The sequence below is a fragment of the Oncorhynchus gorbuscha genome, unplaced genomic scaffold (genome assembly GCF_021184085.1).
Source record: "Oncorhynchus gorbuscha isolate QuinsamMale2020 ecotype Even-year unplaced genomic scaffold, OgorEven_v1.0 Un_scaffold_1496, whole genome shotgun sequence".
Taxonomy (NCBI): Eukaryota; Metazoa; Chordata; class Actinopteri; order Salmoniformes; family Salmonidae; genus Oncorhynchus; species Oncorhynchus gorbuscha.
Window position 1 is genome coordinate 8,719 of NW_025746259.1, and position 72,089 is coordinate 80,807.

Sequence of the window (72,089 nt, forward strand, 5' to 3'; positions counted from 1 at the left end):
AATCACCGCATTCTTATCGGCAGACTCAACAGCCTTGGTTTCTTAAATGAAAGCCTGGTTCACCAACTACTTTTCTGATAGAGTTCAGTGTGTCAAATCGGAGGGCCTGTTGTCCAGACCTCTGGCAGTCTCTATGGGGGTGTCACAGGGTTCAATTCTCGGGCCAACTATTTTCTCTGTTTATTTCAATGATATAGCTCTTGCTGCTGGTGATTCTCTGATCCACCTCTACGCAGATGACACCATTCTGTATATTTCTGGCCCTTCTTTGGACACTGTGTTAACTAACCTCCAGGCGAGCTTCAATGCAATACAACTCTCCTTCCGTGGCCTCCAACTGCTCTTAAATGTAAGTAAAACTAAATGCATGCTCTTCAACCGATCGCTGCCCACACCTTCCCACCCGTCCATCACTACTCTGGACGGTTCTGACTTAGAATAAGTGGACAACTACAAATACCTAGGTGCCTGGTTAGACTGTAAACTCTCCTCCCAAACTCATATTAAGCATCTCCAAACCAAAATTAAATCTAGAATCGGCTTCCTATTCCGCAACAAAGCCTCCTTCACTCATGCTGCCGAACATACCCTCGTAAAACTGACTATCCTACCGATCCTTGACTTTGGCGATGTCATTTACAAAATAACCTCCAACACTCTACTCAACAAATTGGATGCAGTCTATCACAGTGCCATCCGTTTTGTCACCAAAGCCTCATATACTACCCACCACTGCGACCTGTACACTCTCGTTGGCTGGCCATCGCTTCGTACTCGCCGCCAAACCCACTCCAGGTCACCTATAAGTATTTTCTAGGTAAAGCCCCGCCTTATCTCAGCTCACTGTTCACCATAACAATACCCACCCGTAGCACGCGGTCCAGCAGGCATATTTCGCTGGTCATCCCCAAAGCCAACTCCTCATTTGGCCACCTGTCCTTCCAGTTCTCTGCTGCCAATGACTGTAACTAATTGCAAAAATCACTGAAGTTGGAGACACTCACTAACTTTAAGCATCAGCTGTCAGAGCAGCTTACTGCACCTGTACACAGCCCATCTGTAAATAGCCCACCCAACTACCTCATCCCCATATTGTTATTTAGTTTTGCTCTTTTGTACCCCAGTATCTCTACCTGCACATCTATCACTCCAGTGTTAATGCTAAATTGTAAACATTTCACCACTATTTATTGCCTTACCTCCCTAATCTCACTATATTTGCACATACTGCATATATATTTTTTCTATTGTGTTATTGACTGTACGTTTGTTTATCCCATGTGTAACTCTGTGTTGTTTTTTGGTGAACTGCTTTGCTTTATCTTGACCAGGTCACAGTTGTAAATGAGAACTCGTTCTCTACTGGCCCACCTGGTTAAATAAAGGTGAAATAAAATAAATAAAATAGTTCTACAGCAACTCTTCATGCACAGTGGGACCTGACATGAGGACTCCTTGCTGTCCCCAGTCCACCTGGCCATGCTCCTGCTCCAGTTTCAACTGTTCTGCCTTACTATTATTCAACCATGCTGGTCATTTATGAACATTTGAACATCTTGGCCACGTTCTGTTATAATCTCCACCCGGCACAGCCAGAAGAGGACTGGCCACCCCACATATGCTCTCTCTAATTCTCTCTTTCTTTCTCTCTCTCGGAGGACCTGAGCCCTAGGACCGTGCCCCAGGACTACCTGACATGATGGCTCCTTGCTGTCCCCAGTCCACCTGACTGTGCTGCTGCTCCAGTTTCAACTGTTCTGCCTTATTATTATTTGACCATGCTGGTCATTTATGAACATTTGAACATCTTGGTCATGTTCTGTTATAATCTCTACCCGGCACAGCCAGAAGAGGACTGGCCACCCCACATAGCCCGGTTCCTCTCTAGGTTTCTTCCTAGGTTTTGGCCTTTCTAGGGAGTTTTTCCTAGCCACCGTGCTTTTACACCTGCATTGTTTGCTGTTTGGGGTTTTAGGCTGGGTTTCTGTACAGCACTTTGAGATATCAGCTGATGTACGAAGGGCTATATAAATAAATTTGATTTGATTTGAGTGGGAAGTTGGAATGAAAAACACCAACTTAAGTTAGATAGAACCTGCTCTTACCATGATTAACAGATGTCCCAATCTTCTCCTCCTCTTCTTCATCTTTAATGTTGGCATTCAGTTCCAGTGTTTGACTGCAGTCTTCCAGCTTCACTGATGCCATCTCTGGATCCTGCAGTGCAAACTGGGCCCCACTGTCACAATCAGGACCCAGTGACTGTAGGTTTGGACTCAGTGTGGAAGGAGAGAGGCAGGCTGGGTTTGTCCTCACCGTTGATGTTACCGGCCTCAGACTTAATCTGAGTCAGCCTGTAGTAACAATGAGAACCGGACACAAAAGTTAGTGCCAGAACTGCCAAGACTTACTTTATTATCTAAAAATACGGTTTATATTTAGGTGTAGGAGCTCCACAATACTGTTGAGATAATATTCTATAAGATGAACATGAGCTCAAACAGTTGACATTTGAGGTGACGGTACTCAGCTCAGCTCCAAGTCAAGCACTGATCTCATTTCAATAGATCTGGTAACTAAGCATTGACAACAAAACATTAATTAATTCACATAAGACAAAGTATACACTTTAAATTAGGCTACACAACTGTAAATGCAGTTAATCTATAGTAGACTTCCTGAATTTACATAAATGCCCCCCAAAACATTTAGTACAAGGTTGTAGTATGTTTCAGGCAGCACTATGTACTATTTTCCTGAATAACCTTGTCTCCACTGTATTATTCCAATCAAAAACCAATAGCATTTTCCTTCACACCATAGTAACATTTATAGATAGACAGAATCAACTGAATGTCTCTGAATATTAGTTCACATGTAGAAAACTGATAATCATTACATTTAGCTCCAAAACAGTAGCACAATTGTGAAATAGTCTCTGCTGCACCCTCACTGCCTGCACTGAAGTGTGTTGATGCAGACCGAGGGGGATCCGCCATTTTCCCAGCTCGTGAATTTTACACAAAACCAAAAACGACATGTAAAACGAACCCAGAAATCTCAAATAGATTGATCCTTAATGAAAATACCTTGACGAAATTATATAACGTTACATCCACTCAGACTAACCCAAAGTCTATGACTATGTGCTTCGTAGAAAAGTGATCACGTTAACCCACGCGGTTTGACACAAAAATAGCACATAAAACCTTCATCAAACGCGATAATAACTTGACGCATTTACTACCTGACATGTTATTTCGATATTATAACGTGCTATTACATACCAGTAGTAATACACGGACAAAGAAGTTGTCGTCTCGGCTGCACAATTCTGGCGTATCCTATATTCTGAAGAATGATGCGCGCCTGCGCGGAACTTCTGTTCTCCCACAACCAGTTTCTAAACCAAGAGACGTAACAACGCGAGACTTCAGAGAATGCTTGGGGTTGAGAAGTCAGTGAGAAGTGAACAATTCTGATACTTTTGCAGCGTTTAATGGGGATCCTAATAAACACCAAAACTATTCCGTCGGCACACACTTGATGCATGGCCATTATTTTATCAATGTCATAACTGCAGTGGTTTATTCACAATAGCTCTCACTGCGAATCATACATATCCCAGCATCACATCAGTAGGTATTGGAAATCTTCCAGTACATATGTGTCCATTACACATTGTGTAGTCGTCAGCTGGATGAGTGCACTATATATATATATGTGTGTGTCTGGGTCATTATACCCCATTAGACATGCACCTGTCTGGGGACTGACCATGACTGTTTATTTATTAACCATTGTATGGCTCTAATGTTTCCATGTCCTAATATGAAACCAAACTAAAAAATAATAAAATAATAATAATATATGCCATTTAGCAGACGCTTTTATCCAAAGCGACTTAAAGTCATGTGTGCATACATTCTACGTATGGGTGGTCCCGGGATCGAACCCACTACCCTGCGTTACAAGCGCCATGCTCTACCAACTGAGCTACAGAAGGACTGAAATTAGTGCCTTGCACTAAAATTAGTGCAAGGCAAAAAGATAATGGTGGCTCAATGCCAGAGGGGATAATCATGAACATCAAGAGGAGTTTCTATGTGTGTGACGTAAAGATGAAACCTGTATAAAGAGTGTGTGCCAAGGCTGGAAAGTTAGTTGTTTTCATGAACAAGCAAGGCTGATATTACTCTGTAATAAAAGTATATTGGAACTCACAGGCGAGAAATGTGAATGTGAGAAATATTATTGACTGAATATTTTCACAACATAGGCAGACACTCTTCACTCTTCCAGCGAAACTCCAGATATAACATCCTTTAATCGGTACCCTGCTCCGAAAAACAATGCTCTCTCCTTCTGCTCTTCTGAGACACATGAAATCAAACCAAAACCACTACTGGTCAGTCTTTAGAAATTGGTTGAGGTTTTTCCTTTGTGTAATGAAGAAGTAGCCCTGTTCAGAACGAGGGTCACTTGTAGTGTACTATTAGATAGAGGCGCGTGACCAGAAAGCTAGCTACAGTTTGTTTTCCTCCTGTATTGAACACAGATCATCCCGTCTTCAATTTGATTGATTATTTACGTTAAAAAATACCTAAAGTTGTATTACAAAAGTAGTTTGAAGTGTTTTGGAAAAGTTTACAGGTAACTTTTGAGATATTTTGTAGTCACGTTGCGCAAGTTGGAACTGGTATTTTTCTGGATCAAACGCACCAAATAAATTGACATTTTGGATATATATCGACAGAACTAATCAAACAAAATGACAATTTGTGATGTTTATGGGACATATTGGAGTGCCAACGAAAGAAGCTCGTCAAAGGTAAGGCATTAATTATATTTTTATTTCTGCATTTTGTGTGGCGCCTGCAGGGTTGAAATATGCTTCTCTCTCTTTCTTTACTGGGATGCTATCTTCAGATAATAGCTTCTTTTGCTTTAGCCGAAAAGCCTTTTTGAAATCTGACATGTTGACTGGATTCACAACAAGTGTAGCTTTAATTTGCTATCTTGCATGTGTGATTTAATGAAAGTTTGATTTTTATAGTAATTTATTTGAATTTGGCGCTCTGCATTTTCCCTGGCTTTTGGCCACATATCTCAGAGAGGTTTTATAGGGGAATTTCACCCTGGCTCTACCGTGGCATATAGTCATTAGTATATTACCATCATTACGTTTTTTGTGAGAAAAAAAAACATAAAAATTATCCTAACCACAAGCTAGAACTAGCACATAGAACTAGCACATAGAACTAGCACATAGAACTAGCACATAGAACTAGCACATAGAACTAGCACATAGAACTAGCACATTTTCATTTCACTGGTAGAATCGGGAAGTGTCTACTTCCTGTGTGTTCATCTGCTCTTAGTGAACCACCAAGTCCCGCATTCATAGCAGGCAAGTCGGTAGTTGAACAGCTGTTGTCGAGAGAGGGAGGGGGAGGGGGTTTGAGGCACCAATCTTGAATGTCATTGAGTGACGAGAAAAACAGTCTGAGGGTGCGTTATTGGCAGATGTAATCACCAAAGTCTGAAAAATCACTAATGAAATCAATCAATATTACTGTCTGTTGAGCTGAATCTGAACAGCCAATCACATGTTTTGCTTTGCCTCAGGTGAGGTGACATCATCTCACTTACTCATTAAAATATGTCCACCGTGGATGACAGACCAAAAGGATAGCTGTAGATTAATCAACTCTCCACTAGGAGGTGCTGGCCAGTCTATTGTCTTTTCTGATAGTGGATATAAAGTTGAAGATCTAACGTTGTTTCAAAGGTACAAATTCAACATATATTCAACCTATTTATGCAAGGTCAGTCATTTCATAGCCTGTTTATAACTATGTTGAAAATTGGTTAACATGATGCCATAATCCTGTGGTTGAACCTCAAAACAACAGCTTTTGCAAATTCAATGTACAGTATTCTGCACATACATTCCACGTCACAATACGTTGATAAATTATGTTGAAACACCGTTGATTCAATCATTTTGTGCCCAGTTGGCACCTTGTCAGTTGTGCTGTGTATTGTTAGCCTCTATTGAACAATGAAACAATTTGTGGTGAGAACCAATATAGATTTTTTTTAACCTTTATTTTACTAGGCAAGTCAGTTAAGAACAAATTCTTATTTTCAATGACAGCCTAGGAACAGTGGGTTAACTGTATGTTCAGGGGCAGAATGACAGATGTTGTACCTTGTCAGCTCAGGGATTTGAACTTGCAACATTTTGGTTACTAGTCCAATGCTCTAACCACTAGGCTACCCTGCCACCACAGATATTTAGATATGATATTGATTTAGTTTGAAATAGATATGAGCAAGGCATATTGTGATATAATAATATAATAATAGATATCAGTTTATCCTTGCTGTTAACCTACACTTTTATGTATAGTACATTTACATTTACATTTAAGTCATTTAGCAGACGCTCTTATCCAGAGCGACTTACAAATTGGTGCATTCACCTTATGACATCCAGTGGGACAGTCACTTAACAATAGTGCATCTAATGGAAAACATGGAAAACACAGTCAATAACAATGGAAAACACAGTCAATAACAACTATGCTACATTGAGAAGGTTTTGAGCGAAGAACAGCCTTCGCTCAAAACCTTCTCAATGTAGCATAGTTAACTGCTTGACCACAGGCATTCAATTGATTCCTATTTTATTCAAACTGTTGAGGTATGTTAGACACCCCGAACAATCACACTTGGCCCAACCAGCATCCAGCATCAGTTTTCTGGACTTCACAAAGCCATGGAAGTGAAGTGTAGACAGTTGCATTGTTATTCATTGAAATAGATATGATCTCGGTGGAAGCTGCTGAGAGGAGGACGGTTCATAATAATGGCTGGAACGGAGGGAATGGAAAGCCATCAAACACCTGGAAACCATGGAAACCATGTGTTTGATGTATTTGATACCATTCCAACCATTACCACCAGCGTGGCCTCCCCAATTAAGGTGCCACCAACCTCCTGAGTTTGGTATCGATATCAGTTTGAAAAAATCCTACTGTTATTGATATATACTTGGTGCCCATCACTTAAAACAATGTAGTCTGATGGTTGACTGAATGGTACTGCTGCCCTCTGCAGTTTTCTGTGGGAATGATGTCGAAGACAACATGTATCAGATAGAGATGGTGTGATGATCAGTTTTCACCACTAGTTTGGGATCATTTTTTACCACTAAATTACCATTTCTTTAATTATAAACAGGCTATGAAATGACTGACTACATGTGTTTATTAAATTGTATTTTCAAAACTAGAAATGTTATTTTAGTCATTGATAATAAATGTGTTTGGAAAACCACATTCAAGCCGACTAAATTGATCTGCCAATGAAACATAAAGTTTGTATATGAATGTTTACTGGTCAAACTCTTCTCTTTTGTCTAATGAATTACAAAAAACTATGTTTCAAGTGACATATTTACTATTTTTCTGAAGCTGAACAAGACAGCAAGTTGAAATTAAAGTTACGTTCCTGGGCCGACACATCACAGACAAACTGAAATAGTCCACCCACACAGACAGTGTGGTGAAGAAGGCGCAACAGCGCCTCTTCAACCTCAGGAGGCTGAAGAAATAGGCTTGTCACCCAAAACCCTGACAAACTTTTACAGATGCACAATCGAGCATCCTGTCGGGCTGTATCACAGCCTGGTATGCCAACTGCGCCGCCATCAACCGCAAGGCTCTCCAGAGAATGGTGAGGTTTGCACAACGCAACACCAGGGGCAAACTACCTGCTGTCATGACGTTGCCCTCTTTGGGAACAGTGAGCACCACCCCCTCCATATGCACCATCCCCCTCTCTCCGTCGCTCCTACTCCCAGGCTGCTGCGACCTCAGGTCGTAAATTCCTGGAGGAGAATCCTGCCTCATGATCAGAAAGTATAGAGAGAGAGTGAGTTTCATAGAGAGAACAAAGGAATTTCTTCCACCTCACAGAACTGGAGAACCGAACGACATTCATGTTCTGGAGAAGGTATAAAAGATCGGTGAAGTAATGAGCTACGAACTGGTCCGTTTGGTACAATTTTGGTAAACTCATGAGCGACAATACAGCCACATTACCATTATACTGTTTATACAAAAGTCTCAGTTATGAGGCTTACATCTAGTTGTTGTATAGAATGAATGAGTAAAGATGGAACTATTTGTGAAATTATGTAATGTGATTTTAGACTGTTCTTCCGGCTGAAATCCTGTTAACCGGATCGATTTGACAACAGCCGGCCTAGGAACAGTGGGTTAGCTGCCTTGTTCAGGGGCAGAATGACAAATTGTTACCTTGTCAGCTCGGGGATTCTATCTTGCAACCATCCGGTTGCTCTAACCACTAGGCTACCTGTCACCCGGTATGGCCAGAAGAGGACTGGTCACCGCTCTGAGCCTGGTTAATCTCTAGGTTTCTTCCTAGGTTCCTGCTTTCTACTGAGTTTTTTTGTGGCCACTGTGCTTCTACATCTGCATTGCTTGCTCTTTGTGGATTTTAGGCTGGGTTTCTGTTCAGCACTTTGTGACAACTACTGATGTAAAAAGGGCTTCATAAAATACATTTGATTGACATGTATATCACACCAACTGACTGGTTCTTCTGATGTTCACACAGGATACCATGTTGAGACATTATCTACATCCAGAGAGCAACAGCAGGAAGATCACAGAGCTAAGAGGTCTCATCACTGCCCACATTGTGAGGAGATTCTCATTTCTATCAAAGCTAAAATTTACCTAAAAATACACACAGGAGAGAAGCCCTACTCCTGCTTTGAATGTGGAAAATGCTTCAAAACATCAAATGAGCTAAAAGTTCATCAGAGAACACACACAGGAGAGAAGCCTTTCTTATAAAATAAAATAATAAATTCTTCTGCCCTGACTGTGGAACTAGTTTCTCTCAACTTTCCCACTTGAAATCCCATGAACGTATACACACAGGAGAGAAGCCTTACATCTGCCCTGACTGTGGGAAGAGTTTCTCCCAATTGTGTACCTTAAAAACACACCAACATATACATACAGGAGAGAAGCCATACTCCTGCTCTGATTGTGTAAAATGTTTTAAAACATCAACTGAGCTAAATGTTCAACAGAGACCACACACAGGAGAGAAGCATTACGTCTGTTCTGACTGTGGGGTGAGTTTCTCTCACCAGAGCAACTTAAAAACACACCAATGTTTTCACACAGGAGAGAAGTCTTACTCCTGCTCTGTGGAAGGGTGGGAGTGTAACTCAAACGTCTAGCCAAAGGTTGCGTGTTTGAATCTCACCAGGAGGACGTTAGCATCAGATGGAAGCTGGTGCCACCATTGCCTTTTATTGTCCCCCAGCACAAGGTGCACCTGTGTAATGATAATGCTGTTTTATCGGCATCTTGATATGCCACACCTCAGGTGGATGGATTATCTTGACAAAGGCTGAAATGCTCACTAACAGTATATATAAACAAAGTTGTGCACAACATTTGAGAGACATTAGCTTTTTGTGCTTGATCTTTTTATTTCAGCTCATGAAACCAACACTTCACATGTTTCGTTTATATTTTAGTTCAGTTTATATTGGTAGGCCTATATAATGTAACTCAACATACTAAATGGAGTGACACGGATGTTTTTGTAACATATACGTTTTGCTCTGAGACTAGGTTGTCCCTCTTCAGTATTCTGTGGGAAGGAGCTAGTATACACTTTTTTAAAATTTATTTTTTATTGAACCTCTATTGAACGAGGCAAGTCAATTAAGAACAAATTCTTATTTACAATGATGGCCTAGGAATAGTGGATTAACTGCCTTGGTCAGAGGCAGCAGAACAACAGGGAGATGTTTACAATTATTCACCTCAGGGATTCTGATCTAACACAGCAACCTATGCCACTTTGGTTATCTCATATGGGCCCAACGCTCTAACCACTAGGATACACTGTGTATAAGACTGATGTTTTGGAATTTTATCTATTATTGTATTGTCGGAACTTTATACACTCGCATTAACATCTGCTAACCATGTGTATGTGACAAATAAAATTTGATTTGATTTGATTTGATTTGATACCTTCTATTGCGATGTTTTCTATTTTATCTATTATTGTATTTTGTTTTGATGTCGTTGTTTCCGCAATGGACATGTATTTCTTTTTACAGTTTAATAACCGTACAGTAGATAGCGGCAGACACGTTATATTTGTGTAAATGTCAGTATACCAGAGAAGAAGATTACGCTGTACACTGTCGTAGTTGGGAACAGGAAGTTCCGGGTAAAAACGACAGAACTGTGCTGTTATGTCTATAGTGGTTGTGTCCGTTTCAAATGTATTATTACAGGTATGTAATAGCACGTTTAAACTTTATCATGTCGAAATAATATATTAGGTAACAAATCCGTCAAGGTATTATCACGTTTTGTAAAGGTTTTAATTGTATGTGTTGTTTTGGGGTCAAAACGAGTGAGTGAAGAACGTGATTAAAAACGATTTTACAAGTCACATAGCTAGACATTGGGTTTATCTGAGTGTATGTACACAATTTCCTCAAAGTCATTTCATAAAGATTCCACTTATTCGAGTTCGTTTTTACATGTTCTTGGTTTTGTGTAAAATGTTGTTTATGAGCTGGTAAATAGCCACTTCCGAACCGTCCTCATCTCACGAGTTTACATACACTGTTTCTTTCATGTAAACTCGCGAGATCAGGATGTTTCAGACGAGGCAAGTCAAATGGCGGCTTCAACGGTTTCGGTTGTCTTTCTAGGAGTTTGCTCGTGGTGAAATGGCGACATGAGGCTGCGTGATGAAGTGTCAAAATAGAGGGAAGCTAATTGAAGTTATCCTTCACCATTTGGAGAGAGAGGCCAACTGCATGGAATGGCGTCGATTAATGCGGATGAATCAGAGCACGTATCAAACCCATTCCATGGAGGACCAAGTGTCTGCGGGTTTTCGCTCCACCCTTCTACTTGACTAATGAATTAAGGTCACTAATTAGTGAGGAACTCCCCTCATCTGATTGACTAGGTTTTAATTTAAATGAAAAAACGAAAACCTGGAAGGCTCGGCCATCAATGGAATGAGTTTGATACTCCTGAAACAATGGAAATGGAGAGTTTGAGAAGCAACAGCTGTGCTGGAATGTGATCAATGTGGGGGACAGTTCTGATGATATGGAGCGAAGGATGAGGGCCTAGTATGTGAATGGTCTGTAGTGCAAAGACATAAGAAGAACAGAGATAATGATACTGGAAGCAGTGGTGCATGTAGTATAGAAACTCTAAAGAGGCCCACAGTAGGGAGCTAGAGTAATAATGTGTCACAGTGGAAAGTTGGGATGGTGTTTGAGGAGACCACAGGGCCTCGTTTACACCCTGATTAACCAAGGCCTTAAAGAGAGGGGAAGTTAAACTGGGCCTCATCTGTGTAAATTAGAACTTGTTCTCAACGAGCCAACCTGGTTAAATAAAGGTGAAGTAAAAAATGGACAATGGTAGATTGTTAATATCTTGTGCTGGTCATGTTCAGCAAGGGAAGATTCATCAACTGGAAAATCATAATGGGATGAAGCTCAGAAGCCATGACCCTGGAGCTGATGCTACATTGAAGGGAGTAATAATCTCTGAGGTCCCAATATCTATGTCCATGGATGATATTGTTAAAGAACATGTGAAGGGAGACAGAGTGGTTGAAGCCTAAAGGTTGATCAGTAGGAAAGAGGGTTAAAGAAGTGAAAGCTTATCAGTGCTGTTGAGGTGTTAGAAGGTTTTGTCTGGAAAAGTACAGAATAGGATTCCTTAGCTTCAATGTCAGAGAATTTGACCCAGCCTCATCAATCAACCAATCAAATGTATTTATAAAGCACTTCTTACATCAGCTGATGTCACAAAGTGCTGCACAGAAGCCCTGCATAAAACCCCATACAGCAAGCAATGCAGGTGTAGAAGCACAGTGGCTAGGAAAAACTCCCTTGAAAGGCCAGAACCAAGGAAGAAACCTTGAGGAACCAGGCTATGAGCGGTGGCCAGTCCTCTTCTGGCTGTGCTGGGTGGAGATTATAACAGAACATGGCCATAAGGTTGCAACAGGTCAGCACCTCAGGAGTTAATGTCGGTTGGCTTTTCATAGCCGATCATTGAGAGTATCTCTACTGCTCCTGCTTTCTCTAGAGAGTTGAAAACAGCAGGTCTGGGACAGGTACCACGTCTGGTGAACAGGTCAGGGTTCCATAGCAGAACAGTTGAAACTGGAGCAGCAACCGTGAATCATCAGTGTTTTTAAATGCCAAAGAATGGGACATGTAGCTGTTGAGTGAAAAGATGTGCCAAGTGTGGTGGGGAACATGATTACAGTGAATGTTGGAGCAATGTGACGGTTAAGTGTTGCAATTGTGCAGAGGACACACAGAGCAGCATTTGGTGGATGCCAGGTGCAGAGAGATGCTCAGAGATATATAATATGTTATGATGTATCATATGCAGAGGCTGTAAGACAGACTGGTGGAACTACAGTGCAGACTGATGGAGCATCCATGGCTGGTCCCTTAGTAAGAGGGCCTACTATCAGACTGATGGAGCTTCCATGGTTGGTCCTGTAGTAAGAGGGCCTACTATCAGACTGATGGAGCTTCCATGGTTGGTCCTGTAGTAAGAGGGCCTACTATCAGACTGATGGATAGTAAGAGGGCCTACTATCAGACTGATGGTCCATGGTTGGTCCTGTAGTAAGAGGGCCTACTATCAGACTGATGGAGCTTCCATGGCTGGTCCTGTAGTAAGAAGACCTACTGTCAGAACTGGTCTTTCCACTAGCCCTGACATGGTTTCGAGGCCTGTTCAGAAATCTTGTGCCCATAAATGTGCTGTGACAAAGGATACTTTAATAGTGAATAAAATGTACTTCATAGCTTTCATTGGTAAGGTTATCAACAACTTGGATTGTGTAAAGCAGAAATACCAGGTTGAAAGTTATCTTGTAAACTGCAGCAGAGTTGTTGGGGGTAACAGATGTTACTGTTGGCATGGTTTTTGATAATCTGGATAACCTGGGGGTGGGCTCTCTCAGCATGATATAGACCCCAATGTTTGCAAACATAGAAAGGGATCTATTGATATAGTTTATTGGGGGGGTGTGGGAGGGTTTTGGGGAAAGTGAGGGTGTGGGAGAAGTTAATAGGTATTTCTTGTTTTATTTTCTTAGTACAGAATTAGACAGACATGCACCTTAAAGGTTTGTTTGTGGGCCTCCATGATACCATAGGAGGTCTGCATCAACGGACTTCAGTGCAGGTAGTGCCTCATCAGAGAGAGACCATTTCAGTTGCACTACAGATTTGAAGCTTAATGTAAATATTAACAGTTTTTTTGACATGTGTACTAATATTCAGACACATACAGTTTCTATATTTATCTATATTTCAGGGTTTTCACATGGGGCTTAAAGTAAATAAATATTAGTGCTTGAAAAGTCCTTGAATTTGACTTGCCACTGTACGACCCCTGATAATTCTTAATATGGTGTGAATGGGAAATACATTTGGTTTTTGTGAGAGAAATAATACAGTGAAGACAAGGTTATTCATAAAATAGTACACAGTGCTGCCTGAAACATACTGTGATCTTGTACTGCATTTATGTGAATTTAGAAATCTACTATAGATTAAGTGCATTTATGTTGTGCAATTTAAAATGTGTACGTTGTCTAATGTGAATGAATGTTTTGTCAAGAATTATCTATCTGATCTACTGAAAGGAGATAATTAAACAAGACAAAAGATAAATAATTTTACAGAATAAAGTGCCAGAACTGTCCAGAAAATAACTCTTGTGTCCGTTTGTCTTTATTTCTACAGACCTTAATCTGAGGCCGGTAACATCAACAGTGAGGACAAACCCAGCCTGCCTCTCTCCTTCTACACTGAGTCCAAACCTACAGTCACTGGGTCCTGATTGTGACAGTGGAGCCCAGTTTGTACAGCAGGATCCAGAGATGGCATCAGTGAAGCTGGAAGACTGCAGTCCAACACTGGAGCTGAATGTCAACATTAAAGATGAAGAAGAGGATGAGAAGATTAGGACAACTGTTTCTCATGGTAAGAGCTGGTTCTATCTATAAATTATCTTATTAAATTAGACCTCCATAAGTTATGACCCAGTCTATTTCTAGGTTGAATTCTGTAATTCTGACATCACACATCTCTGAACAACTCAAGTCTCCACAGCGAAGCAAATTTAAAGAAAACTTGTAACACCTGCCTTTGCCCACACATTGTCTCAAGAACATTGAAAATGTTTAATACCCCCAATCACCAAGTTAGGCATACCTCATTTCAAAATAGGCCATGGCATCATCACTGTCAATATTGAATGATAATTCTTCACGTTTAACCAGTGAAATGACCAAGCTGCGTCTGCATGCCAATCGTTTGATCTCAATCAATTTAATGGGAAAATGCATTTAAATCTTCTTGAATTATTGTTAGTTTATCAAATTAGAGCAGATGGTGTTAAATTATATAGACTTCCTGTATTTTGTTTTAATCAAAACACATTCTGCCTAATGACTCGATGCTGAGTTTGGGACAATTCTGCAAACCATCCTAAGTGTGTTGTATTTGTTGTATTTGTTGTAACAGTAATGTTATGCTATAATATTTGGTTATGTGGACTGCTAATTAATCATTAGGTGATCGTCCAAGACATTGATCTAACTTTACTAAACAAACACCATTGTTTGTATAAAGTTGTAGAAACATCTCAATGATGATCAATGGAAACGGGATGCACCTGAGCTCAATTCTAATGTTTGGGGTCACTTAACACCAGTCTCAACGTCAACAGTGAAGAGGCGACTCCGGGATGCTGGCCTTCTAGGCAGAGTTACAAAGGCCAGTTTTATTGCTTCTTTAATGAGCACCACAGTTTTCAGCGGTACTAACATAAATTCAGAAGGGTTTTCTAATGATAAACTTGGATTAGCTAACACAACATGCCATTGGATCACAGGAGTGATGGTTGCTGATAATGGGCCTCTGTAGTCCTATGTAGATATTCCATAAAATATCTGCCATTTCCAACAATAACAATGTCTTCACTGTATTTCTGATCAATTTGATGTTATTTTAATGGACACAAAATGTGCTGTTCTTTCAAGACAAGTAGTCTTGAACAGTAGTGTATATTTAATGTCTTATATATCAAGTTGTAGAAACATCTCAAGGATGATCAATGAAACAGGATGCATCTGAACTCAATTTTGAGTGTCTTGTTTTTCTTTTATTTTTAAATAATTTTTTATAAATTTGCAAACATTTCTAAACCCGTTTTAGCTTTGTCATTATGGGGGTGTGTCGATTGCTGAATAATTTTTAAATCAAATTTTAGAATAAGGCTGTAACATAACAAAATGTGGAAAAAGTCAGGGCACTGTCAGACCCGTTCCCATTTTGGTACGTTACAGCCTTATTCTAAAATTGATTACATGTTTTTCCTTGTCAATCTACACACAATACCCCATTATGACATCACAATACCCCATAATGACAAAGCCAAAACAGGATTTTTTGAAATTCTTGCAAATGTCAAAGAAAATTATAATTGCTTATCTACGTTTAAGTTTTCAGACCCCTTGCTATGAGATGATCCTTGAGATGTTTCTACAACTTGGAGTCCACCTGTGGTAAATTAAATTGATTGGACATGATTTGGACAGGCACACACCTGTCTATGTCAGGTCCCACAGTTGACACTGCATGTCAGAGTAAAACCAAGCCATGAGGTCGAAGGATTTGTCTGTAGAGCTCCGAGACAGGATTGTGTCGGGACACAGATCTGGGGACTGGTACCAAAATATTTCTGCTGCATTAAATGTCCCCAAGAACACAGAGGCCTCCGTCATTCTTCAATGGAAGAAGTTTGGAACCACCAAGACTCTTCCTAGAGCTGTACACCCTGCCAAACTGAGCAATCGGGGGAGAAGGGCCTTGTTCGGGCAGGTGGCCAACAACCCGATGGTCACTCTGACAGAGCTCCAGAGTCCCTCTGTGGAAATGAGAACCTTCCAGAAGGACAACCATCTCTGCAGCATGTCTGGAGCAAACCTGGCACCATCCCTACGGTGAAGCATGTTGGTGGCAGCAGCATGCTGTGGGCATGTTTTTCAGCGGTAGGGACTGGGTGACTAGTCAGGATCAAGGGAAAGATTAACGTAGCAAAGTATAGAGAGATCCTTGATGAAAACCTACTTGAAAGCGCTTGGGACGTCAGACTGGGGTGAAGATTCACCTTCCAACAGGACAATGACCCTAAGCACACAGCCAAGACAATGTGGGAGTGGCTTCGGTACAAGTTTCTGAATGTCATTGAGTGGCACAGCCAGAGCCCGGACTTGAACCCGATCAAACATCTCTGGAGAGACCTGAAAATAGCTTTGCAGAGATGCTCTCCATCCAACCTGGCAGAGCTTGAGAGGATCTGCAGAGAAGAATGGGAGAAACTCCCCATATACAAGTGTGCCAAGCTTGTAGCTTCATACCCAACCAGACTCAAGGCTGTAATCACTGCCAAAGGTGCTTCAACTCACTATTGTCTGAAGGGTCTGAATACTTATGTAAATGTATTATTTCAGTTATTTCTAAAAACCTGTTTTTGCTTTGTCATAATGGGGTATTGTGATGTCATAATGGGGTATTGTGATGTCATAATGGGGTATTGTGTGTAGATTGATGAGGGGGAAAAAAACAATTAAATCAATTTTAGAATAAGACTAATGTAACAAAATGTGGAAAAAGTAGAGGGGTCTAAATTATTTTTGACTGCATTGTCGACGTTATTTCATGCTACTAAGACTTGTATGGATGACTCCAGTATTGCCAGCATTTGTTTTATTCACTGGGCTGTCTGGAGTGATCAGAGAGGAGACTAAAGAAGTGGAGTAGACAAACTGCCAGTGTTTTGAAGTTCTATGAAATGAGTCTGTGTAGTTACTAATCCCCTTTGTCACGATAATTTCTAGCCCAATGTTCTAACTGAACTATTTTATAACTCCATCTGTATCCTAGAGGTTGTAAGGCTCTAAGTTTTAATAAACAGAGTCCCAGCATACAGATGATCAGTTCTTTATTCAGAGAGCTCTGCCCTCTCAAGTTCAGAGCCCATCTTTTATACACACATCAGTGGAGAACCCCACCCCGCTTTAGGATGGCTGTATTGTTCCACTGTACACTTACATTGTTTACCATATTCTGCAACATGTTTCATGATTTTCTGCAAGCCTAACAGTTTCTCCACTCTGGGTGGGGACAGAATGTCCTGTAAGGAACATAATGTTGTAATTCTATCCTGCCAATGCTGCACATATTACCAACTTATAGTCTTATGTGTCTAATGGATTTCACACACAGTGATACAGTTTCAGGGTGAAATATCTTAGTCATTACTTTAAACATACACATTCTTCTATCCCCTTGTAATGTTGTGTGGAGGATGGTATAGCTGGGGCGGCAGGGTAGCCTAGTGGTTAGAGCATTGGACTAGTAACCAGAAGGTTGCAAGTTCAAACCCCTGAGCTGACAAATCTGTCATTCTGCCCCTGAACTCACTGTTCCTAGGCCATCATTGAAAATAAGCATTTGTTCTTAACTGACTTGCCTGGTAAAATAATAGCTCATCATTTTCACGACTTTTGCCTCTTTTTAGTTTTCTCTTTTTAGTTTTGACTCCTACCCAGTTTTAGAATAGTGTTATTCCCATTCCCATACAGCCTACTGAAATGAAAAGTTTAGGGTCCCTTAGAAATGTCCTTGTTTTGAAAGAAAAGTATGTTTTTTTTGTCCATTAAAATAACATCAAATTGACCATTAATACAGTGTAGACGTTGTTAATGTTGTAAATTACTTGTAACTGGAAACTGTTTTTTTAAAATAGGTGTACAGAGGCCCATTATCAGCAACTATCACTCCTGTGATCCAATGGCATGTTGTGTTAGCTAATCCAAGTTTATCATTTTAAAAGGCTAATTGATCATTACAAAACCCTTTTGCAATTATGTTAGCACAGCTGAAGACTATGGTGCTGATTAAAGAAGCAATAAAACAGTCCTTCTTTAGACTAGTTTAGTATTTGGGTCATTTGTCGGTTAGATTACAGGCTCAAAATGGCCAGAAACAAAGACCTTCCTTCTGAAACTCATCAGTCTATTCTTGTTCTGAGAAATGAAGGCTATTCAATGTGAGAAATTGCCAAGAAACTGCAGATCTTGTACAACACTGTGTACTACTCCCTTCACAGAACAGCGCGAACTGTCTCTAACTAGAATAGAAAGGGGAGTGGGAGGCCCCGGTGCACAACTGGGCAAGAGGACAAGTATTTTTAGAGTGTTTCGTTTGAGAAACAGACGTCTCACAAGTCCTTAACTGGCAGCTTCATTAAATAGTACCCGCAAAACACCACTCTCAACGTCAACAGTGAAAGAGGCGACTCCGGGATGCTGGCCTTCTAGACACTATTCTGGTTAGGGCCAGTTTGTGCTGTTCTGTGAAGGGAGTATTACACTGCATTGTACGAGATCTTCAGCCGTTTCCAGCTACAATAGTCATTTACAACGTTAACAATATCTTTCTGATCAGTTTGACATTATTTGAATGGACAAAAAATGTGCTTTTCTTTCAAAACAAGGACATTTGTAAGTAACCCCAAACTTTAGAATTTATTCAGTTATTTTTTTTATTTTACCTTTATTTTATGTCCTTATCATACTAGTTATTGTCCGGAATTTCGGATGACTGACGTGCCCAAAGTAAACTGCCTGTAAACTGCCCAGAAGCCAGGATATGCACATAATTGATAGCATTGGATAGAAAACACTCTGAACTGTTAAAATAATGTCTGTGGGTATAACATAAACTGATATGGCAGGCGAAAACCTGTGGAAAATCCATCCGGATTTTACATTTTTTGAGGTCACCGGTTTTTTCAATGCTTGCCTATGGGATATACAAATAGATAGGACCCAGATTGCAGTTCATATGGCTTCCACTAGATGTCAACAGTCTTTAGAAAGGGTTTCAGGCTTGTGTTTTTTTAAATGAACAAGTATTTGTAGTTATTCCAGGGTGTGCCCCATTAGAGAAGTAGTCATGATGCGCGCATCATTGAGAGTGCGATCTTCGTTATTTATCTTCGCTATTGAACACACTATTCTCCGTCTTAAATATTATTGTTTATTTAGATATTAGAATACCTGAGGATTAATTAGAAACATCGTTTGACTTGTTTGGCTGAACTTTACCGGTAACTTTTTGGATTCGTTTGTGTGCATGTTGAACGAGTGAATTACTGAATCAAGTGCGCCAAATATACTGACACTTTTGGGATATAATGAAGGACTTTATCGAATAAAACAACCATTCATTGTGTAGCTGGGACCCTTGGGATTGCAGTCCGAGGAAGATCTTCAAAGGTAAGGGATTTATTTAATTGCTGTCTGTAATTTTGTGACGCCTGTGCTGGTTGAAAAAGTATTTTGACGTGGGGTGCTGTCCTCAGATAATAGCATGGTATGCTTTCTCCGTAAAGCCTTTTTGAAATCTGACAACGCAGTTGAATTAACAAGAAGCTTTTAAATGATGTAAGACACTTGTATTTTCATGAATGTTTAACTTCTTGATGCACCCATCCCATTAGCTGGATCATTATCATCAACATCCGCTGAATTGCACAGCACCAAATTCAAATTAAAGTACTAAAAATATTTAGTTTTCATGAAATCACAAGTGCAATATAGCAAAACACAGTTTAACTTGTTGTTAATCCACCAGGCGTGTCAGATTTCAATAAAGCTTTCGGCGAAAGCATAACAAGTGTTTATGTAAGAACATCTCTCTCAGTAGACAAAATATTACAAACAGCTAGCAGCCAAGTAGATTGATCACGAAAGTCAGAAAAGCAATAAATTAAATCGCTTACCTTTGATGATCCTCGGATGTTTGCACTGACGAGACTCCCAGTTACACAATAAATGTTCCTTTTGTTCTATAAAGATTATTTTTATATCCAAAATACCACCATTTGTTTGGCGCGTTATGTTCAGAAATCCACAGGCTCGAGCAGTCACGACATCGCAGATGAAAATTCCAAATAGTATCCGTAAAGTGCGTGGAAAGATGTCAAATGTTTTTTATAATCAATCCTCAGGTTGTTTTTACAGTATATAATCGATAATATGTCAACCGGAATGTTGCTTCTTCCATAGGCGAGAGAGAGAAAATGGCTGTTGCTGGCACCCAGCCATCCACAGACGCAATGGGTTCTTTCTCGCTCATCAAAATAAAAGCCTGAAACGATGTCTAAAGACTGTACACAGCTTGAGGAAGCCATAGGAAAAGGAATCTGGTTGATATTCCTTTAAATGGAGGCAAGGCATCCAGTGGAACAGACAGCTTTCAGGAAAAACAGCACTTCCTTGTTGGATTTTCCTCAGGTTTTCGCCTGCAATATTTTGACAGTTTTGGAAACTTTAGAGTGTTTTCTATCCTAATCTGATTATATGCATATTCTAGTTTCTGGGCCTGAGAAATAGGCAGTTTCAAATGGGTACGTTTTTTAGCCAAAAACGAAAATACTGCCCCCTACACTCAAGAAGTTAATATTACGATTTTTGTATTCTGAATTTCGCGCTCTGCAATTTCACCGGATGTTGTTGTAGATGTCCGGCTAGAGTTTGGACATGCGCTCAAACAGGTTAACAAGGCAAGTCAGTTAAGAACAAATTCTATTCTTCTGCCTTGTTCAGGGGCAGAACGACAGATTTTTACCTTCTCAGCTCGGGGATTCGATATTGCAATCTTTCGGTTGCTCTAACTACTAGGCTACCTGTCACCCGGTATGGCCAGAAGAGGACTGGTCACCACTCTGAGCCTGATTCCTCTCTAGGTTTCTTCCTAGGTTCCTGCTTTCTAGGGAGTTTTTTGTGGCCACTGTGCTTCTACATCTGCATTGCTTGCTCTTTGGGGATTTTAGATTGGGTTTCTGTTAAGCACTTTGTGACATCTTCTGATGTAAAAGGGGTTCATAAAATACATTTGATTGACATGTATATCACACCAACTGACTGGTTCTTCTGATATTCACACAGGATACCATGTTGAGACATGCTCTACATCCAGAGAGCAACAGCAGGAAGATGACAGAGCTAAGAGGTCTCATCTCTGCCCACATTGTGAAGAGATTTTCCCATTTCTATCAAAGCTAAAAATACACCTAAAAATACACACAGGAGAGAAGCCTTACTCCTGCTCTGGCTGTGGAAAATGCTTCAAAACATCAACGGTGCTAAAACTTCATCAGAGAACACACACAGGAGAGAAGCCTTATTACTGCCCTGACTGTGGAACTAGTTTCTCTCGAGTTTCCCACTTAAAAAGACACAAACGTATACATACAGGGGAGAAGCCATACTCCTGCTCTGACTGTGGAAAATGTTTTAAAACATTAAATGAGCTAAAAGTCCATCAGAGAACACACACAGGTGAGAAGCCTTTCTTCTGCCCTGACTGTGGAACTAGTTTCTCTCGAGTTTCACACTTAAAAAGACACAAACGTATACATACAGGGGAGAAGCCATACTCCTGCTCTGACTGTGGAAAATGTTTTAAAACATTAAATGAGCTAAAGGTTCATCAGAGAACACACACAGGAGAGAAGCCTTACGTCTGCTCTGACTGTGGAAAATGCTTCACAACATCAAGTGATCTAAAAGTTCATCAAAGAACGCACACAGGAGAGAAGCCTTTTTTCTGCTCTGACTGTGGAATTAGTTTCTCTCAACTTTCCAACTTAAAATCACATGAACGTATACATACAGGAGAGAAGCCTTACTCCTGCTCTGATTGTGTCAAATATTTCAAAACGTCAACTGAGCTAAAAGTTCATCAGAGAACACACACAGGAGAGAAGCCATACTCCTGCTCTGACTGTGGAAAATGTTTTAAAACATCAACTGAGCTAAAAGTTCACCAGAGAACACACACAGGAGTGAAGCCTTATTCCTGCCCTGACTGTGGAACTAGTTTCTCTAAACTTTACCACTTAAAATCACATGAACGTATACATACAGGGGAGAAGCCATACTCCTGCTCTGACTGTGGAAAATGTTTTAAAACATTAAAGGAGCTAAAAGTACATCAGAGAACACACACAGGAGAGAAGCCTTACATCTGCTCTGACTGTGGGACTAGTTTCTCTCAACTTTCCCACTTAAAATCCCACGAACGAATACATACAAGGGAGAAGCCATACTCCTGCTCTGACTGTGGAAAATGTTTTAAAACAATAAATGAGCTAAAAGTTCACCAGAGAACACACACAGGAGAGAAGCCTTACGTCTGCTCTGATTGTGTAAAATGCTTCAAAACATCAACTGAGCTTGAGGTTCATCAGAGAACACACACAGGAGAGACTCCTTACGTCTGCTCTGACTGTGGAAAATTCTTCACAAAATCAACTCATCTAAAAGTTCATCAGAGAACACACACAGGAGAGAAGCCGTACGCCTGTTCTGACTGTGGAAAGTGCTTCAAGACATCAAATGAGCTAAAAGTTCACCAGAGAACACACACAGGAGAGAAGCCTTACGTCTGTTCTGCCTGTGGAAAGTGCTTCAAGACATCAACTCATCTAAAAGTTCATCAGAGAACACATACAGGAGAAAAGCCTTACTCCTGTTCTGACTGTGGTTTAAGTTTCTCTCGACTGGATACCTTAAAAAACATCAACATATACATGGAGAGAAACCATACTCCTGCTCTGCCTTTGTAAAATGCTTCAAAACAGCAACTGAGCTAAAAGTTCATCAGAGAACACACTCATGAGAGAAGCATGCTTACATCTGCTCTGACTTTTGGTTGAGTTTCTCTCACCATAGCAACTTAACACACCAATGTATACACACAGGGGAGAAGCCTTACTCCTGCTCTGTTGAGGTTTGGGCGTGTAAGTTAAATGTCTAGCCAAAGGCTGTGTGTTTGAATCTCATCAAGGAGGACTTTAGCATTTTAGCTAACTAAGCAACTTTGCAACTACTTACTACTTTTTATCTATGTTAGCATGTTAGCTTAACATGCAACTACTTAGCATGTTAGCTACCCTTTCTCCTAAACCCATTTAACTCTATCTTAAACCCTCACCCCTAACCAAGCTAACGTCAGCAACAACAAATTGGAATTCGTAACATATCATACATATTACAAGTTCGTAACATATTGTATGAATAGCAATGCGTAAAATAACGTAAGAATTGTAATTCGTAACATACGATACATCCTATAAGTCGTATTATACTGAACAACAATCTAAATACAACTATTTCAAATATTTACAGTTCGTATAAGGAAATCAGGCAATTGAAATAAATCAGGCTCTAATCTATGTATTTCACATGACTGGGCAGGGGCTCAGCCATGGGTGGGACTTGGGAGGGCATAGACCCACTTGGGAGCCAGGCCCAGCCAATCAGCATGAGTTTTTCCCCACAAAAGGTTTTTATTACAGACTGAAATACTACTCAGCCCCCCGCCCCCCCTCCTCCTCAGACAATCTTGAAGGTGAAGAGGTCCTGGGCTGATGTGGTTACATGTGATCTGCAGTTGTGAGGCCGGTTGGATGTACTGCCAAATTCTCCAAAAGGACGTGAGAGGTTGCTTATGGTAGAGATATAAATATTGAGTTATTTGGCTATGGTGGACGTTCCTGCAGTCATCATGACAATTGCATATTCCCTAAACTTGAGACATCTGTGACATTGATGTTGTGTGGCCATTTATTGTCCCCCAGCACAAGGTGCACCTGTGTAATGACCATGCAGTTTTATCAGCATCTTGATATGCTACACCTGTCAGGTGGATGGATTATCTTGACAAAGGCTGAAATGCTCACTTACAGAGATATAAACAAAGTTGTGCACAACATTTGAGAGAAATTATGTTTTTGTGCATATGGAACATTGCTGGAATTTTTTATTTCACCTCATGAAACCAACTCTTTACATGTTTAGTTTATATTTTAGTTAAGTTTTTATTGGTAGGCCAATGTAATATAACCTAACATACTAAATGGAGTGGCACGGAAGTTTTTGTAATACATAATACGTTTTGCTCTGAGACCAAGTTGTCCCTCTGCAGTATTCTGTGGGAAGGAGCCACTTTTTTATTGAACCTTTATTTAACTAGCCAAGTCAGTTAAGAACAAAATCTTAATTACAATGATGGCCAAGGAACAGTGGGTAAACTGCCTTGTTCAGAGGCAGAACAACAGATTTACTTTGTCAGCTCAGGGTTTTGATCTTGCAACCTTTTGGTTACTGCCCCAACGCTCTAACCACTAGGCTACCTTCCGCCACCCCTAACATGTATCAGATAGAGATGGTGTGATGATCACTTTTCACCACTAGTTTGGGGGGATTATTTTACAACTTTATTTAATGATACACAGTTTATGAAATTAATACATGTGTTTATTAATTGTCTTTAAAACTAGATGAGTTATTTTAGTTACTAATCAAGAATGTGTTTGGATAACTGCATTGATGCAAACTTTATTGATCCGCCAATGAAAAATAAAGTTACATGAATATGTACTGGTCAACTTTAGTATTCAGTTCTTTCTAGATCCAGTATGAATGGTTTTATGGTTGTATTCAGTTCTTCATATTAGATCTGACAGTATGAATGGTTCTTATGGTTGTATTCAGTTCTTCATATTAGATCTGACAGTATGAATGGTTCTTATGGTTGTATTCAGTTCTTCATATTAGTTCTTATGGTTGTATTCAGTTCTTCATATTAGATCTGACAGTATGAATGGTTCTTATGGTTGTATTCAGTTCTTCATATTAGATCTGACAGTATGAATGGTTCTTATGGTTGTATTCAGTTCTTCATATTAGATCTGACAGTATGAATGGTTCTGTATTCAGTTCTTCATATTAGAGTGCCTGGAGTGTTTTTGTATGACTACAGTCAGGAGTTCTCTCTGACCCTGTGACGTCACCAGCACATTAATTACAGGTGAGACCATCACATATCACAGTAAATACATTTATCTTCCTCAATTAGTCAGTGAAACATTATTATTTGTATTATTATTATTGTATTTTTACTTTGCACATTTTATTTTGAGTCTCTGATCCACCTCTACGCAGACGACACCATTCTGTATACTTCTGGCCCTTCTTTGGACACTGTGTTAACAACCCTCCAGACGAGCTTCAATGCCATACAACTCTCCTTCCGTGGCCTCCAATTGCTCTTAAATACAAGTAAAACTAAATGCATGCTCTTCAACCGATCGCTGCCTACACCTGCACGCAAGTCCAAAATCACTACTCTGTACGGTTCTGACATAGAATATGTGGACAACTACAAATACCTAGGTGTCTGGTTAGACTGTAAACTCTCCTTCCAGACTCACATCAAACATCTCCAATCCAAAGTTAAATCTATAATTGGCTTTCTATTTCGCAACAAAGCATCCTTCACTCATGCTGCCAAACATACCGTTGTAAAACTGACCATCCTACCGATCCTCGACTTCGGCGATGTCATTTACAAAATAGCCTCCTACTCAATAAATTGGATGCAGTCTATCACAATGCAATCTGTTTTGTCAGCAAAGCCCCATATACTACCCACCACTGCGACCTGTATGCTCTCGTTGGCTGGCCCTCCCTTCATACTCATCACCAATCCCACTGGCTCCAAGTCATCTAAAAGACCCTGCTAGGTAAAGTCCCAACTTATCTCAGCTCGCTGGTCACTATAGCAGCACCCACCTGTAGCACGCACTCCAGCAGGTTTATCTCTCTGGTCACCCCCAAAACCAATTCTTCCTTTAGCCGCCTCTCCTTCCAGTTCTCTAGCGCCAATGACTGGAACGAACTACAAAAATCTCTGAAACTGGAAACACTTATCTCCCTCACTAACTTTAAGCACCAGATGTCAGAGCTGTTTTATTTTGCTCCTTTGCACCCCATTATTTCTATCTCTACTTTGCACATTCTTCCACTGCAAATATACCATCAGTGTTTATTTATTTATTTATACTTACTTGTTATATTGTATTTACTTTGCCACCATGGCCTTTTTTGCCTTTACCTCCCTTATCTCACCTCATTTGCACACATTGTAAATAGACTTATTTTTCTACTGTATTATTGACTGCATGTTTGTTTTACTCCATGCGTAACTCTGTGTTGTTGTATGTGTCGAACTGCTTTGCTTTATCTTGGCCAGGTCGCAATTGGAAATGAGAACTTGTTCTCAACTTGCCTACCTGGTTAAATAAAGGTGAAATAAAAATAAATATTTTAAATATTTATAATATAAATATTCTATCACGGCCTGATGTGATTCAGCCTGAATTCGAACCAGGGACTGTAGTGATGTCTCTTGCACCGAGATGCAGTTTCTTAGACAGCTGCGCCACTCAGGGGCCCTTAAAAGGTTTGCGCCCAACGTGGGGCAGGAGTTTGACAGCACAAGCGGGGAGCCCAGCCAACAGAGATTTGAGAAATGTTTTGGTATTCTTCCCCAGATCTGTGCCTCGCCACAAACCTGTCTCAGACCTCGACGGACAATTTCTTTGACCTCATTGCTTGGTTTTTGCTCTGACATGCACTGTCAACTGTGGGACTTTATATAGACAGGTGTGTTCCTTTTCCAATCATGTCCAATCATTTGAATTTACCACAGGTGGTAAATCCAGTCAAGTTGTAGAAACATATCAAGAATGATCAATGGAAACAGGATGATTTGGCATAAATTTTCTCAGGGCAAAGGGTCTGAATACTTATGCAAATAAGGTATTCATTTGAATACATTTGCTTAAAAATGTGCTTTGTCATTATGGGTTATTGGGGTAAAAAAATGCATTTAATCAATTTTCGAAAAAGGCTGTGACTTATAATGCCCTGTATATGCTTCAAACTACACATTTAAGGAACTGAAGTGATAAACACAATGTCATAATGGAAATGCATGTCCAATGGTTATCTCTGTATTAGTATTATCCACATTAAAACACCTAGGTAGAGCAGTGGTTATCTCGGTATTAGTATTATCTCTGTATTACCCACATTAAAACACAGAGGTAGAGCAGTGGTTCTCTCTGTATTAGTATTATCTCTGTATTACCCACATTATTAAAACAGTCAGTAAACGTCGGCAAAAAAAGCGGAATTAAATTGTTGCCTGTAGCACATTTAAAGGCACCAATGTTCTGGATAACATGAACACAGCCTAACCAGCTCTGCTAAGGCGAGTAAAATGGTCAGAGTTCTCTCATTTGTACTGAAAGTAGCTAGCAAGCCAGCCAATGTTAACCAGTTATCTTGGATGCTTGACTGCCGTTGTGAGGTCAGAACGCTTGAATCAACCCTCCTCCTCCGCCAGAGCGTCCAGTGTGGCTCTGAACGCTCCGAGAGCGATACGAACTGACAGTCTGACAACGCTCTGAATTTACGAACGACCAAGCGCACTCTGGCACTCCAGATTCAATTTAAGATCACATCCATAATTTACAAACAAAGCATTTGTGTTTAGTGAGTCCGCCAGATCAGATACAGTAGGGATGCGTGAATTGAACAATTTTCCTGTCCTGCTAATCATTCAAAATGTAACAAGTACTTTTGGGTGTCAGGGAACGTGTATGGAGTTGAAAGTACATTTATTTTCTTTAGGAATGTAGTGGAGTAAAAGTAGAAGTTGTCAAAAGTAAAGTACAGATACCCCCCAAAAAACTCCTATTGTAGCACTTAAAAGACTTGTACTTGAGTACTTTACACCACTGATTGCAGGGAATAGTGACCGAATATATTCTTCCCTTCGAGGCCCATGAGACTGTGTAGGGATGTGATTTGAATAGGACTTTGACTGAAGATATTCCTCCCTTCGAGGCCCATGAGACTATGTAGGGATGTGATTTGAATAGGACTTTGACTGAAGATATTCCTCCCTACGAGGCCCATGAGACTGTGTAGGGATGTGATTTGAATAGGACTTTGACTGAAGATATTCCTCCCTTCGAGGCCCATGAGACTGTGTAGGGATGTGATTTGAATAGAACTTTGACTGAAGATATTCCTCCCTACGAGGCCCATGAGACTGTGTAGGGATGTGATTTGAATAGGACTTTGACTGAAGATATTCCTCCCTACGAGGCCCATGAGACTATGTAGGGATGTGATTTGAATAGGACTTTGACTGAAGATATTCCTCCCTACGAGGCCCATGAGACTATGTAGGGATGTGATTTGAATAGGACTTTGACTGAAGGTGTTCCTCCCTACGAGGCCCATGAGACTATGTAGGGATGTGATTTGAATAGGACTTTGACTGAAGGTGTTCCTCCCTACGAGGCCCATGAGACTATGTAGGGATGTGATTTGAATAGGACTTTGACTGAAGATGTTCCTCCCTATGAGGCCCATGAGACTATGTAGGGATGTGATTTGAATAGGACTTTGACTGAAGATATTCCTCCCTACGAGGCCCATAAGACTATGTAGGGATGTGATTTGAATAGGACTTTGACTGAAGATATTCCTCCCTACGAGGCCCATAAGACTATGTAGGGATGTGATTTGAATAGGACTGTGACCTGAAGGATTTGGATGTTTTTGATCTATTTTTGTATTTTGTCTGATGTCGTTGCCCCCCCCCCCCTTTCCGAAATGGACATGTATTTTTTTCTACAGTTTACTAACCGTACAGGCGACCAGACACGTTATATTTGTGGAAATGTCAGTATATCAGAGAAGAAGATGACGCTGTTGTCATGTTGTAGTGGGGAACAGGAAGTTCCGGGTAGAAAACGACCGAACTGTGCTGTTATGGCGATAGGGGTTGTGTCCGTTTCAAATGTATTGTTGCAGGTAAGTAATAGCACGTTTAAACTTTCTAATGTCGAAGGAATATATCATATGCTAGGTAACAAATCAGTCAAGGTAGTATCTATCACGTTTGGTAAAGGTTCTAATGGTATGTGTTGTTTTGGGGTCAAACCGAGTGAGTGAAGAACGTGATTAAAATCGATTTTAAAAGTCACATAGCTAGACTTTGGGTTTGTCTGAGTGTATGTGCATAATTTAGTCAAAGTAATTTCATAAAGATTCCACTTATTTGAGTTCGTTTTTACATGCTCTTGGTTTTGTGTAAAATGTTGTTTATGAGCTGGTAAATAGCCTCGTCCGAACCGTCCTCTCGCGAGTTTACAAACACTGTTTCGTTAATGTAAGCTCGCGAGATCAGGATGGTTCAGACGAGGCAAGTCAAATGGCGGCTTCAACGGTTTCGGTCATCTTTCTTGGAGTTTGTTCGTGGTGAAATGGCGACGTGATTGAGTGTCAAAATAGAGGGAAGCTAACTGAAGTCATCCTTCACAATTTGGAGAGAGAGGCCAACTGCGTGGAATGGCGTCGATTAATGCGGATGAATGGGAGCACGTATCAAACCCATTCCACGGAGGACCAAGTGTCTGCGGGTTTTCGCTCCACCCTTGTACTTGATTAATGAATTAAGGTCAATAATTAGTGAGGAACTCTCCTCATCTGATTGTCTATGTTTTCATTGAAATTGTAAAATGAAACCCGCTGAGACTCGGCCCTCAATGGAATGAGTTTGACACTCCTGAAACAATGGAAATTGAGAGTTTGAGAAGCAACAGCTGTGCTGGAATGCGATCAATGTGGGGGACAGTTCTGATGATATGGAGCAGGAGGATGAGGGCCTAGTATGGGAATGGTCTGTAGTGCAAAGACATAAGAACAGAGATAATGATACTGGAAGCAGTGGTGCATGTAGTATAGAAACTCTAAAGAGGCCCACGGTAGAGTAATAATGTGTCACAGTAGAAAGTTGGGATAGTGTTTGAGGAGACCACAGGGCCTCATTTACACCCTATCTGATTAACCAAGGCCATAAAAAGAGAGGTGAAGTTAAACTGGGCCGCATCCATGTAAATGAGAATGTGTTCTCAACTAGCCTACCTGGTTAAATAAAGGTGAAATAAAAAAATTGAAAATGGTTGATTGTTAGTATCTTGTGCTAGTCATTTTCAGCAAGTGAAGATTCTTCATTTGGAAAATGATAATGGGACGAAGCTCAGAAGCCATGACCCTGGGGCTGATGCTAAATTGAAGGGAGTAATCTCTGAGGTCCTAATATCTATGTCCATGGATGATATTTTAAAGAACGTGTGAAGGGAGACAGTGGTTGAAGCCTAAAGGTTGATCAGTAGGAAAGAGGGTTAAAGAAAGGAACGTTTTTCAGTGCTGTTGAGGTGTTAGGTTTTGTCTGGAAAAGTACATAATAGGATTCCTTAGCTTCAATGTCAGAGAATTTGACCCAGCCTGATCAATCAACCAATCAAATGTATTTATAAAGCCCTTCTTACATCAGCTGATGTCACAAAGTGCTGTACAGAAACCCAGCCTAAAACCCCAAACAGCAAGCAATGCAGGTGTAGAAGTACAGTGGCTAGGAAAAACTCCCTAGAAAGGCCAGAACCTAGGAAGAAACCTTGAGGAACCAGGCTATGAGGGGTGGCCAGTCTTCTTCTGGCTGTGCTGGGTGGAGATTATAACAGAACATGGCCATAAGGTTGCAACAGGTCAGCACCTCAGGAGTTAATGTCAGTTGGCTTTTCATAGCCGATCATTGAGAGTATCTCTACTGCTCCTGCTTTCTCTAGAGAGTTGAAAACAGCAGGCCTGGGACAGGTAGCACGTCCGGTGAACAGGTCAGGGTTCCATAGCAGAACAGTTGAAACTGGAGCAGCAACCGTGAATCATCAGTGTTTTTAAATGCCAGAGAACGGGACATGTAGCTGTTGAGTGAAAAGATGTGCCAAGTGTGGTGGGGAACATGATTACAGTGAATGTTAGAGCAATGTGATGGTTAAGTGTTGCAATTGTGCGTAGGACAGACAGAGCAGCATTTGGTGGATGCCAGGTGCAGAGAGATGCTCAGATATATAGAATCCGTCATGATGTATCATATGCAGAGGCTGTAAGACAGACTGGTGGAACTACACTGCAGACTGATGGAGCTTCCATGGCTGGTCCCATAGTAAGAGGACCTACTGTCAGACTGATGGAGCTTCCATGGCTGGTCCTGTAGTAAGAGGACCTACTGTCAGACTGATGGAGCTTCCATGGCTGGTCCTGTAGTAAGAGGACCTACTGTCAGAACTCTAATCCTAACATGGTTTGAGGCCTGTTCAGAAATCTTGTGCCCATAAATGTGCTGTGACAAAGGATACTTTAATAGTGAATCAAATTTACTTCATAGCATTCATATGTAAGCTTATCAACAACTTGGATTGTGTAAAGCAGAAATACCAGGTTTAAAGTTATCTTGTAAACTGCAGCAGAGTTGTTGGGGGTAACAGATGTTACTGTCGGTATGGTTTTTGATAAGCTGGATAACTTGGGGGTGGATTGTCTCAACATGATATAAACCTCAATGTTTGCTAACATAGAAAGGGATATATTGATAGTTTATTGGAAGGTGTGGGAGGGTTTTTGGGGGAAGGGGGGTGTGGTAGAAGTTAATAGGGATTTCTTGGTTTATTTTCTTAGTACTGAATTAGACAGACATGCACCTTAAAGGTTTGTTTGTGGACCTCCATGATACCACAGGAGGTCTGCATCAATGGACTTCAGTGCAGGTAGTGCCTCATCAGAGAGAGAACATTTCAGTTGCTCTACAGTTTTGAAGCCGAGTGTAATGATTATCAGTTTTTTACATGTGTACTAATAGTCAGACACTGATCATTCTTACTATGGTGTCAACAGGAAATAGCATTGTTTTTTTGTGAGTGAAATAATACAGGGAAGACAGGGTTATTCATAAAAATTGTACATAGTACCTCCTAAATCATACTGCAATCTTGTACTAAAATGGTTTTTGCGTCATTTATGCATTTATGTTGTGCAATTTAAAATGTGTACTTTGTCTAATGTGAATGTTTTGTCAAGGATTATCTACCAGATCTACTGAAATGAGATAATTGAACAAGAAAAAAAGAGGGAGAAAAAACAAAATATATTATTACAGAATAAAGTTCCAGAACTGTCAAGAAAAATACTTTTGTGTCCGTTCGTCTTTATTACTACAGACAGACTCAGATTAAGTCTGAGGCCGTTAACAAACAGTGAGGACAAACCCAGCCTGCTTCTCTCCTTCCACACTGAGTCCAAACCTACAGTCACTGGGTCCTGATTGTGACAGTGGACCCCAGTTTGCACTGCAGGATCCAGAGATGGCATCAGTGAAGCTGGAAGACTGCAGTCAAACACTGGAGCTGAATGTCAACATTAAAGATGAAGAAGAGGAGGAGGAGATTGGTACATCTGTTAGTCATGGTAAGAGAAAGCTCTATCTACATTGCATTCAGAAATTCAGACCCCTTGACTCTTTCCACAATTTGATATGTTAGTCTTATTCTGAAATGGATTAAATTGTCGTTTTCATCAATCTACACAATGCCCCATAATTCCAAAGCAAAAACAGGTTTTTAGAAATGTTTGCAAATGTAATGTTGAACCCCTTTTGGCAGAGATTACAGCCTCTTCTTGGGTATGACGCTACAAGCTTGGCACACCTGTATTTGGGGAGTTTCTCCCATTCTTTGTCAGGTTGGATGGGGAGTGTCACTGCACAGCTATTTTAAGGTCTCTCCAGAGATGTTCGATTGGGTTCAAGTCCGGCCTCTGGCTGGGCCACTCAAGGACATTCAGATACTTGTCCCGAAGCCACTCCTGCATTGTCTTGGCTGCGTGCTTAGGGTCGTTGTCCTGTTGGAAGTCTGAGGTCCCGAGTGCTCTGGAACCGGTTTTATATCAAGGATCTCAATGTTCTTTTCTCCGATCATCTTGCCCTCAATCCTGACTAGCCTCCCAGTCCCTGTCACCACCATGCTTTACCGTAGGGATGGTATTGTCCAGGTGATGAGCGGTGCCTTGTTTCCTCCAGATGTGATGCTTGGCATTCAGGTCAAAGAGTTTAAACTTGGTTTAATCAGACCAGAGAATCTTCTTTCTCATGGTCTTCATCTTTTAGGTGCCTTTTGGCAAACCTCAAGCGGGCTGTCATGTGTCTTTTACTGAGGAGTGGCTTCAGTCTGGCCACTCTACCATAAAGCCCTGACTGATGGAGTGCTGCAGAGATTGTTGTCCTTTTTGAAGGTTCTTCCACCTCACCAGAGGAACTCTGGAGCTCTGTCAGAGTGATCATTAGCTTCTTCGTCACCTCCCTGACCAAGGCCCTTCTCTCCCAATTGCTCAGTTTGGCTGGGTGGCCAGCTCTAGGAAGAGTCTTGGTGTTTCAAAACTAATTATATTTAAGAGTGATGGAAGCCACTGTGTTCTTGGGGACCTTCAATGTTGCATAAATGTTTTGGTACCCATCCCCTGATCTGTGGCTTGACACAATCCTGTCTACGGAACATTCCTTGAACCTCATGGCTTGGTTTTTGCTCTAACATGCACCTTTATATAGACTGGTGTGAGCCTTTCCAAATCATGTCCAACCAATTTAATTTACCATAAGTGGACTCCAATTAAGTTGTAGAAACGGCTCAAGGATGATCAGTGGAAACAGAATGCACCTGAGCCCAATTTTGAGTCTCATAGCAAAGGGTCTGAATGCTTACATAAATAAGGTATTTCTGTTTTTTTTTACATTTAATACATTTGCAAACATTTTCTAAACCTGTTTTCGCTTTGACATTATGGGGTATTCTGTGTGAGTATTTTTTGTTGTATTTAATCTATTTAAAAACTAAGGCTGTAACGTGTGGAAAAAGTAAAGGGGTCTGAATACTTTCCGAATGCACTTTAAGTTGGGACTTGCGCTACTAAGGCACACGACGGCACAAACACGTTTCGTGAAAGTAATGATGTTTTTGTTTGCTTATTATGGACAAGAGAACATTTTTATTTGTCAAACGGCAGTCGAGCATCGATCACCATGTCACCAGATTAAGACCCTCGATATTTATTGGACCGGAGTATCAAGATAACCTTGCACTTTCACCAAGCTGTGAAGTGAATCATGTTATTTAATCTGTAATAAACTGCGTGGTTTTCTGAGCGGTAGTGGGAGGACCACACACCGTATCATCGCGTGACTCCCAAGTTTGCATTCAATTTGGGTGGACGAAACAGGAACTTCCGGGCAGGCGCACGCCATTCTTAAGAATAAAGAAATCGCTAGAACTCTAATGTTAATATGCTAACTTTTGTCTCCGTTTTAAGTGTACGGCTACAGGTATGTAATAGCGTGTTCAAACTTTCGAAAGAATTTGTCATAGCATACCAGGTAACCAATCGGTGTCATCACGTTTGGTAAAGGTTTTAATTGTGACTTTATGTCTTGTTTTTCTGTCAAACCGAGTGAGTGAAGAACGTGCTAAAACTATTTTACAAGTCACATAAGTTAGCTAGATACTTTGGGGTTGTCTGAGTGAATGTACGAGATCTCGTCAAGATCACGTCGTTTGACGTGTTATTGGTTTTGTATACACGTCATTGCGTCAACGGACTTCAGTGCAAGCAGTGCGGGTGCATGAGCGAAGGAGACAATTTCACTGTTGCGCTACTGTGTGTGTGTGTGTGTGTGTGTGTGTGTGTGTGTGTGTGTGTGTGTGTGTGTGTGTGTAGAATATGTGAGTGTCCATATAAGTAATTAACGGGTCAATACAAGTTGTCTGGGTAGCCATTTGATTAACTCTTCAGCAGTCTGATGTCTTGGGGGTTTTTAATTTAATTTTACCTTTATTTAACCAGGCAAGTCAGTTAAGAACATATTCTTATTTTCAATGACAGCCTGGGAACAGTGGGTTAACTGTTCAGAGGCAGAACGACAGATTTGTACCTTGTCAGCTCGGGGGTTTGAACTTGCAACCTTCCGGTTACTAGTCCAACGCTCTAACCACTAGGCTACGCTGTTCAGGAGCCTTTTGGTCCCAGACTTGGCGCTGAATGTATCAGTTGTCTTCATGTGTACTAATATTCAGACACATTCAGTTGTATCTATCTTTATCTATAAATGTTGCTGTCGTGTGAACGGGAAATACAATTGGTTTCTGATTTAAAATTATACAGTGAAGACAAAGTTATTCAGGAAAATAGTACATAGTGCTGCCTAAAACGCCGCAACCTTGTACTAAATGGTTTTTGAGTAATTTATTTTAATCAGGGAGATTTATAGGTTAAGTGCACCAACGTTGTGTAATATAAAGTGTGCAATTTGTCTAATGTGAAATTATGTAATGTTTTGTCAATGCTTAGCTACCTGATCTATTGAAATTAGATCATTTTGATATTATAGATTTTTAGAGAATAAAGAAAGTGCCGGAAATGTCAAGACTAACTTTTTTATGTCCGGTTCTCCTTATTACTACAGACCGACTCAGATTAAGTCTGAGGCCGTTAACATCAACCGTGAGGACAGACCCAGCCTGCCTCTCTCCGTCCACACCGAGTGAAAACCTACAGTCACTGGGTCCTGATTGTGACAGTGGAGCCCAGTTTGCACTGCAGGATCCAGAGATGGCATCAGTGAAGATGGAAGACTGCAGTCAAACACTGGAGCTGAATGTCAACATTAAAGATGAGGAGGAGAAGTTTAGGACAACTGTTAGTCATGGTAAGAGCTGGTTCTATCCATAAGTTATGACCCAGTCTATTGCTAGGTTGAATTCTGTAATTCTGACATCACACATCCCTGAATAACTCAAGACTTCACAGCGAAGCAACGTTTAAAAAAACTTGTAATGCCTGCCGATGCCCACACATTGTCTCAAGAACGTTGAACATTTTTAATACCCTCAATCATCAAGTTAGATATGCCTAATTTCAAAATAGGCCATGGCACCATCACTGTCAATATTGAATTATAATTCTTCACGTTTTACCAGTGAAATGACCGAGCTGCGTCTGCATGCCAATCGTTTGATCTCAATCAATTTCCTGAAAATATGCATTTAAATCTTCTTGAATTACTGTTTGGTGAGCAAATTAGAGCAGATGGTGTTAAATTCTATAGACTTCCTGTATTTTGTTTTAATCAAAGCACATTCTGCCTAATGGCGCTGTTGAGTTTGGGATGATTCAGCAAACCATCGTAAAATCTCCTAAGAAATTAGGTGTTGTTTTTGTAACTATAATGTTATGCTATAATATTTGGCTATGTGGACTACTAATTAAATAAAGGTTCATAATAATAATTGTTAGGCTCTCCATGAGCATTAGCTGCTACTTCACTCAATCCTGTTTTTAAAAAGTCTCCCTGTGTGACATTCCTTGAGACCAACCTGAAATGTTTCCTTGGCCAAATATTCCCAGATTTTCATAAAAACAGCCAAACATGTTCTCTCGTTTCTGCGTCACCAAATGTTGCGCAGGGCAAAAGAGTAGACTAGGAAAGCATCAATCACTTGTTTGGTGCAGCAGATTGCAGTGGTGTAGTGCCTCGAGCAAAGAGCCGCCACAATGGTGTTTGTAAAGTTAGATCAATGTCTTGGACGATCACCTAATGATTAACTTGGCAAGTCAGTTAAGAACAATTCTTATTTACAATGACTGCCTTCCGGGTAACAGTGGGTTAACTGCCTTTTTCAGGGGCAGAACAACAGATTTTTACCTTGTCAGCTCAGGGACTCGATCCAGCTACCTTTCGGTTACTGGCCCAACGCTCTAACCACTAGGCTACCTGCTGCCACTTATATGAACTGTAACTCAGAAAAATTGTTGCCTTATATTTATGTACAATAAACATACAAGAAGCTGGAGAAGAGCGACAAAATGAGGTAAATATCCCTATTAGACTGAAAGATGATGGAATTTCATCAAACTTATGAGCTCCCGAGTGGTGCAGCGGTCTCAGGCACTGCATCTCAGTGCTAGAGGCATCACAACAGATACCCTGGTTAGATTCCAGGCTATATCACAACTGGCCATAATTGGGAGTCCCATAGGGCGGCGCACAATTGGCCAAGTGTCGTCCGGGTTTGGCCGGTGTAGGCCGTCATTGTAAATAATAATTGGTTCTTAAAGGACTTGCCTGGTTAAATATATTACTTTAATTTTAATGTTATTACATATATATATGGACATCAGTCAATTTAAATGAATTAGGCCCTAACCTGTAGATTTCACATGACTGTGCAGGGGTGCAGCCATGGGTGGGCCTTGGAAGGCATAGCCACACTTGGCAGCCAGACCCACCTCAGGTCCTGGGCTGAAGTTGTTACACGTGGCCTAGGATTGTGAGGCCGGTTGCACATACTGCCAACTACTCTAATAGGACGTTGGAGGCAGCTTAGTTTATTTTATTTTTACAGGGACAGTGCACATTAATCAACGTTTCAGTAAAAGTGCCGGTTTTAGCCAGCCGGCTAATTTTCAACCGCAGTCCCAGGCAGGTTATTAAAAACAATTACAATATAGACAATAGCACCATAGAACAAGCAAGACATAGCAACATAGGACAAGCAAGACATAGCATACAGACAGAGCAACATAGAACAAAAAGCAGCAAAACATGGTAGAGAAATGAACATTCAATTCTTTGGCAACCGCTCTGGTGGACATTCCTGCAGTCAGCATGCCAATTGCACACTCCCTCAACTTGAGACAACTATGGTGTGTGACAAAACTGTACATTTTAAAGTGTCTTTTTATTGTCCCCAGCACAAGGTGCAACTGTGTAATGATGCCATTTAATCAGCTTCTTGATATGCCACACCTGTCAGGTCGATGGATTTATCTTGGTAAAGTGGAAATGCTCACTAACAGGGATATAAACATATTTGTGCGCACAATTTGAGAGAAATAAGCTTTTCTTGTATTGGATTTTTTTTAATTTTTTTTTATTTCAGCTCATGAAACATAGGACCAACACCTTTACATGTTGCATTTATATATATTTTTCAGTGTAGTTAGACAATACTGTCCTCTCCATGTTCAGCGGAATTTAGCATGAAAAGGATTTGAGAAATAGCATCTAGGCCTACGTCTCGTTTTGCGCTGCACAGAATATCAGATCTCAACAACGATTGGAGAAGTGTTGAACATAACCAGTAGACTACCACATCCTGATTTCTATCGGATACATATATATTTATTTTTATATTTATCTAGTTGTAGAAACATCTCAAGGATGATCAATTGAAACAGGATGCACCTGAGCTCAATTCAAAAGTTGGTTGTCACTTAACCTCTCTGGTACAAGTGAGACGGTAGCGTCCCACCTCGACAACAGCCAGTGAAATTGCAGGGCGCCAAATTCAAAACAGAAATCCTATAATTAAAATTCCTCAAACATAGAACTATTATACACCATTTTAAAGATAAACTTATTGTAAATCCAGCCACAGTGTCTGATTTCAAATAGGCTTTACGGAAGCACACCAAATGATTATCTTCGGTCAGCACCGAGTCACAGAAAACAAGACAGCCATTTTCCAGCCAAGGAGAGAGCTCACAAAAGTCAGAAATGGCATTAAAATGAATCACTAACCTTTGATGATCTTCATCAGATGGCACTCATAGGACTTCGTGTTACACAATACATGTATGTTTTGTTTGATAAAGTTCATATTTATATCCAAAATCTCAGTTTACATTGGTGCGTTTTGTTCAGAAATGCATTGTCTCAAACAAACATCCGGTGAAAGTGCAAAGAGCCACATCAAATTACAGAAATGTACATTTTGCGATTATTTTAGGTCAGCACCTAGCCACAGAAACCTATACAGCCATTTTCCAGCCAAGTAGAGGGCTCACAAAAGTCAGAAATAGCATTAACTGCCTTGTTCAGAGGCAGAACGACAGATTTTGACCTTGTCTGCTGGGGGATTCGATCTTGCAACCTTTCGGTTGCTCTAACCAAAAGGCTACCTGTCACTCGGTATAGCCAGAAGAGGACTGGTCACCACTCTGAGCCTGGTTCCTCACTAGGTTTCTTCCTAGGTTCCTGCTTTCTAGGGATTTATTTTGTGGTCACTGTGCTTCTACATCTGCATTGCTTGCTCTTTGGGGATTTTAGGCTGGGTTTCTGTTAATCACTTTGTGAAAACTACTGATGTAAAAAGGGCTAAATAAAATACTTTTGACATGTATATCACACCAACTGACTGGTTCTTCTGATGTTCACACAGGAGACCATGTTGAGACATTCTCTACATCCAGAGAGCAACAGCAGGAAGATCACAGGTCTACGAGGTCTCACCACTGCCCACATTGTGAAGAGATTTTCCCATTTCTATCAAAGCTAAAAATACACCTAAAAATACACACAGGAGAGAAGCCTTACTCCTGCTCTGACTGGAAAATGCTTCAAAACATCAACGGTGCTAAAACTTCATCAGAGAACACACACAGGAGAGAAGCCTTATTACTGCTCTGACTGTGAAAAGAGTTTTAAAACATCAACTCAGCTAAAAGTTCATCAGAGAACACACACAGGAGAGAGGCCTTTCTTCTGCCCTGACTGTGGAACTAGTTTCTCTCAACTTTCCCACTTAAAAACACATGAACGTATACATACAGGGGAGAAGCCTTATTACTGCCCTGACTGTGGAAAACGTTTTAAAACATCAACTGAGCTAAAAGTTCATCAAAGAACACATACAGGAGAGAAGCCTTACGTCTGCTCTGACTGTGGAAAATGCTTCACAACATCAACTGATCTAAAAGTTCATCAGAGAACACACACAGGAGAGAAGCCTTATTCCTGCTCTGACTGTGGAAAGAGTTTTTCTCACCAGTGCAACTTAAAAACACATCAACGTATACATTAAGGAGAAAAACCACATCAGTTCTCTCAGACCAGCTATGATTAAAGTCACTCCATCACTTCATTCTCATCTCATAAAGGAAGTGGTAACGTTGAATGAAGCTTAGAACACTATTGTAATCTTATTGTTTCTCACTGTGAGAGAACTGTCCAGTGGAAAGGAAGAGTTCTAGAATGTTAGCCTCTTTACTTTACTGATTAGTGTGCTCCTTTAGTTTTGGTGTGCTTTGTTAGATTCTACTGTAAACATATTGAGATGACCTTGAATTTTCCTGTAGTGTTTAATACCCTCTGTGAGGCTTCTCATTTTGAAAACAAACACAGGCTGTGTTTGAATACTCATACTAACCACACTATTTGTGACGTGGAGTATATAGTATGCTTATTGGTCATAGTATGGATATAGTTAGCATGCAATTCGCCAAAATACGAAGTATACACACAAAGGACACTTTCTGTACTTTTAGGGCCCATAATGCAATTCTTCAAAAAAAAGGGGGGGGGGGGTCGCTTCACGTGTTCAAATTTGAAGAAAAAGGGGGAAAATATGCAGCCAAAGTCCGAAGAGAGTGAATACAAATAATTTATTTAACTAATTATGACAAATGTTGAGCAATGTAATTAAGTAATGACTTTTCTAATAAGTTACGTTACACTTTATGTTGGCTGACAATTTGTTATACGCTGTTCTTACGAACTGCATCGCATTACAGCAGTATGTACTGGTATGTTAGCTACGCTATCCTTAGGAACTGCATCGCATTACAGCAGTATGTACTGGTATGTTAGCTACGCTATCCTTAGGAACTGCATCGCATTACAGCAGTATGTACTGGTATGTTAGCTACGCTATCCTTAGGAACTGCATCGCATTACAGCAGTATGTACTGGTATGTTAGCTACGCTATCCTTAGGAACTGCATCGCATTACAGCAGTATGTACTGGTATGTTAGCTACGCTATCCTTAGGAACTGCATCGCATTACAGCAGTATGTACTGGTATGTTAGCTACGCTATCCTTAGGAACTGCATCGCATTACAGCAGTATGTACTGGTATGTTAGCTACGCTATCCTTAGGAACTGCATCGCATTACAGCAGTATGTACTGGTATGTTAGCTACGCTATCCCTAGGAACTGCATAACATTACAGCAGTATGTACTGGTATGTTAGCTACGCTATCCTTAGGAACTGCATCGCATTACAGCAGTATGTACTGGTATGTTAGCTACGTTATCCTTAGGAACTGCATAGCATTACAGCAGTATGTACTGGTATGTTAGCTACGCTATCCTTAGGAACTGCATCGCATTACAGCAGTATGTACTGGTATGTTAGCTACGTTATCCTTAGGAACTGCATAGCATTACAGCAGTATGTACTGGTATGTTAGCTACGCTATCCTTAGGAACTGCATCGCATTACAGCAGTATGTACTGGTATGTTAGCTACGCTATCCTTAGGAACTGCATAACATTACAGCAGTATGTACTGGTATGTTAGCTACGCTATCCTTAGGAACTGCATAGCATTACAGCAGTATGTACTGGTATGTTAGCTACGCTATCCTTAGGAACTGCATCGCATTACAGCAGTATGTACTGGTATGTTAGCTACGCTATCCTTAGGAACTGCATAGCATTACAGCAGTATGTACTGGTATGTTAGCTACGCTATCCTTAGGAACTGCATCGAATTACAGCAGTATGTACTGGTATGTTAGCTAACGTGAGTTGGATACTAATATTGTTACATGGAACTTGCCAGGCAGTATATTAACTAACTAACCATCATTTACAGACTTGATTGTTCACATCATTCTATACTGTAGTCATTGTGCGTTTCAATGGACATTGTTAATTCTGGCGATCTACTCCGATTTCAGAACACTCTTGCGCAGAATGACTGATGAATTTACGAACGCTCAACACCTGTTGAATATAGCGGTGTCAGTAAACGTCTGCAAAAGAAAGCCTAATAAATTATTACCAGTAGTCACCAACGCTCTGGATTACATGAAAACAGTCTAACCAGTTCTGCTATGGTCAGTGAGGTGTTCTCTCATTTGTGTCTGGAAGTAGCTAGCAAACGTTAGCCAGTTAGCTTGGGTGCTTGACTGCCGTTGAATGCTCGGATCAACCCTCCTCCTCGGCCAGAGCGTCCAGTGTGGCTCTGAACGCACTCTGGCACTCCAGATTGAATTTACAAACACACCTGAAATCTTCAAATGTTTAGCTAGTTATTTGTTATGCTAGCAAGAGGTTGCATAGCAACAGCATCCGGAAGACAGGCAATGCTCTCGTACGCTCGACTGAAACTATACCGTTCGTTTACAGTATACTAAAATGAACTTACAGTATGTAGTATATACTCATTTTGTATACAGTATGTTAGTATGGGTATTCAAACACAGCTATAGTCTGCCAGTTGACTGGGTGTTACTGCTTCCCTCTCAGCCTGGTCTGACTCTGTGTCTGTTTGGGAGAGTTTCTCTACAGTTTTACTGTTTTTACTTGTATTTATTCAGGTCTTAGTTGCTATGGTGCCCTGAGGACAAACATTCCATCAATACAACCAAAACAAAAATATCTTTTTTTTTTAGCTACAAGACAGCTATAAATACATAACATCAGGTTATTACAATAAGTTATAATAGTCATTTGAAACAATTGCACACTTCAGTGAACTCATTTAATTTGTTTTGTAAGGTATTATATAACTGTGATGCGTTAACTAAAGGTGGATTTACCAAACTTTGAAGACAAGCGGGGACCAACCCTGCGAACGGGTCTGGTATCTCATCTTTTTATATTTCAAGAGGGAAGTGAAGCTTTGTAAATGAGAAGGGAGTAATGAAGGGATCTATGGGACTTCCATGAGAAAGTGACCTCCTGACCTTCTGATACAGGATGCAATGATGAGTATTAAAACTGTCACCTATAATAAAGCAAAGGGTGCTATGGTAGACGGCATCCAGTGGTTTAAGGGTAGTGGCTGCTGCAATCTGGTAAATGGTGTCACCATATTGAATAACTGGCAGGATTGCATGAAAACACAAAGGTATGCATTTTAACTAATTAGCAACTTTGCAACTACTTAGCATGTTAGCTAACTCTTCCCCTAACTTTAGCAACAACAAATTAGAATTTGTAATATATTACAAATTAGTAACATATTGTATGAATAGCAATGCGTAACATATGAATTGTCATTTAACATACCATATGTCCTATAATGTATATTATATTGTACGACCATTATTACATTGGTAGGCCAACATAACATATCATACTAAACGGAGTAGCACAAAGTTTTGTAACATATAATAGGTTTTGCTCTGAGACCAGGTTGTCCCTCTGTTCTCTGTGGGAATGCGTTTGTAGACGACATGTATCAGCTAGAGATGGTGTGATGTTCACTTTTCACCACTAGTTTGGGGGGAATTATTTTACTACTTAATTTAATGATACACAGGTTATGAAATGAATACATGTGTTTATTAATTGTCTTTAAAATTAGATGTTATTTTAGTTACTGATCATGAATGTGTTTGGATAACTGCATTGAAGCAAACTTTATTGATCTGTCAATGAAAAATAAAGTTACATGAATATGTACTGGTCAACCTCTTCTTCTCTTCAGTATTCAGTTCTTCATATTAGATCTGACAGTATGAATGGTTCTTATGGTTGTATTCAGTTCTTCATATTAGATCTGACAGTATGAATGGTTCTTATGGTTGTATTCAGTTCTTCATATTAGATCTGACAGTATGAATGGTTCTTATGGTTGTATTCAGTTCTTCATATTAGATCTGACAGTATGAATGGTTCTTATGGTTGTATTCAGTTCTTCATATTAGATCTGACAGTATGAATGGTTCTTATGGTTGTATTCGGATCTTCCATATTAGATCTGACAGTATGAGCAAGGCAGTTAACCCCCTAACAACTGCTCCCCAGGTGCCGATGACTTCAATTAAGGCAGCCCCCACCCCACCTCATTTTGGTTAAATGCATTTCCCTTTCCCCACACCAGAGTTCTACAAGACTATTTACATAATGGACATTTCAACAGTTTGACCCTCACTATAGTCTTGGGCATTTACTGAGCTGTACCAACGGACCATGGAAAAGGTCTGTTGAAATGAATACTGTAGTGGTGTGAGGAAGGTAACACAAGGTTCCATTCCCCAATAGTAACTATTGAGAGAAACCAATGAGTGAATAATAGAGCCTGTAATTGTCAATGTAACACCTGACCACATACCTATAATGTAACATGATGAACCTTAGGTTTTCAGATATGTGTTTTTTTTTTAACCTCAATGGGTGGATTCATTACACCGATTCTGTTGGAAAACGTTTTGCATCAGAAACCGTTAACTCCAAATTGATTTTTTTTTGCAAGGACAAGGAGAGTTTCTATTGGACAAATTCAGGTAGGTCCCTCCCAATTTCGCTCCATTTGCTTTTTAAATTGTAAACGGTTACCGTTGCAAGGCGTAATGAATACACCCCAGTTCTTAGTTGTAGTGCCTTTCACCTTTTTGAATCCACCCTTCCAGTGGGATAAAGATGATACATCTTTGTAAGTAGGGCTGGGCCGTATACCGTATTTTACGACGTACTGGTATTGTTGCACGGACCCGTTTGGGTTTTTACTTTTCCTATAACGGTATTCTAATGTTTGATTTGTTAAATGGGATACGCCCTGTGTAACATACATTTTTTTTCTATTTTTACTTCGCTTCTCTCCATGCCGCTTTCCACACAGACCTAGCCCCGCCCCCTGTCACCCGAGGAGGCATTTGTTGTTCCTGGACCACGAGACACTTGTGTTCCGTCTGCAGGGTCAATGCAGCACATGCAACAATGTTGATGACAACGATGCTGTTTTCTCTTCACTTCTTACTATAAACCACTAGAGTTCTAAAATTACACTACTAGTTCGTGTTTTCTTAGCAAGTTGGGCCTAAATGTTGTTAGCCGCTAATCGCTAACTAGCAATCTAATAAATGTACTGAGTCAGAGCAAACGTAATTAGCTATGCAGCCTGATAATACCAGTGATGCTGTAGACCTGAATCAGCATGTTTGGGCAACAGTATCTTCAAAACCCAAAGAGGAATATGTGAAGCAAGAATGTTAGCTACATGAAGTAGCTAAGAGAAAGAGTAGGAACCAACGTGTTGTCACAATAACTGCTCCCTGGCATTTTAATTTGTCATGTCAAACACTGTATTCAAAGAGCCCACTATTATATTTTAACTATAGAGTAATCCCTAACACTACTTTACAGCCAGCGTCATAACACTTTATGACACAGTCATAACCATGTCATGATGTCAACAGCTGATAGAACGTGTTATAACACTGTCATGACCTGTTTAGACATATTGCATTATTTTATGACTGGTTATGACATAAGTGTCAAAATCCACAAAACCAGCCACACATGGCAAAACATTCCATTACACCATAGCCTGTGTTTCAACAGTATGTTATGTATCTTTTTTAAAATTTTCTTTAACATGTTCAATTATTATTGTAATTGCGCACACATTGTCAGACATGGACCTACCCCAATGCTATGTTGTTGATGACTGGGATGAATGCAGGAGCAGATTTCAGGTGAGAGACATGGCCCTATGTAATTATACAAAAAAAAAAGTTTGACCAGCAAAAATGTATCAAAGATTGAATCAAAGATTGATTCAGTTCAATGCATTCATCCAAAACACTTTTCTCATCAATGACTAAAATACCTATTTAATAAATACCTGAAGTCATTTCTAAGATTGTGTATCGTTAAATAGTTGTTTAGTATTAAAAACGGATCATCACACCATCTCTATCTGATACATGTTGTGTCTACCAGCTCATTACCACAGAGAACTGCAGAGGGAAGCAGTGCCATTCAGTCAACCATCAGACTACATTGTTTTAGTAATGGCCACTGATATGGAAAATCTACAGTTTATCAATATGAGTTGAACTGTAATTTGTCAAACTGATGTCTATATATCAGTTTGAATAAATAAAAATTGTGACTGTGTGGACTTCCTACAGCTTTGTGAAGTCCAGACAACTTCTTGTTGATTGGCTATTGGGGCAAGTGTGATTGTAATCCTTCTCACCCCCCCCCCCTTTAAGATTTAGATGCACTATTGTAAAGTGACTGTTCTACTGGATGTCATAAGGTGAATGCACCAATTTGTAAGTCGCTCTGGATAAGAGCGTCTGCTAAATGACGTAAATGTGGGTCGAACCCACCCAACCAGTGTAAATACAATGGGGAGCAGTTGGTGGCTCATCAGCAGCCTGTTGAGAGCCTGTTCAAGGGTTTTGTGCCTGTTTTGCAAGGATAAACTGATATCCCAGTATGCCTTGCTCATTTACCACTCGCCGGACCGTTTATCAGTTACACCAATTTTGCCTGCAGAACAGCCTGAAACAGGCAGTTAACCCACTGTTCCTAGGCCGTCATTGAAAATAAGAATTTGTTCTTAACTTACTTGCCTAGTTAAATAAAGATAAAATAAATATTGGCATTAGAGAAAAGCATAAAGCAATCACAGGTGTTGATTGGGAGAGCTAAGACAACAACAGGTGAACAGCTAAGACAACAACAGGTGAACAGCTAAGACAACAACAGGTGAACAGCTAAGACAACAACAGGTGAACAGCTAAGACAACAACAGGTGAACAGCTAAGACAACAACAGGTGAACAGCTAAGACAACAACAGGTAAACAGCTAAGACAACAACAGGTAAACAGCTAAGACAACAACAGGTAAACAGCTAAGACAACAACAGGTGAACCGCTCAGACAACAACAGGTAAATGGTGATGAATGGGCAGAGAGGGTCCGTTAGCTACACACAGGGCCTGAGTTTGATGCTGGGGCCGACAGATAAACAAAATGAAGTACCGTGTTAATGAACAGTCCAGCAGGCATCAGCTGTGTAGCCGAGTTGCTGCTGATTGGACCTCGGAACACCACCGCCACCAGCTTGTACCGTTGACACCAGGCAGGATGGGTCCGTAGACTCATGCTGCTTATGCCAAACCCTGCCTCTGCCATCAGCATGATGCAGCAGGATCTGGGGTTTGTCAGACCAGGCAATGTTTTGCACTCAATTGTCCAGGGTTGATGATAGTGTGCCCACTGGAGCCACTTCTTCCTTGTTTTTAGCTGATAAGAGTGGAACCCGGTATTGTTGTCTGCTGCAATAGAACCATCCATGACAAGGATTGACAATTTGCAGCATTCCGAGATGCCATTCTGCACGACACTTGTTGTGCTGTGGGGTTATTTGTCTGTTTGTGGCCTGCCTGTTAGCGTGCACGACTCTTGCCATTCTCCTTCAACGTCTTTCATCAACAAGCTGTGTTCGACCCCCTCAGGACTGCTGCTGACTGGATGTTTGGTCGCACCATTCTCTGTAAACCCTAAACACTGTTGTGAGAAAAGCCAGGAGGGTGTCTGTTTCTGAGATACTGGATCCAGCTTACCTGGCAACTAACTACCTGGCCATTTTATACTGTAGGCTAATTATTCAAGAGAATGCTTGACTGCATTTAAATGCAGGACCAGTAGGCTGTGTGATGAAATTAAGTAATAATAAGGAATAATTAATAACAGGCCAGAAAGCTGAACAAAACCAGCATAATGACATACTAGAGAGTCTAACGGAGAAAGGAACATGGTAAAGCATGTATTAGGGCTAAAGAATAGCAAAATAAATCAAACAGAATTTGAGAAAATGTCACGTTGGGCAGACCGTTCTCCATTTTTAGAACTTGCGAGTCAATAGGTTAAATGGACATTAAGGTCACATGATCACCTCATTCAAAATTGCCAAGCTCCTAAAGCCATTCTTCTCAAAAAGGGACCACACAAATGACCACCATGCAAATGAATAATTGGTTTAGAAAACAAAATAAGAATCTAGCCTATTAAAACAGACAGAGCAGGTCATTTTGATTATACGACCTTAGTGACCCTTTAAGCAATGGGAGGGTGTAAAGTTTTTTAAAATGCACAATGCAACTCAGCGTGCCTGTGGAACAGTATAACTTTAGACCGTCCCCTCGCCCATACCCGAGCGTGAACCAGGGACCCTCTGCACACATCAACAACGGTCACCCACGAAGCATCGTTACCCATCGCTCCACAAAAGCCGCGGCACTTGCAGAGCAAGGGGATCTACTACTTCAAGGTCTCAGAGCAAGTGACGTCACCGATTGAATCGCTATTTAGCGCGGACCACCGCGAACTAAGCTAGCCGTTTCACATCCGTTACACTTGGATACAGACTGTAACCATGTATTGTGTGGTTACGGCACCACAAAACCCAGAGGACTTTGCTTTTATGGCTATGACACTCACAGCCATGATAAATGTCATCATAACACATGGGCTCTCATGTATTATTGCTTAAATATACCATGGCTAATAGCCAATCAGCTTTCAGGGTTCAAACCACCCAGTTATTAATATAAAATATACTACAGAATAATGACATGTTTGTAGGTACCACTGACAACAGACTACACAGTTGTGTTTCCTAGTCCCCGCATTGCGTGATGGTTGTTGAAGTTGAACAAGGACATCAGGCCATTGGTAAAGAGCCTGAAAGCCAAGCACACACAAAGATGTTCTTTGTGAATTGAACACTTTCAAACTGCTGAGGAGAGAAGGCTCTTGGATTTACTGTCTTTGTTGCAGACAGTTTGTATCACTAACGATACCTTTAAAATTACTTACTGGATCCATTCTAAAGATATGACATACCTGTCCATGACCTTGTGGGCACAGTCCTTTGTGTTCTTACCACCAATGTTGCTTAACCTTGCAATCTGTGTCAAGAGACTTTGTTTGAAACCCTGGAAGTTACTTATTTTTATTTGATTTATTTCAGCTTTATTTAACCAGGTAGGCTAGTTGAGAACACCTTTATTTAACCAGGTAGGCTAGTTGAGAACACCTTTATTTAACCAGGTAGGCTAGTTGAGAACACCTTTATTTAACCAGGTAGGCTAGTTGAGAACACCTTTATTTAACCAGGTAGGCTAGTTGAGAACACCTTTATTTAACCAGGTAGGCTAGTTGAGAACACCTTTATTTAACCAGGTAGGCTAGTTGAGAACACCTTTATTTAACCAGGTAGGCTAGTTGAGAACACCTTTATTTAACCAGGTAGGCTAGTTGAGAACACCTTTATTTAACCAGGTAGGCCAGTTGAGAACACCTTTATTTAACCAGGTAGGCTAGTTGAGAACACCTTTATTTAACCAGGTAGGCTAGTTGAGAACACCTTTATTTAACCATGTAGGCTAGTTGAGAACACCTTTATTTAACCAGGCAGGCTAGTTGAGAACACCTTTATTTAACCAGGTAGGCTAGTTGAGAACACCTTTATTTAACCAGGCAGGCTAGTTGAGAACACCTTTATTTAACCAGGTAGGCTAGTTGAGAACACCTTTATTTACCCAGGTAGGCTAGTTGAGAACACTCATTTAACCAGGTAGGCTAGTTGAGAACACCTTTATTTAACCAGGTAGGCTAGTTGAGAACACCTTTATTTAACCAGGCAGGCTAGTTGAGAACACCTTTATTTAACCAGGCAGGCTAGTTGAGAACACCTTTATTTAACCAGGCAGGCTAGTTGAGAACACCTTTATTTAACCAGGTAGGCTAGTTGAGAACACCTTTATTTAACCAGGTAGGCTAGTTGAGAACACCTTTATTTACCCAGGTAGGCTAGTTGAGAACACTCATTTAACCAGGTAGGCCAGTTGAGAACACCTTTATTTAACCATGTAGGCTAGTTGAGAACACTCATTTAACCAGGTAGGCTAGTTGAGAACACCTTTATTTAACCAGGTAGGCCAGTTGAGAACACCTTTATTTAACCAGGTAGGCTAGTTGAGAACACCTTTATTTAACCATGTAGGCTAGTTGAGAACACCTTTATTTAACCAGGTAGGCTAGTTGAGAACACCTTTATTTACCCAGGTAGGCTAGTTGAGAACACTCATTTAACCAGGTAGGCTAGTTGAGAACACCTTTATTTACCCAGGTAGGCTAGTTGAGAACACTCATTTAACCAGGTAGGCTAGTTGAGAACACCTTTATTTACCCAGGTAGGCTAGTTGAGAACACTCATTTAACCAGGTAGGCTAGTTGAGAACACCTTTATTTAACCAGGTAGGCTAGTTGAGAACACCTTTATTTACCCAGGTAGGCTAGTTGAGAACACTCATTTAACCAGGTAGGCTAGTTGAGAACACCTTTATTTAACCAGGCAGGCTAGTTGAGAACACCTTTATTTAACCAGGTAGGCTAGTTGAGAACACATTTATTTAACCAGGCAGGCTAGTTGAGAACACCTTTATTTAACCAGGTAGGCTAGTTGAGAACACCTTTATTTAACCATGTAGGCTAGTTGAGAACACCTTTATTTAACCAGGCAGGCTAGTTGAGAACACCTTTATTTAACCAGGTAGGCTAGTTGAGAACACCTTTATTTAACCAGGTAGGCTAGTTGAGAACACCTTTATTTAACCAGGTAGGCTAGTTGAGAACACCTTTATTTAACCAGGTAGGCTAGTTGAGAACACCTTTATTTAACCGGGTAGGCTAGTTGAGAACACCTTTATTTAACCATGTAGGCTAGTTGAGAACACCTTTATTTAACCAGGTAGGCTAGTTGAGAACACCTTTATTTAACCAGGTAGGCTAGTTGAGAACACCTTTATTTAACCAGGTAGGCTAGTTGAGAACACCTTTATTTAACCGGGTAGGCTAGTTGAGAACACCTTTATTTAACCATGTAGGCTAGTTGAGAACACCTTTATTTAACCAGGTAGGCTAGTTGAGAACACCTTTATTTAACCAGGTAGGCTAGTTGAGAACACCTTTATTTAACCAGGTAGGCTAGTTGAGAACACCTTTATTTAACCAGGTAGGCCAGTTGAGAACACCTTTATTTAACCAGGTAGGCCAGTTGAGAACACCTTTATTTAACCAGGTAGGCTAGTTGAGAACACCTTTATTTAACCAGGCAGGCTAGTTGAGAACACCTTTATTTAACCAGGTAGGCTAGTTGAGAACACCTTTATTTAACCAGGTAGGCTAGTTGAGAACACCTTTATTTAACCAGGTAGGCTAGTTGAGAACACCTTTATTTAACCAGGTAGGCTAGTTGAGAACACCTTTATTTAACCAGGTAGGCCAGTTGAGAACAAGTTCTCATTTAGAACTGCGACCTGGCCAAGATAAAGCAAAGCAGTGCGACAAAAACAGAGTTACACATGGGATAAACAAACGTACAGTCAATAACACAATAGAAACATATCTCTATATATATATATCTTATCTATATATATATATATATCAGTGTGTGCAAATGTAGTAAGATTAGGGGATTTAGCTCCCCTGTGAGTTTACGTTCTTAGATAGCTCACCCATACTACAGTTAGTTAGCAAACCAACCAGCTTCACAGTAGGTACCCAGAGAGTAACGTTGATGTCTAGCTAGTTCTTTTTTTTTGTTAAATGGTCAAAAAACAATGACTCTGCACCCGTTACCAGAAAACAAAGCTAACCGTAGTTAGCTAAACCGATACAGTAAACTAGCTGACAGTTTCTACAACCATCAAATATGTTGGCCCTGCTTTCCCGCCTATCTATAGCAACTAAATTAGTGTTAACTAGCACGTTAACGGTAGTTTATTAGTTAACATGCAAGTATCCAGGCAGAGTTGCTTATGTTAGCCTAGAGAAAATAATAGTTTGCGACATTAACAGAAACGTTTTCAGAAATGTTGATTCTTACAATTATCCTCGTGTCGTTGTGTTACCGTCATGAGGAACACATGTCGGGTGAATGACATGCTCTTTCTGCTTCTCCCAGTTTGGAGACATGACGGTTATAAATTGTAATAAATTCCATTGTGAAATTGTAAACTAATGATTTAAAATTACAGGTCATTTTCAGTCATTCTGTCTAGATCAGAACACATTACAAGATATTCGATTTTTAATTTTTATTTTAAATAAATATATTTCATTATATTGTGTATATCAAAAAAAAAAATCACACTCATGCAATATTGTATAGTATTCGTGTATCTCATGCATTTCAATGAGTACAAGCTGATCAGCCTGACCTTCGGCTATATTTGGATCAAAACAGACGGACAATTTTGGGCGAAATAAAGTCTATGATAGACATCGCCACTGATGCCATTACTAAACCAGCGTGAAATTCCCCTTTAACCTGTAGTTGTTGGCTTTATTCAATGCAGGATTATACTGTACATCCAGGAGTTAGTCCGTAGTGTCTGGTTTTGTGGAGGGAAATATGGCGAAGCGGATGTGCTGTTCGAGTCTGATATCTCCCAGTTGAGTAAAGTTGGTAAGAATCAATGGAAGACGGAGACAACGAAAAATGGAGCAAACAGACCAAAACTTGTAAACGAACATTGGTTTCTTTTGGAGCGCGATTCATCAACAATTGTGCATTTTGGGAGATCATTTGAGGTCAGAAAGATGGTAAAGGAGGCATGAGGAAAGGTAGAGTCAGTCAGAGTGACCAGTAGTGTCTCAGAAGAGCAGAAGGAGAGAGCATTGTGTTTTTCGAAGTATGGTAGCAAAACATGTGTTATATCTGGAGTTTCGCTGGAATAATATATGCCATTTAGCAGACGCTTTTATCCAAAGCGACTTACAGTCATGTGTGCATACATTCTACGTATGGGTGGTCCCGGGGATCGAACCCACTACCCTGGCGTTACAAGCGCCATGCTCTACCAACTGAGCTACAGAAGGACCAGATTGTCTGCCTATTCACGTGATGCTGAGATATGTAAGATACGCAGTGTGAGCTATTGTGAATAAACCACTGCAGTTATAAAATTGATAAAAGGAATGGCCATGTTTCAAGTGTGTGCCGACAGAATCTTGTTGGTATTTATTAGGATGCCCATTGGCCGCTGCAAAAGTATCAGAATTGTTCACTTCTCTCATTAACTTGTCAAACCCTGGATTGGTCCGCTTCACAAGCGTTCTCTGAAGTCTCGCGTTGTTACGTCTCTTGGTTTAGAAACTGGTAGTGGGGGAGCCGGAAGTTCCGCGCAGGCGCACATCATTCTTCAGAATAAAGGATACGCCAGAATTGTGCATCCGAGACGACAACTTCTGTGTCCGTTTCTAATATATTACTACTGGTATGTAATAGCACGTTATATCTAAAGAACATTTCATAACATGCTAGGTAACAAATACGTCAAGTTATTGTCACGCTCGATAAAGTTTTTATGTGCTATTTTTATGTCAAAACACGTGAGTGAACGTGATCACTTTTTTTTTTTTACATATCACATAGAGACTTTGCGTTAGTGTGAGTGGATGTATATAATTTCGTCAAGGTCATTTCATTAAGGATCCATTTATTTTCGATTTCTGGGTTCGTTTTACATGTCGTTTTTGGTTTTGTGTATAGTTCAGGAGATGGTAAAATGGCGGTTCCCCCTCGGTCTGCATTAACGTACTTCAGTTCAGGCAGTGAGGGTGCAGCAGAGAGACAATTGTACGGTTGCACTACTGTTTTGGAGCTGAATGTAATGATTATCAGTTTTCTACATGTGTACTAATATTCAGAGACATTCAGTTGTTTCTCTCTATCTATAAATGTTACTATGGTGTGAACGGAAATACCATTGGTTTTTGAAATAATACAGGGAAAGGTTATTCAGGAAAATAGTAAAGAGTGCTCCCTGAAACATACTGCAACCTTGTACTAAACGTTTTTGAGGCATTTGTGAATTCAGGAAATCTACTATAGATGAACTGCATTTGAGTTGTGTAGCCTAATTTAAAAGTGTAGACTTTGTCTAATGTGAATGTTTTGTCAATGCTTAGTTACCAGATCTATTGAAATGAGATCAGTGCTCGACTTGGACAGGAGCTCACCGGAGCTGAGTACCGGCACCTCAAATTTCTACTGTTTGAGCTCATGTTCCTCTTATAGAATATTAGTTCAACAGTATTGTGTAGCTCCTGCACCTAAAATAAACCATATTTTTAGAGAATAAAGTAAGTCTTGACAGTTCTGGCACTAACTTTTGTGTCCGTTTCTCTTTATTACTACTAGCTGACTCAGATTAAGTCTGAGGCCGGTAACATCAACAGTGAGGACAAACCCAGCCTGCCTCTCTCCTTCCACACTGAGTTCAAACCTACAGTCACTGGGTCCTGATTGTGACAGTGAAGCTCAGTTTGCACTGCAGGATCTAGAGATGGCATCAGTGAAGTTGGAAGACTGCAGTCAAACACTGGAGCTGAATGCCAACATTAAAGATGAAGAAGAGGAGGAGGAGATTGGGACATCTGTTTCTCATGGTAAGAGCAGGTTCTATCTAACTAAGTTTGTTATTCGTTCCAACTTCTCACTGTGTATGAAGAGTTGCTGTATAACTGTTTTATTTATTTTATTTCACCTTTATTTAACCAGGTGGGCCAGTTGAGAACAAGTTCTCATTTACAACTGGCCATGGTGGTGAAATAATTACAATTTAGCAGTAACACTGGAGTGATAGATGTGCAGATGATGATGTGCAAGTAGAGTTACTGGGGTGCAAAAATAAATAACAATATGGGGATGAGGTAGTTTGGTGGGCTATTTACAGATGGGCTGTGTACAGGTGCAATGATCGGTAAGCTGCTCTGACAGCTGATGCTTAAAGTTAGTGAGTGTCTCCAGCTTCAGTGATTTTTGCAATTAGTTACAGTCATTTGCAGCAGAGAACTGGAAGGACAGGTGGCCAGAGGAGCAGTTGGCTTTGGGGGTGACTAGAGAGATATACCTGCTGGAGCGCGTGCTATGGGTGGGTGCTGCTATGGTGACCAGTGAGCTGAGATAAGGCGGGGCTTTACCTAGAAAATACTTATAGATGACCTGGAGTGGGTTTGGCGACGAGTACGAAGCGATGGCCAGCCAACGAGAGTGTACAGGTCGCAGTGGTGGGTAGTATATGAGGCTTTGGTGACAAAACGGATGGCACTGTGATAGACTGCATCCAATTTGTTGAGTAGAGTGTTGGAGGTTATTTTGTAAATGACATCGCCAAAGTCAAGGATTTGGTAGGATAGTCCGTTTTACGAGGGTGTCTGTTTCTCTTGTTCTACTTGCCGACTCAGGTATGAGACCGTTAACATCAACAGTGAGGACAAACCCAGCCTGCCTCTCTCCTTCCACACTGAGTCCAAACCGACAGTCACTGGGTCCTGATTGTGACAGTGGAGCCCAGTTTGCACTGCAGGATCCAGAGATGGCATCAGTGAAGCTGGAAGACTGCAGTCAAACACTGGAGCTGAATGTCAACATTAAAGAGGAAGAAGAGGAGGAGAAGATTGGGACATCGGTTTCTCATGGTAAGAGCAGGTTTCTCATGGTAAGAGCAGGTTCTATCTAATTTTGTTGTTCGTTACAACTTTCCACTGTGTATGAAAAGTTGCGGTAGAACTGTTTCATGTTGAACTGTTTAAGTACTGCAGTACATCTCATCCTCATGGACTGCACCAGATTTGCCAGTTCTTACTGTGAGATGTTGCCCCACTCTTCCACCAAGGCACCTGCAAGTTCCCAGACATTTCTGGGGGGAATTTGTGCCCATAGGCAAAGGTTTTTCTGGTGATGTCAAGTGAGGACCTGCCTGACAACAGGCCGACAAGCCCTCAGTCCAGCCTCTCTCAGCGTATTGCGGACAGTCTGAGCACTGATCGAGGGATTGTGCATTCCTGGTGTACCTTGGGCAGTTGTTGCCATCCTCTACCTGTCCTGTAGGTGTGATGTTCGGATGTACCGATCCTGTGCAGGTGTTGTTTCATGTGGTCTGCCACAGCGAGGATGATCAGCTGTCCGTCCTGTCTCCCTGTAGCGCTGTCTTAGGTGTCTCACAGTACGGACATTGCAATTTATTGCCCTGGTCACATCTGCAGTCCTCATGCCTCCTTGCGGAATGCTTAAAGCACATTCACGCAGATCAGCACGGACCCTGGGCATCTTTCTTTTGGTGTTTTTCAGAGTGAGGTGGAGGGTCCGTCATGGTCTGGGGTGTTATTTTTTTTTCGTTTGTAGAAAACCACCACAATGGGACTCACACTTAAAGGAATCATTCTTTATTATCAACTAGCTAGAGAGGTTCCAAACTTAAAGAACCATAGTATACGTTGGTCGGGAGCTCTGTCCTGGTAGTTCTCCTTTATACTGCTTACTCAGACAAGTTATATTTGCATGATTTAGCTTATTCATTATTGATAATTCATAATTAACATTTTGCTGTTGCGTGTGCTCAGACCTTGAAACTGAACAATGTTCTGGGCGTACTGCCAATTGGGGCTGAGGAGGAGGTCACAGTCTACTGCACGAATCAATAACATTTTTCCTCACTTTTTTTTAGAGGGCAAATAGTTGGCGGGCAATTTTTTTATTAATTAGCATATCAATGAATTGAATGTATGTAGGCTATGAATGGCCTCACACCAGTACAGTAGGTGGAGGTGTAGGCACCTAAGAGTTGGATGCAATCCGCCAACCAAATCCCAAAGAAGGTGTTTATACTTGCGTGCAATTTTGTTGTACAGATGAACGTGTTACCTTCAGGTGTTTGGAAATTGCTCCCAAAGATGAACCAGACTTGTGGAGGTCTACAAAAATTTTTTTCCTGGTGTCTTGGCTTATTTATTTTTATTTTCCCATGATGTCAAGCAAAGAGGCACTACGTTTGAAGGTAGGCCTTGAAATGCATCCACAGGTACATCTCCAATTGACTCAAATGTCAATTAGCCTATCAGAAGCTTCAAAAGCCATGACATCGTTTTCCAAGCTGTTTAAAGGCACAGTCAACTTAGTGTATGTAAACTTCTGACCCACTGGAATTGTGATACAGTGAATTAAAAGTGAAATAATCTGTCTGTAAACAATTGTTGGAAAAATGACTTGTGCCATGCACAAAGTAGATGTCGTAACCGACTTGCCAAAACTATAGTTTGTTAACAAGAAATTTGTGGAGTGGTTGAAAAACGAGTTTTAATGACTCCAACCTAAGTGTATTTAAGAGAGTTATAGGGGCAAGAGGCCACAGTTCTATAGAAGATATGGAGGTGGATGCACCTCAACCAGTTGTAAATGTTGTCCGTCAATCAAGTGATCTGGATACACTTACTGTGAAGGTGGGTATTTTAGTATTTATAGCCACAGTTATTCATTGTGCTGCACAAGAAGTTAAAGAAGCTGGACATCATTATATCTGCAGCTGAGAAGTTTTTGGGCCTCCAAGACTACAAGGACTACTGTCACCAGATAATGTTCTGCTCTTACAGGATCCTTCTCAGCCTGTGTAGAGACCTGGTTAGAACAGAATAGCAGGCTGATTTAGTTTAATTTACATTTCGTTATTGATAGTTTTTGCATGATTAATAAAATAAATACTGTATACACTGAACAAACATATAAACGAAACATACAAAGTGTTGGTTTCATGGGGTGAAGTAAAATATCCCAGAAATGTTCCACACACACAAACTTATTTCTGTCAAATTTTGTGCACGTTTGTTTTACATCCCCGTTAGTGAGCATTTCTCCTTTGCCAAGATAATGCATCCACCTCACAGGTGTGGCATATCAAGAAGCTGATTAAATAGCATGATTATCATTACACAGGTGCACCTTGTGCTGGAGACAAGAGTAGGTGCTTGGCAGCAGCTTATCTCTAATAAATACAAAAATGCCACTCAAATGGGCTATTTTTTTTCACACAACACAAAGCCACAGATGTCTGAAGTTTTAAGGGAGCATGCAATTGGCAAGCTGACTGCAGGATTTTCCACCAGAGCAGTTAATGTTAATTTCTCTACCTTTGTTGTTTTAGAGAATTTGTCAGTATGCCCAACTAGCCTCACATCTGCAGACTGCCGTGTATGGTGTTGTGTGGGCGTGTGGTTTGCTGATGTCAGTGGTTTGCTGTATCAGGGTTATGATATGGGAAGCTACAGACAACAAACACAATTGCATTTTATCGATGGCAATTTGAATGCACAGAGAAACCATGACACGATCCTGAGGCCCAATGTCCTGCCATTCATCAGCCGCCATCACCTCATGTTTCAGCATGACAATGCACAGCCCCACGTCGCAAGGATCTGTACACAATTGAAGATGTCCCAGTTCTGCTGTGGCCTGCATTACTCAGAAATGTCACCCTTTGAGCATGTTTGGGATGTTCTGGATCGATGTCTGCGACAGCTTGTTCCTGTTCCTGCGAATATCCAGGCATTTCACACAGCCATTGAAAAGGAGTGGGACAACATTCCACAGGCCACAATCAACAGCCTGAATAACTCTATGTAAAGGAGATGTGTCCCAGAGGAGGCAGCAGCAGCTACCCACTTCTCCAGTGTTTAATGTGTAAATTGGGAGGTGCTGGAACCAGAAGTGATCCCAAGAGAGGGGGGGGGGGGTGACCTGGACAGGCTCTGAGGTACCAGAACACATTAAATAAAATACCTTTATAATAAATTATTGCATGCATTATCGTGGCTTTAGCGTTCTGGCAAAGAGCAGAGGTGTGGAGCCACTTGCGGAAGTTGTTCATTTTTTGTAGCCTAGAGTTCAGGAAAAATGTGGCCTTTTAAAAACAAATGGCATGCAATTTTAGATGACTGGAGACTTTCACAGAATCTTAAAAGGTAAATTATTATTTTATTTATTTAACTAGGCAAGTCAGTTAAGACCCAATTGTTATTTACAATGACTGCTAAACCCGGACAACGCTGGGCCAATTCTGCGCCGCGTCGTCCAGGTTTAATACCTCTCAAATGACCAAAATGACAGACTACTTTGACACTGACAAACGGAGAATCTGAGATCAATAAAAACAACCTTGTCTCTAATCCATCAATAGCCTAGGTCAGGTGTGAGGAGAAACACATTCTACAATATGAGGGGGAAGTTATAGTCCTAATCAAGCTTTCCAGTTTCACTGACTCACCCAATGATGTGCAGCTCACTCCCTGAATGAATGGACAATTGCACAAGTTTTTATTTTATTTTTACAACTAATCCAAGATTAGACCACAGCTGGTCGTTTCCAATGGGAACAGATCAGTCATAGTGGGCAGAGCCAAGCACGAGTCAGCGAGATCCTACTGGTGCGTTATACAACACATCTGCACGTTTCTGTTAGGGAAATCTTCTGTGAATCGCTCGTGTGCAATAACTCAATTCGCTTTTACGTTCCTTCTAAATTACGCAATTATTTAAAACTGTTGCAAATGGTAAAGTCTACAGATCTTAGTCCACTCTGTTCATAAAATATAAGTCTACAGATCTTCGTCCATTCTGTTCATAAAATATAAGTCTACAGATCTTAGTCCACTCTGTTCATAAAATATAAGTCTACAGATCTTAGTCCACTCTGTTCATAAAATATAAGTCTACAGATCTTAGTCCACTCTGTTCATAAAATATTTTAGTTTTGGAAACAGAACTGTATTAAGATCAGGTGTTTCATCGATTTAGAACATTTGCAGAATGTCGGCCAAAATCCATCTCTTTCCGTCTTCTCCCACTGCCTGTCAGCGGGCTTCCTCTCACTACCATATTTGGTAGTGAGTGGAAACGCTAAGCGGATGCTTCACATTCCTACATCCAGTGAAATATCTCTCATTGTTCTATCTGTGGGTGCACGGTGGTAGTGGTAGAACAGGAAGTTCCAGGCAGGCACCATTCTTCAGAATAAAGAAAGAGCCAGAACTGTGATGTCAAGAACCTTTGTGCCGGTTTCTATGTATTATCGAAGGAACATGTTATACCATGCTAGGTAACATCCGTTAAGGTATTATCACGTTTGGTGTTTTATTTTTGAGTCAAACCAGGTGATTGTGATCAACTATTTTACAAGTCCTATAGCTTGACGCTTTGGGTTTGTCTGAATGGATGTACATTTCCTCAAGGTAATTTTAATAAAGAATACATTTATTTGAGATTTCTGAGTTTGTTTAGCATGTTATTGGTTTTGTGTAAAATTCACGAGCTGGTAAAATGGCAATGTCCACTCTTGTCTGCGCCAATGGGCTTCAGTGTGGGTACAGAGAGACAATTTCACAGTCACACTACAGTTTTGAAGGTGAATGTAATGATTATCAGGTGTTGTAATATTCAGACACATTACGTTGTTTCTATCTTTATAAATGTTACTATGGTGTGAATTGGAATACTATTACTATTTTTAAAATAGTACATGTGCTGCCTAAAACATACTGCAACCTTGTACAAATGTTTGAGTCATTTTGGCATTTACAGTGGGGCAAAAAAGTATTTAGTCAGCCACCAATTGTGCAAGTTCTCCCACTTAAAAAGACGAGAGAGGCCTGTAATTTTCATCATAGGTACACTTCAACTATGACAGACAAAATTAGGGGGAAAAATCCTGAACATTGTAGGGTTTTTTAATGAATTTATTTGCAAATTATGGTGGAAAATAAGTATTTGGTCAATAACAAAAGTTTATCTCAATACTTTGTTTTATACCCTTTGTTAGCAATGACAGAGGTCAAAAGTTTTCTGTAAGTCTTCACAAGGTTTTCACACACAGTTGCTGGTATTTTGGCCCATTCCTCCATGCAGATGTCCTCTAGAGCAGTGATGTTTTGGGACTTTCAACTCCCTCCAAAGATTTTCTATGGGGTTGAGATCTGGAGACTGGCTAGGCCACTCCAGGACCTTGAAATGCTTCTTACGAAGCCACTCCTTCGTTGCCCGGGCAGTGTGTTTGTCATGCTGAAAGACCAAGCCACGTTTCATCTTCAATGCCTTTGCTGATGGAAGGTGGGGTGGTTTCACTCAAAATCTCACGATACATAGCCCCATTCATTCTTTCCTTTACACGGATCAGTCGTCCTGGTCCCTTTGCAGAAAAACAGCCCCAAAGCATGATGTTTCCACCCCCATGCTTCACAGTAGGTATGATGTTCTTTGGATGCAACTCAGCATTCTTTGTCCTCCAAACACGACGAGTTGAAAATACTTATTTTCCACCATAATTTACAAATAAATTAATAAAAAATCCTACAATGTGATTTTATGGAATTGTTTTTCTCTCATTTTGTCTGTCATAGTTGAAGTGTATCTATGATGAAAATTACAGGCCTCTCATCTTTTTAAGTGGGAGAACTTGCACAATTGGTGGCTGACTAAATACTTTTTTGCCCCACTGTAGTTTATGTAACTTCCACTGTATGTGAATTTGTGGAGCCTACTATGGTTTAAGTGCACTTACATTGTGTAGTCTAATTTAAAGCTTGTACTTTGTCTAATTTGAATTATGTAATGTTTTGTTGTCAATGCTTAGCTACCAGATCTTTTGAAATGAGATCAGTGCTTGACTGAGTACCGGCACCTCAAATTTCTACTGTTTGAGCTCATGTTCCTCTTATAGAATATTACCTCAACAGTATTGTGGAGCTGCTGCATCTAAATATAAACAGTACTGGCACCTATTTCAGTCCAAGTCAAGCACTGAATTAGATAATTGAACAAGAAGAAATATAATATATTTTTAGAGAATAAAGAAAGTGCCAGAACTGTCAAGACAAACTTTTGTGTCTCATTGTTACTACAGGACGACTAGAATTAAGTCTGAGACCGGTTACATCAATAGTGAGGACAAACCAGCCTGCCTCTCTCATTCCAGACTATGTCCAAACCTATATTCATTCACCGGGTCCTGATTGTGACAGTGGAGCCCAGTTTGCACTGCAGGATCCAGAGATGACATCAGTGAAGCTGGAAGACTGCAGTCAAACACTGGAGCTGAATGTCATCATTAAAGATGAAGAAGAGGAGGAGGAGGAGAAGATTGGGGAATCTGTTTCTCATGGTAAGAGAAGGTTCTATCTAAGTTTGTTGTTCATTCCAACTTCCCACTGTGCATGAAAATTTGCAGTAAAACTGTTTCATGAGAAGGTAGATGTTGTTTCATGCCACTGAGACTTGCATGGTTTGACATCAGTATTGTCAGCATTTGTTTTATTAGTAGACTAAAGAAGTGAAGTAGACAATCTGCCAGTGTTTTAAAGTTCTATGAAATGAGTCTGTGTAGTTACTAACCCTTGTGATAGTGAGTGGAGGATGATATGAAATGAGTCTGTGTAGTTACTAACCCTTGTGATAGTGAGTGGAGGATGATATGAAATGAGTCTGTGTAGTTACTAACCCTTGTGATAGTGAGTGGATGATGATATGCCTCATTTATGACTTTTGCCCACTTTTAGAATAGTTTTATTCCCCTTTTGTATTGTACAGCCTACTGATATGAATACATATGTCACCCGGTACAGCTAGAAGAGGACTGGCCACCCCTTTGGTCCTGGTTCCTCTCTGTGTTTCTTTCTAACTTTCCGAGCCGCTGTGCTTCTACACCTGCATTGCTTGTTCTTTAGGGATTTTAGGCTGAGTTTCTGAAAAGCATTTTGTGACAACTGCTGATGTAAAAAGTGTTTATAAAATAAATTTGATTGATATGGACAGTACCAGTCAAAGGTTTGGACACCTACTTATTCCAAGGTTTTATTTATTTTTACTATTTTCTACATTGTAATATAAGCGAAAACAAACTTTAAGTAACACATATGTAATCATGTAGTAACCAAAAAAGTGAGATTCTTCAAAGTAGCCAACCTTTGCCTTGATGAATGCTTTGCACACTCTTGGCGTTCTCTCAACCGGCTTTATGAGGAAGTCACCTGGAATGCATTTCAATTAACAGGTGTGCCTTGTTGAAAGTTAATTTGTGGAATTTCTTTCCTTAATGCGTTTTAGCCAATCAGTTGTATTGTGACCAGGTAGGGGTGGTATACAGAAGAGCCCTGTTTGGTAAAAGAGCAAGGCCATATTATGTCAAGAACAGCTCAAATAAGCAAAGAGAAATGACAGTCCGTTACTTTAAGACATAAAGGTCAATCAATTCCGGAACATTTTATAGAACTTTGAAAGTTTCTTCAAGCGCAGTTGCAAAAACCATAAAGCGCTATGATGAAACTGACTCTCACGAGGACTGCCACAGGAAAGGAAGACCCAGAGTTACCTCTGCTGCAGAGGATAAGTTCATTATAGTTACCAGCTTCAGAGTTCAAGTAACAGACACATCAACATCAACTGTTCAGAGGAGACTGTGTGAATCAGGCCTTCATGGTCGAATTGATGCAAATAAACCACTACTAAAGAACACCAATAAGAAGAGACTTGCTTGGGCTAAGAAACGCGAGCAATTGACATTAGACCAGGGGAAATCTGTAATTTGGTGTGATTAGTCCAAATTTCAGATTTTTGGTTCCAACTTCTGTGTCTTTGTGAGATGCAGAGTAGGTGAATGAATGATCTCTGCATGTGTGGTTCTCACCGTGAAGCATGGAGGTGTGATGGTGGAGTTCTTTGCTGGTAACACTCAGTGATTTATTAACCAGCATGGCTACCACATCAGTCTGCAGCAATATGCCATCCCATCTGGTATGGGCTTAGTGGGACTCATTTGTTTTTCAACAGGACAATGACCCAAAACACCCCTCCAGGCTGTGTAAGGGCAATTTGACTTAGAATCAGATGACCTGGCCTCCACAATCCCCCGACCTCAACCCAATTGAGATGGTTTAGGATGAGTTGGACTGCAGAGTGAAGGAAAAGCAGCCAACACAAGTGCTCAGCAGAAGTGGGAGCTCCTTCATGACTGTTGGTGAGCCTTCCAGGTGAAGCTGGTTGAGATAATGCCAAGTGTGCAAAGCTGTCAAGGCAATGGGTGGCTACTTTGAACAATCTAAAATATATTTTGATTTGTTTTAACACTTTTTTTGGTTACTACATGATTCCATATGTGTTATTTCATAGTTTTGATGTCTTCACTTATTCTACAATGTAGAAAATAGTAAAAATAAAGAAAAACCATTGAATGAGTAAGTTTGTCCACCAACTGACTAGTTATTCTGATGTTGTTCACACAGGAAACCATGTTGCCACGTTCTCTGCATCCAGAGAGCAACAGCAGGAAGATCATAGCGCTAAGAGATCTCATCACTGCCCACATTGTGAGGAGATTTTCCCATTTCTATCAAAGCTCAAAATACACCTAAAAATACACACAGGAGAGAATCTGTATTCCTGTACTGACTGTGGGAAGAATTTCACAACATTAGAGGTTCTGATCATTCATCAGAGAGTGCATGAACGGATACACACAGGAGAGAAGCCTGTGTCCTGCTCTGACTGTGGAAAGAGTTTCTCTCTACTGAGCAACTTAAAACGACATGAACGCATACATACAGGAGAGAAGCCTTACTCCTGCTCTGACTGTGTAAAATGCTTCACAACATCAACTGAGCTAAAACGTCATCAGAGAACACACACAGGAGAGAAGCCTTACTCCTGCTCTGACTGTGGAAAGAGTTTCTCTCAACTGAGCAACTTAAAAGCACATGTACGTATACATACAGGAGAGAATCCTTACTCCTGTTCTGACTGTGGGAAGAGGTTCTCTCTACTGAGCAACTTAAAATCACATGAACGTATGCACACAGGAGAGAAGCCTTACGTATGCTCTGACTGTGTAAAATGCTTCACAACATCAACTGAGCTAAATCGTCATCAGAGAACACACACAGGAGAGAAGCCTTACTCCTGCTCCGACTGTGGAAAGAGGTTTTCTCGACTAAGCACCTTAAAAAGACACCAAGGTCAACAGAAAGGACCATTGATCTGACTGTGGAAAATGTGTTAAAACAACAGCTGAGCTTAAAGGTCATCAGAGAGCACACATAGGAGAGAAGTGTCGTGGAAATTTCCTGTATTACCAAATCACGAGAGAGCAAACCACACACAAGTCAGAGTTATCATAAAGTCCATCTTTAATTATATGAGCGTCACCATAGCCCTGTGACTCTCAGATCAATTCAGTGTCTATAAATGAATTCTCTGAGAGTGCTTACATATTGGCAACTGAGATCCTTTATAGCAAAGACACACATAGATAGACAGCATTGGCTATAAATTATCGTTCAGTTTGGTCTCCTAAACTAAGTTCTTATCTTCTTCTTGCTCCCACTTAGAACCAAAAACAATACCTCATCCAATGGCATATATCAAATACACCCCCTCCTGGACAAGATCAGAAAAGACAGTGAGCCTCTTAGGTCATATACTAAATCAAGATAAGGGCAACCTCAGAGAGGACATGTAAATAGTTAGACACATTCCCATAAGAAGACAGGCCTGACCTCTCCCCTCTCTGGGGCCCAATGTGACTAAGCCCTGGCAGAGAAGAGATAACTGCCAACAGTGCTTCTACACATGCATTGCTTGCTGTTTGGGGTTTTAGGCTGGGTTTCTGTACAGCACTTTGTGACATCAGCTGATGTAAGAAGGGCTTTATAAATAAATTTGATCGAACAGTATTATCCAAAAGAAGACATTCTAATGACAAATATCTCACATAAGCATTATTATGTAAATACAACCTCTTATTTATCAATGTTACCTAACTAATTCTGCTACTACAGAAGCCTTACATCAGCTCTGACTGTGCGTCAAGTTTCTATCTTCTGTGCCACTTAAAATGACTTGAACGTGTACACACAGGAGAGAAGCCTTATCACTGCATTCATTGACTGTGAGAAGAGATTCTACAGATTGGGCCATTTAAAAAGACACCAATGTATACATAAAGGAGAGAAGCCTCATCAGTTCTCTCAGACCAGCTAAGATTTGACACTCAACTTAATTCTCATCTCATAAAATAATTGGCAACGTTGAATTGGATCAAATGAAGAAAGCGTAGAACACTATTGTAAACCTATAGTTTCTCACTATGAGAGAACTGTGCAGAGGAGAGGGAGCGTTATAGTATGTATATTATCCTCTCTTTACTTTACTGATCAGTGTGCACCTTGTCAGTTTTGGTGTGTTTTGTTAGCTTCTACTGTAAAGACATTGAGATGGCCTTGGATTTGGCCTTAGGGTTGAATATCCTCTGTGAGGAGTCTCACAATGGAGTTGTTGACTGGGTGGTACTGCTTCTCTCTGCAGTTTTCCGTGGGAATGAGCTGGTAGACACAACATGTACAGAGTGTACAAAACATGAAGAGACGCCTGCTCTTTCCATGACATGGGTGAACCCAGCTGAAAACTATCATCCTTAATGATTTGGTTTTTATTATGGATTTATTATGGATCCCCATTAGCTTTCAGCAGAAAACAAGAGACTGCAGTTGGAGTGGGCTAAGATATGATATGGACGCTGGAGAATTTGAAAAACATTGCCTGGCCTGATGAATCCCTGTTCCTGCGGTGTCATGCTGATGGGAGGACTAGGGTATGCAGGAAACCACGAGCACATCCATCATGCCTCGTGTCATCTTTGCAGGCTGGTGGTGATGGTGTGGAGTTTGTATTCATGCCACACTCTGGGCCCCTTGATAAAAGTGGAGCAACTTGGAATACCACAGGATTTCTAAACATCATTGCCAATCAGGTGCCTCCGTTCATGGCATCAGTTTATCCATCTGCAAATAGATTTCTTCAGCAGGATTATGCCACAAGGCTTGTCCAGGAATGGTTCCAAGAACATGACAGTGAATTCAGTTTACTGCAGTGGCCTGACGAGTCACCAGATCTCAATCCAAGTGTTCATCTGTGGCAGGAGATGGAACAAGCTATTCGCAGTAGAGATCCGCTCCCAGCTAGACACAATTGTGGGAAGCATTGGGCCAGAATCCCTGTGGAATGCTCTCAACACCTTGGATAGTCCAGACAAATTGAGGCTAATTCTGAGGACAAAGGGGGGGTGCAACTCAATATTAGGAAGGGTTTTTGTACACAATGTATATCAGATAAAGATGGTGTGATGATCACTTTTAAGCATTTGTTTGGGTCGATTATTTAATACTACTCAACTTTTGTTTAAACAGTATGAATCTATTTGTGTTTATTAAAATTGTCTTTTAATACTAGATTTATTATTTTAGTCATTGATGATGAATGTATTTGAATAACTGTGTTGAAGTTAATTGATCTGGTGGCAGGTAGCCTAGCGGTTAAGAGTGTTGGGCCAGTAACTGAAAGGTTGCTGGTTTGAATCCCAAGCCGACTAGGTGTAAAATCGGTCATTGTGCCCTTGAGCAAGTCAATTAACTCTTATTTGTCCTGTAAGTTGCTCTGGATAAGAGCATCTGCTAAGTGACAAGATTGTAATGAAAAATATTTGTAGATGAATTTATGTTCGGCGGGGTAGCCTAGTGGTTAGAGTGTTGGACTAGTAACCGGAAGGTTGCAAGTTCAAACCCCCGAGCTGACAAGGTACAAATCTGTTGCCCCTGAACAGGCAGTTAACCCAGTGTTCCTAGGCCGTCATTGAAAATAAGAATTTGTTCTTAACTTTTTAAAGGTAAAAATAAAATAAAATGTTGGGCAACCACTTTTTTTTCTCTTAAATGAAATAAACTGTTTGAAGTGACATACTGTATATACAATACACAACATTACCACTTTGTTTACCCTGGTCAGAGGGAAGGGACCATAGTAAACTAGACTATGTAGCTGCTGTTGTTAGTAGCCTACAGTTTCCATGTAATACAGCATGTCACATCACTAATGATTAGGTGTTTAGGCTGCTACATTTATGCAAGAGTTTTTGCTTGTGTCTGTCGGGAGTGATGTGTTATCAGCTTGATAAATAACTAATGGAGGGAAGTGAAGAGGCGTCTTGATCTTTGTGCCCGGCTGCCTGACATGGTCAAGAGACACAGAGAACCTGCAGCAGCACCCTGATGTGAAGAACAGCCCTTACAAAAATGTAAGATTGTAGTACAATAAAGAAAATATAGCATGTTATTTTCGTGGAATGGTAGTGACCAAACGTATGTTTTCCATTGTACTGGGCCCAGGAACATAGAAGAAACTGCCAGATGTGTCATAATAGCCTGGAAGTAAAGCTGCACTGGGAGACACATTTGAAATGGAATACATTGAATACATTCAGCAGGGTGGAAACAATCACAGTAAAACATGATTTAAATGTATTGTTGGAAGGGTTGCGGTCACCATTCATGTAATACATTAAATATATACATCAGATGGTATTGGGGAACTATTTCATAGGGTTTTCATAGGTACATTATTCACCCATTTCAATCTTATACCAACCAACCCTATGCTTGGTGTGACTGTTATGGTCAGAACAGACCATCTGATATGCCCTTAAATATTATAATATGCAACCTGGAATTAACATGTAAGAGGACCAGTGCTTCTACAGTGAATCACATCTTGTGCTGTTTGAGAGAGATGTTGTTAGACTACATTGTATCGTTTCCTCTTCTGAGGGCACTGGTGGGGAACAATATAATTTCAATTCACATAGACAATGAGTCCTTCAAGTTTAGCACTATAACCACACATTTGAATTATCTGTATTGTGATTTACATTTACATTTAAGTCATTTAGCAGACGCTCTTATCCAGAGCGACTTACAAATTGTGATGATGGGGGAAATTGAATTGACAATATACAATGTGGGTTGGTAACTAGGTTTGACCTCCAGTCAATTTGTTGCTGGGCTTGTAGCTAGTCTGCGGGCCAGAACATAATTAGCCTATTAACAAATAGCCTATAGCTTCCCAATTCATAGTCCTACACAGTGTAGGCTACACTACACATTTAACACGTGGTTAGTGGGATAAACAATTCAATGACCATAACATAATGTTGGTCTGATTACAGTGGTAAAATCACCTATGTCTAAATTAATAGTCCTACCTGTTCTGTTAAAATATATTAATCATATTTCTGTCCTTTCATACCAGTGTGTCTTGTTTGCAGTGTGTCAGTTCAATCTGAGATGTCATTATGAATCTTAAGCATGGTGCTTTCAGAAGTAGATGTTCCACCCCAGACATGAGGCTGGACTCCGACGCAGAAAGGAAGGTGGACCTAAAGAGTGAACACCTTGTGTGTTTTACAGTGGTGATTTTACCATGTACATATTCTATTATTATTATTTAACCTTTATTTAACTAGAAGGTTCTTATCGACTTACACAAATCCACAACGAGTCAGTAGAAACCACATTTGTTTAAGCAAGTCAGTCATATCAGCAGTAAATGAGGCTGAATTACCTGTTAGGCTGCCAGACGAGAGTCCGGTGGCCAATAGCCAGGTGTAGCAGTGGTAAGGATTCACTCCATGGTGTTGAAAGGAAAGCTTAATGCTGGACTAACTCAAATTCTGTTACAAATGGTTTAATTCAGGTGTATTTGCCACCATATGGACTTGGTCTTTTACCAAATAGGCCTATATTCTGTATCCCAGCCCTACCATGTCACAACACAACTGATTGGCTCAAACACATTAAGAAGGAAAGAAATTCCACTAATTCACACACGTTAATTGAAATGCATAACAGGTGACTGAATACCTCTTGAAGCTGGTTGAGAGAATGCCAAGAGTGTGCAAAGCTGTCATCAAGGCAAATGGTGGCTACTTTGAAGAATATAAAATATATTTACATTTGTTTAACACTTTTTTTGGTTAATACATTATTGCATGTGTGTATTTCATATGTTTTGATGACAACACTTATTCTACAATGTAGAACATCGTAAAAATAAAGAAAAACCCTTGAATGAGTAGGTGTGTCCAAACTGTTGTCTGGTACTGTATGTATTCATATCACTAGGCTGGTAGTGTATGTATTCATATCAGTAGTCTGGTACTGTATGTATTCATATCAGTAGGCTGGTACTGTATGTATTCATATCAGTAGGCTGGTACTGTATGTATTCATATCAGCAGGCTGGTACTGTATGTATTCATATCAGTAGGCTGGTACTGTATGTATTCATATCAGTAGGCTGGTACTGTATGTATTCATATCAGTAGGCTGGTACTGTATGTATTCATATCAGTAGGCTGGTACTGTATGTATTCATATCAGTAGGCTGTACAACACAAAAGGGGAATAAAACTATTCTAAAAGTGGGTAAGAGTTGAAAGCTAAAAAGGGGCGTGTCATCCTCCACTCACTATCACAAGGGTTAGTAACTACACAGACTCATTTCATATCATCCTCTACTCACTATCACAAGGGTTAGTAACTACACAGACTCATTTCATATCATCCTCCACTCACTATCACAAGGGTTAGTAACTACACAGACTCATTTCATATCATCCTCTACTCACTATCACAAGGGTTAGTAACTACACAGACTCATTTCATATCATCCTCCACTCACTATCATTTAGAAACTACAGACTCATTTCATATAACTTTTTTAAAATAACAGTGTTTTATTAGGTTCCAAAGTCCAGAGACAATATTTCCCATTCAATTCAAGAATGACCCACTATCTATCTATTGGATAATGGAACCAGAGAGGAAGCTTGTGTTACCTTTCTCTACACCATTACAGTACTCATTTCAACAGACCTTTTCCACGGCCCCTTTGTTAGAGTTCAATATATGCCCAAGACTATATGGAGGGTCAGACTGTTGTAATGTCTGGAGGGTGAAAATCCAAATAAATGACATTATTACGTGTTCCACCAACCATGTTATTTACATTATTACATGTCCATGTGGGCTCTGCTATGTCCGTAAAACCTCCCGCTCTCTCAAACAGAGAATTAGTGAATATAAAAGTTAAATCAGGAGAAACGACAGGGATTATATCCGGTCGCAGTACATTTTAATGATCTCAAGCAGGACATTTCTACCTTTTAGATGTTGTGGCATAGAGAAAGTTAAGAAGTCAGACAGGGGAGGTGATATTAATAATACTCTGAGTAAAAGAGAATGTTTTGGGATTTTCACCCTCCAGACATTATCTCCTAAAGGACTTAATGATGAAATGCCTGTGTATGTTATGTTGTGAATTTCAACATGAATTATGTGCCTACTGAAGATTACTATGATGTTTTTCATATGATGTACCCAATGATTCATGAAAACTTGCTGAATGTCCTCAGTGTGGTTTTACAGACGTGTTTAATAGGTCTTATTTATACACTTTTGTAATATTTATAAAGTGCATATTGTTATATTTGGCAGCACTTATTTGTTTTTCCTTTGCCTCCAACTCCTTTTGATGTGTGAACGGATGTGGGTGGGGCCAGGTCTACTTAAGGGTGCTAATTTTAAAAACAATTCCCAAAAGCTCTGACAAAGGCCGTGAGGCCGATACGTACGCTTATTGAATACCAGTGATACTATCAAGAGCCGTGTGCAGTTTCCTTTTTCATTCATCTTGTTCAACTGTTGCCATGCACCTGCAAAACATTTTGCTCAGATGTGTGAGTGCCTTTTGAATTTGATATAAAGCTGGTATAAAAGGTGTTATATCTGGAGTTTAGTAAAGGTGTTTCATAAAGGTGTTATATCTGGAGTTTAGTAAAGGTATTGTATAAAGGTGGTATAAAAGGTGTTATATCTGGAGTTTAGTAAAGGTGTTTCATAAAGGTGTTATATCTGGAGTTTAGTAAAGGTGTTTCATAAAGGTGTTATATCTGGAGTTTAGTAAAGGTATTGTATAAAGGTGGTATAAAAGGTGTTATAGCTGGAGTTTAGTAAAGGTGTTATATCTGGAGTTTAGTAAAGGTGTTATATCTGGAGTTTAGTAAAGGTGTTTCATAAAGGTGTTATATCTGGAGTTTAGTAAAGGTATTGTATAAAGCTGGTATAAAAGGTGTTATATCTGGAGTTTAGTAAAGGTGTTTCATAAAGGTGTTATATCTGGAGTTTAGTAAAGGTATTGTATAAAGGTGGTATAAAAGGTGTTATATCTGGAGTTTAGTAAAGGTGTTTCATAAAGGTGTTATATCTGGAGTTTAGTAAAGGTATTGTATAAAGGTGGTATAAAAGGTGTTATAGCTGGAGTTGAATAAATGTGTTATATAAAGGTGGTATAAGCGGAAGTGGTTTGTATTTGTGTATTTTATCAGGGATCCCCATTAGTTACTCTTCCTGGGATCCAAACACACCAACACATCCACATTACATATAAAAAACAGCAGATGAAACAGTGAACTATGTTTGTTCTGAATGAGCTAAAGATAAAACAGTACATCATATAACATCCCTACACCACCACATCTCCACA

The 72,089-nt window shown here is 40.3% G+C and overlaps 2 protein-coding genes, 1 long non-coding RNA gene and 1 pseudogene across 3 annotated transcripts in view; 3 read left to right on the forward strand and 1 right to left on the reverse strand.

Moving 5' to 3' along the window:
• The window catches only part of LOC124023132, a 4,076-nt gene extending 692 nt beyond the window's left edge, over positions 1-3,384 (reverse strand). The window contains exons 1-2 of the long non-coding RNA XR_006836664.1: positions 3,288-3,384; positions 2,106-2,354 (exon numbers count right to left, since the gene is read on the reverse strand). This is a non-coding gene — a long non-coding RNA (uncharacterized LOC124023132). The remainder of the gene's footprint in view (positions 1-2,105; positions 2,355-3,287) is intronic.
• A 6,883-nt stretch (positions 3,385-10,267) lies between these two features.
• Positions 10,268-24,659, forward strand: LOC124023126 (zinc finger protein 624-like). The gene is made up of 3 exons (XM_046337656.1): positions 10,268-10,363; positions 13,877-14,116; positions 21,157-24,659. Exons 2-3 carry the CDS (start codon positions 14,014-14,016, stop codon positions 22,836-22,838), a joined length of 1,785 nt encoding a protein of 594 aa, XP_046193612.1. The 5' UTR covers positions 10,268-10,363; positions 13,877-14,013; the 3' UTR covers positions 22,839-24,659.
• A 4,181-nt stretch (positions 24,660-28,840) lies between these two features.
• On the forward strand, positions 28,841-39,923 carry LOC124023125 (annotated as a pseudogene).
• A 15,280-nt stretch (positions 39,924-55,203) lies between these two features.
• On the forward strand, positions 55,204-64,889 carry LOC124023131 (gastrula zinc finger protein XlCGF17.1-like). The gene is made up of 3 exons (XM_046337665.1): positions 55,204-55,341; positions 61,642-61,827; positions 63,944-64,889. Exons 2-3 carry the CDS (start codon positions 61,719-61,721, stop codon positions 64,696-64,698), a joined length of 864 nt encoding a protein of 287 aa, XP_046193621.1. The 5' UTR covers positions 55,204-55,341; positions 61,642-61,718; the 3' UTR covers positions 64,699-64,889.
• Positions 64,890-72,089: the final 7,200 nt, after the last annotated feature.

Excerpts from the sequence above, each read along its gene's own strand:
- LOC124023126 (XM_046337656.1), top strand. The coding sequence starts at position 14,014 with ATGGCATCAGTGAAGCTGGAAGACTGCAGTCCAACACTGGAGCTGAAT. Across the intron at positions 14,117-21,156 it reads TAGGACAACTGTTTCTCATG|GATACCATGTTGAGACATGC; the intron begins GTAAGAGCTGGT and ends ATATTCACACAG.
- LOC124023131 (XM_046337665.1), top strand. The coding sequence starts at position 61,719 with ATGACATCAGTGAAGCTGGAAGACTGCAGTCAAACACTGGAGCTGAAT. Across the intron at positions 61,828-63,943 it reads TGGGGAATCTGTTTCTCATG|GAAACCATGTTGCCACGTTC; the intron begins GTAAGAGAAGGT and ends TTGTTCACACAG.